This window comes from Macrotis lagotis, chromosome X, assembly GCF_037893015.1.
Source record: "Macrotis lagotis isolate mMagLag1 chromosome X, bilby.v1.9.chrom.fasta, whole genome shotgun sequence".
In the NCBI taxonomy this organism is placed as follows: domain Eukaryota; kingdom Metazoa; phylum Chordata; class Mammalia; order Peramelemorphia; family Peramelidae; genus Macrotis; species Macrotis lagotis.
Window position 1 is genome coordinate 145,158,291 of NC_133666.1, and position 72,089 is coordinate 145,230,379.

The 72,089-nt window shown below is 37.3% G+C and overlaps 1 protein-coding gene and 1 pseudogene across 1 annotated transcript; one reads left to right on the forward strand and one right to left on the reverse strand.

The window, feature by feature from the left end:
• Positions 1-433: 433 nt before the first annotated feature.
• On the reverse strand, positions 434-35,546 carry LOC141502458 (complex III assembly factor LYRM7 pseudogene; annotated as a pseudogene).
• A 413-nt stretch (positions 35,547-35,959) lies between these two features.
• On the forward strand, positions 35,960-46,114 carry FUS (FUS RNA binding protein). The gene is made up of 15 exons (XM_074207214.1): positions 35,960-36,060; positions 38,059-38,083; positions 38,174-38,328; positions 39,107-39,251; positions 39,386-39,573; positions 39,905-40,154; positions 41,814-41,848; positions 43,329-43,361; positions 43,863-43,969; positions 44,100-44,229; positions 44,526-44,627; positions 44,905-45,028; positions 45,284-45,384; positions 45,480-45,627; positions 45,911-46,114. Exons 1-15 carry the CDS (start codon positions 36,048-36,050, stop codon positions 45,948-45,950), a joined length of 1,596 nt encoding a protein of 531 aa, XP_074063315.1. The 5' UTR covers positions 35,960-36,047; the 3' UTR covers positions 45,951-46,114.
• Positions 46,115-72,089: the final 25,975 nt, after the last annotated feature.

Below are 72,089 nucleotides of genomic sequence, written 5' to 3' on the forward strand. Positions count from 1 at the left end.
CTGACTTTCCCCAGAATATAAAGCATAGATATTCACAGGCAGGAGATCAGTGAAATCAGATTTGGATGCTATCATTTACACTTTTCCTGTTCTTTATGGGACATAAATCTATTTTGGAGGTATTTAATTTTGGAAAAAGGAGATATCTTGTAATTTTTGACACAAAAAGAACAGATATACAATTGTACTAAGGAAACTATGGCATGATGCTGCATTTGCAATAATAAAAAGTGTTAATTCCTTTTACTTCATTCTCATATTTACTTTTTTATGTTTTTGCAAGGCAAATGGGGTTAAGTGGCTTGCCCAAGGCCACACAGCTAGATAATTATTAAGTGTCTGAGACCGGATTTGAACCCAGGTACTCCTGACTCCAAGGGCCAGTGCTTCATCCACTGCGCCACCTAGCCGCCCCTATATTTATTTTCAATGCAGTAGTAAAATTATATTGTGTTTGAGTAATACTTTTATCAAGGTTCATAGTACAATCAAATTAGAATGTATAATCTAGTCCTGTGTTCTTACTGGTGAATAAATGGGAAAGGGCAGTCTAGCCATTTAATAGAAGAGCTGTAAGACTAAGAGAAACAACTTGACAACATTTATTTTGTTTATGAGTAGCTTTTTTTTGTGTGGAAACAGAACTAGGAAAAAAAAGGGTGACTAGGGAATGGCTAAACAAATGTTGAATACAATTGTGCTGTAAGCCCTGATGAATTTAAAAAAATTTAGAGAAACATGTATGCATTTCATATATATATGAAATGCCAATAAGTAGAAACCAGAAGACAATATAATTACATAGCACAACAATCCATATGGAAAGAACAGTAATATTTAATTGGACAACATGTAGTTAACACTAGAAAATGCAAGACCTCTACTTTACTGAAGAGGGCATGCATGATCCTGAGTATAGCCGATAGGTTGGGTAAATATTTCTGAACTACTATCAAAATGATTTGGCAATCGTTAAGACATAGAATGGTGGATCAATGGAAAAGGTTAGGTTGAAAAGACAAAAGTAGTAAATAACTATACTATCTGTTTGAAATTCATTAACAAAAAATCTTGGGAAAATACGGCAGAAACTAGACATAAAACAACATCTCACACTCTCTACAAAGACAGGGTCTAAATAGGTTCATAATTTAGACAGAAAGGTTGATATCATAAGTCAATCAGAAGAGCAAGGAGTCATGTACCTGTCAGATATGGAGAGAAGAATTTATGACCAAAGAGATAGATTTTGGAATGGAAAATGGATAATTTTGATTACATTAATTGAAAAGTTTTTGCACAAACAAAACCAAGATTAGAAGGAAAGGAGAAAATTGGAAAACAATTTTGCAGTTAGTGTTTCTAATAAAGGCATTTCTAAAATACATAGAAAAATGAGTCAAATTTAGAGGAACACAATAAATGGTCAAAAAATACAAATAGGCAATTTTAAGATGAAATTAAAGCTATCTATAGTAATATGAAAAATGCTGAGGCACCACTTCACACCTATCAGATTGGCTAATATGACAGAAAAGGCAAATGGTAAATGTAATACACTGATGGAGTTTTGAACCAATTCAACCATTCTGGAGAACAATTTGGAACCAAGTCCAAAAGTCAATAAAACTGTACAAACCCTTTGATCCAGCACTTTGATGTAGACCCTACTAGGTCTTTATCCCAAAGGGATCAAAAAATAAAAAAGAGGGATAAGTACAAGATACAAAGCAGTTTTTTTTGTAGTGGCAAAGAATTCAAAATTGAAGGGATACCTATAAACTAAAGTTGTACAGTGGAATATTATTGCTCTTTAAGAAATGATGAATCTGTATCCAGCTAGGGAGCTGTGGAGTTTGAACAAAGTACAAGGATTATTCCCTTTAATTTGAAAAAAAAACCAGATATCTTATTGTCTGATCTGGTTACCTCTGAGAATTCTGTTCTCTTTAAGGATATGATTTCTCTTTCATCACACCCAATTTGGATCAAGGTACAACATGGAAACAAAGTAAAGACTGACGGAGTGCTATCTGTGGGGTGGGAGGAGGGAAGCAAGATTGGGAGAAAATTGTAAAACTCAAAGAATATCTTTAATAAAAAAAATGGAAAAGGTGAAAAAAGAAAAATGAGCAGGAAGATTTCAGAAAAACCTGGCAAGATTGAAATGAACTGATGCTGATTGAAATAAGCAGAACCAGAACATTGTACACTTTAATAGCAACATTGTGGGGGATAGACTTAGCTCTTCTCGGCAATAAATTGATCAAAGACAATTCTAAAATGGTTATGGAAAGTGTCATCCACATCTTGAAAAAAATAACTGAAATCTGAATGCAGATCAAAGCAAACTACTTTGATTTTAATATTTTCTTTCTTGTGGTTTTTTCCCTTTTTGTTCTGATTTTTCTTTCACAGCATGACTAATATGAAAATGTGTCACATGATTGTACATGTATAATTAAATCAGATTACTGGGTGGGAGGAAACTACAAAATTGAATGCTGAAAATCATTTTTACATATGATTGGTAAAATACATAAAATAATTCAGAACTGTTTTACTGTATTAGAGAAAAGGGCAGGGTAGGAAATTGTCACATAAAAGCAAAAGGCAGCAATAAAATGATAGAGGGTGGTGATGGTGAAAAAAAGAATAGTGAATTAGGTGATGGGGAGAAGCAAACAGTAAAAAGACACTACAAAATCCTTCCCCTAATTTTGAGGCAAATACATTATCTATGCTCATCAAATGGTGTTAAAAGTGCACTGTGATCCTGTTTATTTTCTAGCAGGTAGTTAGGTGTTGGTGGTGGGGAGCTGCGGAGGCCAATCTTCTACTACCAAATAGTGTTCTCTTTTTTCCCCACAAAAACCAATTAAGAAATATTAATTTTTTTACTTTAGCAGGGCAGTGGGGTTGTGACTTGCCCAAGGTCACACAGCTAGGTAATTATTGAGAATAATGCATATGTTATTTTCCAAATGACATTTTCCACCACCCCTTCATCAAAATTAACCAGGAAAAACTTTCTAGGATAATAAGAATATGGTTTAATAAAATATCACTTGTGGCAGCTAAGTGGCATTGTGGATAGAGCACCAGCTGTGGAGTCAGGAGCATCTGAGTTCCTTCAAATTTGGCCTCAAGACACTTAACTGCCTGTGTGATCTTGGGCAAGCCACTTAACCCCACTGCCTTGTAAAAAAAACAAACAAAAAAAAACCTTCCTGAATTATTAGGTTTTACTTGTTTCACTATGATGCTTTCAATATTGTCAAGATATTTATTTGTTCACATGGAAGGATTTAATATTCAAAAAAGGAGATGCATTTTGCCTCCTTAGGTGAATAAATATAAAAGACAAAGACTACAGTTTGTAAAGTGTGTATGTATAAAGTAATTTCTGTTCCCTTTAATTATTTTTCTCCAGGCAAGCAGGATTATGTGACTTGTCCAAGTTCACAGTTCTGTCTGACAAGGCCAGCACTCTTATCCACTTCACCATCTAGCTGAGGGCCCCACCATCCCCTTTCCCCTTTAATTTCAGTAATTAAAACAATGTCTTGGGACGCTAAAATTTGTGATTATATTTAACACTTTGAGGAATATACAATTTAAGTCAGAATTTAATTTAAAAAAGTCTCAATCATGGTAAAATCACAAAAACACAAAACAAATTCACAATATGCCATACCTGAGCATAACAATAAAAAAATGAACTGATTTCTTATGAAAACGAACCATCTTAGCAAGTATTTTTCAAAGACATTCAACCTGTTTTTCCAAATATCCTTCCCATGTAAACTGTAGTCAAGCATTGTAATTCTGTTGTACAATTAGTTTTTCCCAATGAAGTCCTTCCAGTGTAAAATCTATTTAAGATGCACATTCAAATTGTTTTTTAGCTATGGTTTAGTATAAAGAGTGTCATTTTTTCCAGTGACTTAAAATAATCTAAAAATTAGCATGCAATAAATTGTCAAAGAAGATTCATGACTTCTAGGCTGGATCATTGTAAGGGGTATTTTCTATAAGAAGATCTTTCCTGGGAACTAATTTCAAAGTGTTGTGATCTGTGTGAATGCCTTGTATAACCGATTTTCTGAGTATTAATTCAACATCAGAACCTATCTTGATCAAATTTTCTATTTTCTCCGGGGAGGTCTCATTTTTGTTCTTTCTGAATTCTTCATTTATCTTTTTTCTTGCTGCTTCCAGTGCTTTGTCGTCGTTTTTAAAAACTTGCTGTCTAGTCCTGTGCAAGGTTTTAAAAAGCCTTAACACCCTGGTGGAGTCAACCATCTCTGCAGCCTGGTTGGTCTTCAATCACCTCACTCCAGCCTGCTTCGGGCCTCTTTCCCCAGACCCCGCGCTTCAGCTCATATCTGTTTTCTCTGCCTGGTCACATTCCTTGGGGGGAAAAAAAAGAAAGGAAAGCAAAGAGGGGAAGTGAGGGAGAGAAGAGGGAAGGGGAAGAGGAAGGAGAGGGGAATGGAAGAGGCAGGAAGGAAAGGGATTGAGATAACCGAGTTACATAGCCATAGTAGAAAGCACAGGTGGGTCTTAAACAAGGTCTGGCGTGCTTTTACGCTGGGGGCGGGAGGGAGGGCTGTCTCCCCAGATAACTGCCCGGCCGCCCCCGTCACTGGGCAGCTGAAGCTCCCAGGAGCCAGAGAAGGGGCGGTGGCCGTTGGTTCCGGGCCGGGCCGGACCTGTGGCCCGCCTCGCTCGGCCCTTCCCGGAGGCCCCCGCCCCGCCCCCACCTCCTCCGCGCTCGGGCCCCCAGGGGCCTGGCCCGGCCCCACCTCCCGTCCGCTCCCCGGTCTGGCTGGAAGCATCCCCGCTGCGGGCAGGCGGAGGGGCCACCGAGCCCTTCCCGCGGTCCCAGGTTGGCGTGGCTTGGCTGGAGAGGGGACAGAGCCTCGGGGGCCACGTCCCGCCTCCGCGGGCCTAAAGACGTTCCTTCAAGGTCAAAAGCCCCTCCCCGGAAGCGAGAGGAATTCTGGGTACTAGCTTCCTGCCAGCTTCCGCCTCCCTGCCCCCCGTCATGTGGCAGGACAATTTGGGCGGGGTCTACCGCTAAGTTGTTGCTTTTTTTTTTATTAAATCAGTACTATCGCTCCCTCTGCGGTTTTCTAATGATGAGGCCGATGGCAGTAATAGCCGCATTTCACTTTTACATAAAAAGTGTTGTCATATTTAATCACAGATGCTGCCTCTCAACAAGCACCTGCGGCGTGCGGGCGGCTAGGTGGCGCCAGAGCGCGCAGTCCTTGGCCTCAGTGCGCAGATCCTCTGACTTGAGTTCAAATGTGACTCGAGTCACTCAATAGCTTGTCATTTAAGCCCTTTTGTCTTAGTTTCTTCCTCGGGAAAATGAGCTGGAGGAGGAGATGGTAGACCACCCCAGTAAGCTCTGCCAAGACAACCCTAAAAGGGGTCACGGAGGGTCGGGCACACCTGCAAAGGGACATGGGGCGGCGGGCCTTCTGCTAAGTTCTCAGATGCGAAGACAGACAGAAACCCTGGCAGCTAGGTGGTGCAGTGGATAGAGCCCCGGAGTCAGGAGGACTTGAACTTGAGTTCAAATCCGGCCTCAGGCACTTAATTACCTAGCTGTGTGGCCTTGGGCAAGCCACTTAACCCCATTGCCTTAAAATTAATAAAAAAAAATTAGACTCAGAGTCTAATGGACAAGACAACATGCAGGTGATTGTGTGTAAAAACAGTATACACAGTATACACATTCAGCTTAGATCAATGTATAGCATGGAAACAATGTAAAGACTAACAGATTATCTACTTATCTGTCTAGTCTGTGTTTTGGGAGCAGCCTGGTGGCATAGAGGATGGATAGAGCACCAGCCCTGGAGAGAGAAGGACCTGAGTTCAAAACCATCCTCAGACACTTAATTGCCTAGCTGTGTGACTTTGGGCAAGTCACTTAACCCCATTGCCTTGCAAAAAAACCCAAAAATAATTAAATAAGAATAAATCAGAGGTTGTTTCAGAGGGAAGGCACTAAGAGGAGGACTGGGAGAAAAATCTTTAATAAAAGTGGGATTTCAGAGGAAACTTGAAAAAAGTCAAGAGAGCTAGGAGCTATAGATGAGGGAGAACATTCTAGGCATGTGGGACAACTAGTGAAAGTAACTAGCTTCAAAACCTGAACCAATAATTCTAAAATTACTTCTGTAGGAAAATTTATTGTTTCCAACATCTGAATTACAAATAACTTGATATATACAATCTGTCTGTAAAGCAGGGACTTCTATGTTCCTCATTTTTCATTGTCTTCTCCATTATCTCTGGTCTCCCAACTGACCCATCCTGCCCTAAGATACATTATATGTTCATTTCTACTATTCTTGAAGATCCAGCTGAAATTTTTATCTCTGTGGTTTGTGCAATATGGTATAGCAGAAACACCATTGCTTCTGGAGTCACAGGACCTGCATTCAATTCTTACCTATGCTGCTCCTAATTTGAAGCAAATCTAAGCTTCTCACTAAGCTTCAGTTTCCTTGACTGTAAAATATAAGATTTGAATATTCTCTGAGGTCCCTTCTAGTTCTATGAATTATAAATATAATTGTTGTTGTTGTCAGACATATCTGACTCTTTGTGACCCTATTTGAAGTCTTCCTGGCAGATATAACTGCTGTGGTTTATCATTTCCTTCTCCAGCTCATTTAATACATGAGAAATTGAGGTAAACAGGGTTAAACCTAGGGTTACATACTATGAGACTAGATTTGAATTCAGGCCATCTTCATTCCAGGGCTGGCACTCTATCCACTGGACCACCTAGCTGTCTCTGTAATTCACATTAATTTTCCCTATATCTTCTTTTTTAAAAAAGTTCAATTTGGGGGCAGCTAAGTGGCACAGTGGATAGAGCACCAACCCTGGAGTCAGGAGTACCTGAGTTCAAATCTGACCTCAAACATTTAATAATTACTTAGCTGTGTGGCCTTGGGCAAGCCACTTAACCCCATTGCCTTGCAAAAACCTTAAAAAAAGGTCAATTATCACTTATTTTCTCTCATTCTCTCCTCCCTCCTTTATTTAAAAAAAAAGAAAAAAGGACACTAGTAAGGTCCAAAAACATGTGACTTATTCTGTATCTTGGGTCCTATCAGCCAGTCAATCAAAAGATTTAAAAAATAGAAGAAAATGTAAGGTATCTCATAGCATAAACAATTGATGTGGAAATCAAAGAAAGGAAAATTTTCTTTTAAGCATCATTAGACTACTTGAAATCCATGACTGAAGCAATAACCTAGACATCATATTAAAAGAAATCTTAAAACTGCTCACATCTCTTAGAAACAGAAGTAGAAACACGGAAACAAAGTAAAGACTGACATTACTTTCCATGGGGAGGGTGGGAGGAAGGAAGTAAGATTCGGGGGAAATTTGCAAAACTCAAATAATATCTTTAATGATAAAAAAAAGAAACAGAAGTAGAAGTAAAAAGACTCCACTGGTTATCTCCTAAAAGAAATTCCCAAATGAAAACTCTCATTAACATTACAGCCAAAATTCAAAGAAAAAACACAAGTAGGTAGAAAGAAAAAATTCAAGTCCTGAGGAGTCACGGTCAAGGCCACCATAATTTAGCACCACTCTAAAGGGGGAAGGCCAAATTATTTATGTAGTGCTTTCTATGTATCAGACACCATAGAAATCTTTATTAAAATATGATTTCATTTGAACCTTACCAACATTATCTCATTTGAACTTCTGTGAAAGTGGCTATTATTATTATCCCCAGTTTGCAGAATTAGGTACCATTAGTATCTCTGTTTTATAATTGAGGAAATTGGAAAAAATCTAAGTTAAGGACTTTTCCAGAGTCACACAACTAGTAAATAACAGACCTGATTTAAGTTCAGGTCTTGCCAGCTCCAGACTCACTTAGCTATTTTGTCACACTCCTCACTGTCACTCTGAAGAAGTGGAGAGTTTTGGACTATGATATTCCAGAAGGCAAATGATATGGGCTTATAGTCAAGTAAGACTTACTCTGCAAAACTGTTCTTACCAGGGAGGGACAGCTAGGTGGTGCAGTGGATAGTCAGGAGACTAGGATAGTCACGAGTTCAAATCCAGCCTCACACATTTAATTACCCAGCAGTGTGAACTTGGGCAAGTTGCTTAACCCCGTTGTCTTGCAAAAACAAAAAATAACAAAAAAGGCCAAACTGTTCCTACATGGGGAAAAAATAGACTTTTAATGAAATAGAGGATTGTAGGCAATTATCTCTGATAATTAGGGTGCATAAAAAGAAATCTAAACAAATGAGAGGACAGGAGGGAGTGAACTTCATTTTCTCCTGAACTTGTTAAAGAAGAGAAGAATACAACATACTAGCACAAACCTACACACAATTAGGTGCCAAAATACATTTCACTCAGCAGGGAAATAAGAGGGAAAGTGAAGAAAAAAGTAAGGGGGAGTAGGACAGGGATTATATATATATATATATATATATATATATATATATATATATATGTTTTTTAAACATCAAAAGTTTTTTAATAAAACTTATAAAGTATAAGAATTGAGATTAGAGCTACATTTATTTCTTTTTTGCTGTTTTATTGAATTTATTTTTTTATTATGTATTTATTTTCCAATTATATAAATAGTAATTTCTACCTATCATTTTTGGTAAGGTTTTGAATTTTACAATTTGCCCCCCTTCCTTCCCCTTCTTCCTCCTCCCCCCCAACAGAAAGCAATATGATAATCTTTATACTTTTTCCATGATAGGCATTGATCAAAATTGAATGTGTTGAGAGAAAATATATATCTTGAGGAAGAAATTATTAGAGACAGCAAAATTATGTAGTACCTAAGACAACTTTTTTTAAAAATTGCAGATAGGGGCAGCTAGGTGGTGCAGTTGGATAGAGCACTGGCCCTGTAGTTAGGAGTACCTGAGTTCAAATCCAGCCTCAGACACTTAATAATTACCCAGCTGTGTGGCCTTGGGCAAGCCACTTAACCCCATTGCCTTGCAAAAACAAACAAAAAAAATTGTAGATAATAATCTTTGGTCTTTGTTTAAACTCCACAGTTCCTTCTCCATCACAGATACCCTAACATTGTCCCTGATCATTGCACTGATGGAGTGAGCAAGGCCATCAAGGTTGATCATCACCCCATGTTATTGTTAAGGTGTAAAATGTTCTTCTGGTTCTGCTCAACTCACTCAGCATCAATTCATGCAAATACTTCCAGACTTCTCTGAAATCCTATCCCTCCTGATTTCTTTTTTCTTTTTTTTTTTAAGATTTTATTTAAGTTTTAAAATTTTCCCCCTAATCTTACTTCCCTCTCCCACCCCCCACAGAAGGCAATTTGCCAGTCTTTACATTGTTTCCATGGTATACTATCGCCCGCAATAGCTCTGGTGTGGGTCTGGACATGAATTTCTGAGACTCAAGTCAGGTAGCCAAACACATCCAAACATGAAAGGTTGGGAAGTGAAAATCTACCAATTGTATTTTTGGAAACTCAGACTTTTTATAGTAGAAACTTATCTCAGGAAGGACCAGTTAAAAGAGACCCAGTTTTACAAGTTCCTGGGTAAATTTACAATATTTGTTCTTAGAAAAATGCATACTTCTCTATCAAAGAAACCTTTTACAACTATCCTGGAGCCACAGATTACCCTAGATTCATTGGTGAGCCAACAGATCCATACAATGAGCAATAATCCATACATACCTTTGATGAAGAAGATCACCAAGGATATGTGAATATCACTCCCTGGGTCCGGCCTTCTACAGATTTCCCTGTCTTAGGCATGCTGAAGCTTTAGGCGGTGTGTCAGGACATCTATGTTTTGTCCCAGTGACAAAAGGAGTTTAATACAAGTGGGTATAATACACAATATCAATAATAATGCAAAGATATCAGGAAGCATGCTCACTAATAGGTTCATAAAATGAAAATGTTGAAACCTATTAACAAAGTTAAACTTTATCAATCCCATTCTAGGTGCCAATGCAATATTAACAATTTCATGCAATTGATTCATATCCATAGTTATAAAATCATTATACAATATTCCATTCAAAAAATTTTTTATGTTATTCCATGGAATAAGTGAAGTGTCATATTTTTTTATTCTTTTTTTTTAGGGTTTTGTTTTTTTGCAAGGCAAATGGGGTTAAGTGGCTTGTCCAAGGCCACACAGCTGGGTAAGTATTAAATGTCTGAGTCTGGATTTGAACTTAGGTCCTCCTGACTCCAGGGCTAGTGCTCTATCCACTGTGCCATCTAGCCACCCCATGAAGTATCATATTTTAAAGGAGTAACACAAATAGGAGAAAATTTATAATCATGTTGCAATTGTCCCTTGTGTTCATTACAGAGGTTTGTAATGCATTAATCAAATGATAAAGATCTTCATTAATTCTCTCCTGAGCATTTTTCTGATAATTCTTGAATATATTTAGCTTCCAATTTTTTCTTTATTCCCTACTTGTACAGAAATAATCACCCTGAAGTAGCTGCTATAATGGCTGCTAAGATACACAATGCAACTAATACATCTCTTCTGCCTAATTCTCTTTAATGTTTTTTTCTAAGAACTCATCAGCAGGAGACATATACCAGCCTTCTACCTTGGTGGATATTTTGGCAAATTTTGGTTTTCTTATCATGAAAACAACATCATCATCCTCCACTTCCTTATACATGCTCGAATAGTGCAATTATAACAGTTAACTTTATATCCACCTTTTTTCTATGATAATATTGACATCTTTGAAAGATCCTATCATGAAGGCAATATCTGGTCCTGTGCATGCAGTCACAGACAATTTCTTTTCTGCATAAGATATTTTGTCCAACATCTTGTTCCATTGTATATACTTTATCTCATCTATAGCTGCCATAGCCTTCCATATCTCTGAATTAGTTAACCCTATTTCTGGGTACATAATTGGTTTAATATAGCCTGGAATACCCCATGGAACAACTCAGGAGAATTCCCCACCTGTAGAAAAATAGAATGATCATAAATTCTTCTATTTGTGGTATGACAGGCAACCCAGGGTGAAAAACATTTGTGTTTGAAATCTCAAGCATGTAAATTTAAACAAGGAAATTCTGCAGGAAATATCTTTCTTCCTCCAACACCTTCTTCAAATAGAATTCCTGATATTTCTAAGGTCCTAAATGTTCCCATGTTAATAAATATTTGGATGAGTTGAATGTTTAGTTTTACTTAATTTAGCACATGGTTCAACCATACATGTTTTACAAAAACTTATAGGTGTCACAGTATTTAAACAAGAGAAATTATGCTTAAATTTTCTTCTCAGCTTCTCTTCTTTGATATCTCCAATAGGAACTTTGTTATATCCCAAATAATCTGCATCTTCCCCAATTAATACAGTTTCAGCCATACTCTCTCCCCATTGTAGAGTGGTGACCCACAGAGGGTTTTGAACTTAGGTCTGATATTCAATTCCTTTTATAGTTCCCAAATTGTTCATGAGTCATAAATTGTCCCACAAGTCCATGATGTATTCTCCTCTCATCTTTTCCTTTTTGATTTCTTAAGTGTAAATTATATATTTTCTGTATTACTTGATTCATCTGGTCTGCATGGTCTGATGTTTCTTTCCGGTACCCAGATAGTTTTTCCATCTGTGGACAAAACAGAAGCATACCCTTGACCCCAGGTTAATAATGGATCCAGTCATTTTCATTGTTGATGTCTTAGGATCCTCCCATGTAATCATGCCCTTCTCTTCATGTTACATATCCTTAAAAAAATCTTTCTGCAGGTATTGTTTTTCATTCAATGTTAAAAAATTCATGCTAAATAAGGTGAGATTTACTCTCCTTCCTTGTTTCCCCTTTGTCCCTATATATTCCCCCTTCTTTTGCACTTCCAGAAATTTCTTAAGATCTTTATGTTTTCTTTCTACTAAAGTTTGACCTGTAGGGTTATAGGGAATACCTGTAATAGGTTGTATATTGTAATATAGTCAGAATTGTTTAAATGCCATAGAAGTATATGCAGGACCATTATCTGTTTTTATGGATTTTGGTATCCCTGCAATAGCAAAACAATGGAATAAATGATCAATCACACCTTGTATGGCCTCTGAACTTTGTGCCATTGCCATGGGGCATTAATCAAATGTATCTACAGTAACATGAATGAATTTCATTTTTCCAAAAGATGTATAATGAGTTACATCCATCTGCCACAATTCATTAGGAACTTGGCCCCTAGGATTCTTAGAATAATTTGGAGGGGTAGGTAAATATGACATGCGTAGTTGACAGGACATTACTATATTCTTTGTTTGTTCTCTGGTGATCTTAAATTCTTTCCTTAGTAAAAAAGCATTCTGATAAAAATTTTTATGAGACTGCCTAGCTTGCTCTTCTACTAAGCTTATAAGAAGTGGAAGGGTTAATTGATCAACCCTATGATTGCCTTCATATATGGGCCCAGGCAATCCAGTGTGGGAATGTATGTGTTCAATAAAAATGATTATGTCTATCTCTTATAACTTCTTGTAAATCTTTAAAGAGTTGATATAATTCTTCATTGGTGCTGTTTAATAAAAGCTGTTTCTATGTATCTGACCACATGATAACTATTACTTACTATCTGTAAAAATGTTAAGGGTTTGTAGCTGTTCTATTAATACCATTAATTAGGCATATAATTCATTCTTTTCTTTTGATTAAAAAATAATTTTTTTTAAATTGCATTTATACTTGGGCCTACAGGTCTAGAATAAGGTCCATCACATTGTTCAAAAATTTCAGGAAACCTGGAGTGTCATAACTTTAGATATTTTCCCTCATTACCTCTATAGAGCAATCAATCATTAACTCCAGGCTTTGACATCATTACAGTAAAATAGCTTATATTGATAAAACCAGATCATATAACTTTTCAACATCTTGTTCATCGGTAAATTGCCCAACTATGGGTAACATAATTTCTTTTAGGTTTTTTGTTTTTTTTTTTTTGCAAGGCAATGGGGTTAAGTGGCTTGCTCAAGGCCACACAGCTAGGCAATTATTAAGTGTCTTAGGTCAAATTTGAACTCAGGTTCTCCTGACTGCAGGGCCTGTGCTCTATCCACTGTGCCACCTAGCTGCCCAGGTAACATAATTTTCAATCTCCCAATCATTTTTAGAAGCCTCTCACATTTATTCAGCATTGTTGGAAATAGTTGCAGTTAAGCTATAAATTCCCAATTTCTTATACAACCTTCTTCTAAGGTTACCATTTTTACTGTTTTAAAATTAAACATTTAAATTCTTAACCTACATGAAACAATGTTTCCATGCTGACATCTCATTCTCTTAAAGGTAACCTTATAACTAAATATCTGTTACACATAATTTTCTTTCACATCTTTGTTTTATAATCTTATTTTCCTCTTGTTCAAATACACTCCTATTTTCTTTTTTCTTTTAGTTTTTTTTTTTGCAAGGCAAATGGGGTTAAGTGGCTTGCCCAAGGCCACACAGCTAGGTAATTATTAAGTGTCTGAGACCGGATTTGAACCCAGGTACTCCTGACTCCAAGGCCGATGCTTTATCCACTACGCCACCTAGCCGCCCCACTCCTATTTTCAAAAAGAAAATAAGATTCTCTATGAATTTAGTTTTATATATAATTTAAAAAATCCAATGTAGTTTTATATATATCATAATTTCAAAAAATTCAATGTAGAACTTTTACCAATGCCAGGGTTACAGGATACATATATAATTTCTTCTTCTTAAATAACAGATATTAAATAAGTTACTTTGATCTTACATATAAATAGTCCCTTTAAGAAACACTAGATGCAAGAGCACAGCTTTTCACAATCTCTGAGCCAAAAGACTTTGAGAAATATAACCTTGTTGGCAAAGTATTCTCCAGTTTTCTTTTAACAAATCTTTACAAAGGTGATAGATGATACTTCAATTCATCCATCGTTTGTTACTGTAACACAATATTAAAATTTCAAAAAATTGTCTGAATCTGTTCTTATACAAAGTTTACTAAATATACATAATACATTTCAATTTAATGTATATTCCCTTTACTCCCTAAAATTCTGTAATACATAAAATTTTCTTGAGATCAAATGTTTCTAAAATTCCTTTTTATGTTTACAAGATTTTCTTTAAAGTTCTCTTAATAATCCTATAAATTCCAAACATATCCAAAATTACCTTAAATTCATTTCCTTTTCAAAATATAAAAGTTTGCAAATCCTTCTTATCTGTAGCAGTGCTATTCTAACCTCAATATCCTCATTGATAAAATAATCTTCTGGGAATTGGAGATTCTTCACATTTTGAGATATCAAGGTAGTATCCACCAATTATTTACCTTTACTGTTTATCATTCCTTGCTCACCCCCCAATTTTTTTTATTATGTATATATTATCATGCTAATTAAGACCAGTCCAAAAAATAATTTTAGGGACAATTTCAATTCATCCTACGTCCCTTATAAGTATAATTTGCCAAATCAGTAAATAAAATTGTATTAGTCTATCAGATCAGAAAAGAGACAATAGAAAATAAGAGAAAATAATAGAACCCCTTCTCCAAAAGCAACATGATTCTCAGGAAAAATCTCCTTTTTTGGTGCCAATCATGAGTTTTGGAAAAAAGATCTAATTTTGAAAAGAGAGAATGGAAAGAAGATTGACCAATCAATACAGAGAACAGCAGGCCTGAGAGAGAGAGCTGAGAGCTTCTCTCTGCCTGTCTTTTAAAGCAAACACACATAGACACATAAATGGAGTCAGAGCATTTAGAACCAGAGAGGTCCCCAAAATCTGGGGGAACCCCACTCTGCTCTCACACTAGAGGGTCCCTTTAAACATTATACAAAAACAAAAACAACAGGATAACACCACCAAAGGTGACAAATCTTCCAAGAAACCAGAGAAAAATGCAGAGAACCTTTGATTTTTCACAATATATTTTTCCATTAAAAGGTTTTGATATTTAATACTCCTTGATTTTAACTATAAATAACTAACTTTTGAGAAGGCAAGCTACTCACTCAAAAATCCCTCAGCCTAATTGGAATATCCCCTGTCCTCTATCAGCTTATAGTAAACCAAATAACTTCAACAGCCCTAAATCTTTTCTGGGAGGGTAGTTTCTTACTTTTAATCCTCAATCATCCCATTATTTTTTATAATAATCAAATTACATATTTTAAAGTGAACCTAATTATCTTGTCTTTGTGAAAACAAAATTTATTTTTTTTAGGTTTTTGCAAGGCAATGGGGTTAAGTGGCTTGCTCAAGGTCACAGGGCTAGGTAATTATTAAGTGTCTGAGACCGGATTTGAACCCAGCTACTCCTGACTCCAGGGCCGGTCCTTTATCCACTGCGCCACCTAGCCACCTAGCCACCCCTCTAATTCTTTTTCTTAATTCCTCTCACTCAGTTAACTTCAAGATCAGCCATGAGCAAACAAGCCGTCTGATCTCTCATGCCCATTGCCTCCTTTTTTTTCAGGCAATTTTAACCATGCCTGTTCATGTGCCTATAAATATGCCCAATTTTATTATTTACTCCTGCCCATGGACCAGTGCTAGAGAGCATTTCAAATGTTATTCTTAACCCTGCTGCTTCATTTCTTTTACCTGACTAGTATAATTCTCAAAAAATTCAGTTTTCCATATTAAGTAATCTTCTGGTATAAGAGTAGTTTTTGCTATTGTGGTCCAATCTTCTGGGGCTAATATTTGTCTACCTAATATTTCTATTATATTCATAACATATTGGACTGGTGTTATCATACATGCTTGTTGCTGATTTTAATTCTCTAAATGTTTTAAAATCTAAATTATTGTATTCTCTCAAAACAATCCCTGGAATCCTTGGATCAGGTTTCTCCAAGCACAGGAAAAGAGAACAATGACTCTCTCATGTCCCATGGAATCTTCTCTCCCTTATCTATTGCTTTTTGAGTGCTATTTGAACAATATTCATATGCCCCTTATCTTTGGTAACATTTTCTTCTTTAGACTGTAAAAGAGCAGAAGGTGAATTATTAGGAAGAGGTGGAGCTGGCTGGGGAGCCACCACCACCTGAAGCCCAGGAGCAGCAGCCCCTATGGTAACTTGTGGGGGTGGGGCCAGGCCTACTGGAGACTTTCTGGTAAAGTGGGAGCCTGGAGGAGGTAGGGCCCCTCGGCCTTGGCCTCCACACCCCTCCTTCTATCCCGAGGCAGGCATGGGTCTGGAGGAGGCATTGGAGGTAAAAGTCACCATTCTTTTTTACTCTTGTCTTCCTGCTGAATAGTTTGAACATTTGCATCAACTTTTAATATCCTCTGAACCAAAGGAACATCTCCAGGTGGAATCAGGCAGATTTTAAAAGTATTCCCCAATGGAAAGGCTCCTATAGGGAATACCTCCTGACCTTCCGGTTTAAAATGTTCATTCATCTTTTTCTCCACAGTTTCCCATTTTTCAGTACTTAGTACTCCTGGAAACCAAGGACAACATCTTTGCACACATTCATTAAATTCTTCCAATTGTTTTGTTGTTATTAACAAGGCTCTTTCTTTAACTATCTGCTTTAGCACTTTCAAATAATGTCCTCTATCCTTGAACTGTCCCTTTCTGAGCACTCTTTTGACCCGCAGGTGTCCAGACTTTATCTTTCCTTTCAAGACCAATTCCCCTCCAGGTTCAGCTGTCCGTCCGTCCTTCTGTCCATCTGTCAGTCTGGCCATCCATCAGTTCCTGTTCAGGCACCAGCTATTGTCTGCAATATCTCTGGTGTGGGTCTGGACATGAATTTCCGAGAGTCAGGTCGGGTAGACAAACATATCCAAACACAAAAGGTTGGGAAGTGAAAATCTACCAACTTATCTCAGGAATGACCAGTTGAAAGAGACCCAGTTTTACAAGTTCCTGGGTAAATTTATAATATTTGTTCTTAGAAAAATTAATGCTTCTCTGTCAAAGAAACCTTTTACAACCAACCTGGAACCACAGATTATCCTAGGTCAGGGTTCATTGGTGAGCCAACGGATCCATACAATGAACAATAATCCATATATGCCTTTGATGAAGAAGATCATCAAGGATATGTGAATATCACTCCCTGGGGCTGGCCCTCTACAGTATACATTGATCCAAACTGAATGTGATGAGAGAGAAATCATATCTTTAAGGAAGAAACATAAAGTATAAGAGATAGCAAGATCAGACAATAAGATATCAGTTTTTTTCCCTTTAAATTAAAGTTAATAGTCCTTGCTCTTTGTTCAACCTCCACAGCTGTTTCTCTGGATACAGATGGTATTCTCCATTGCAGAGGGCCCCAAATTGTCCTTGATTGTTGTACTGATGGAATGAGCAAGTCCATTAGGGTTGATCATCACCCCCATGTTGTTGTTAGGGTGTACAATGTTTTTCTGGTTCTGCACATCTCACTCAGCCTCAGTTCAGGCAAATCCCTCCAGGCTTCCCTGAATTCCCATCCCTCCTGGTTTCTAATAGAATAGTGTTCCATCACATGCATATACCACTCTCTAATTGATGGACATCAATTATTTTCCAATTCACTGCCATTTCAAACAAAGCTGCTATGAATATTTTTGTACATGTGATGTTTTTACCCTTTTTCATGATCTCTTCAGGTTAATAGATCCAGTAGTGGTACTGCTGGATCGAAGGGTATGCACATTTTTATTGAGCATAACTCCAGATTGCTCTCCAGAAAGGTTGGATCAGTTCACAGCTCTACCAACAATGTATTAGTGTCCTAGATTTCCCACATCAACAGGGGTTATATTTAGAGAGTGATTAGTCCTAAGCAAACTGTAAGGATATACAAAAATATATGAGTCTCTTTTTGAGTTGGCAAAGAATGAGAATATGATAGAGATCTTGGTTGGTTCTTGTCCATTATTGAAGAAGACCAAAATGTTTGAGATAAATTGTATTGTGTCCAACTGTGGTTGATCAGACCAATGTGAGCTCGGAATTCTCTACCACAAGTTGGCCATAAATAGTCCATGTGAGGGGTAGCTAGGTGGCACAGTGGATAGAGTACTGGCCCAGGAGTCAGGAGTACCTGAGTTCAAATCCAGCCTCAGACACTTAATAATTACCTAGCTGTGTGGCGTTGGGCAAGCCACTTAACCACATTGCCTAGCAAAAAAAAAATAGTCCATGTGAACACCTGGGGTGGGTGCTCTAAACTTAGGCATGTCAAGTTTCCTTTGAGCTGCTTCCTTTCTGCATTCCTCATAGATCACAGCACCTTCATTAATGTGCCAGGGTCTCCCATGCTGTACAGTCAATTCTAAAGTTCTTCAATGAGACCTTCAGGGTGTCCTGGGATCGATTCTTCTGATCCCCTTGTGAGCACTTGCCCTGTGTGAGTTCTCCATAAAATACTCTTTTTGGCAAGTGTAAGTCTGGCATTCTAACAATGTCATGATGTGGTTGCAAAGAACTGGAAATTGAGTGAATGTCTATCAATTGGGGAATGGCTTAATAAACTGTGGTATATGTATATTATGAAACACTATTGTTCTATTATAAACAGGAGGGATGGGAATTCAGGGAGGCCTGGAAGGATTTGCATGAATTGATGCTGAGTGAGATGAGCAGAACTAGAAGAACATTGTACATTCTAACAGCAACATGGGGGGTGATGATCAACCTTAATGGATTTGCTCATACCAATAGAGCAACAATCAGGCACAATTTTGGAATATCTGCGATGGAGAATGCCATCTGTATCCTGAGAAAGAATTGTGGAGTTTGAACAATGATCAAAGACTATTACCTTTAATTTTTTTTTTTTTTACTTTTTGCAAGGCATTGGGGTCAAGTGGCTTGCCCAAGGCCACACAGCTAGGTAATTACTAAGTGTCTGAGGCCGGATCACAACTCAGGTACTCCTGATTCCAGGGCTGATGCTCTATCCACTGCGCCACCTAACTGCCCCTATTACCTTTACTTTTTTTTTTTAGGTTTTTTTTGCAAGGCAAATGGTTACCTTTAATTTTTAAAAAATGTTATCTTATAAAAAATGTTATCTTATTATGTAATTCTGCTATATCTCATACTTTATGTTTCTTCCTTAAAGACGTGATTTCTCTCTCATTATATTCAACTTTGATCAATGCATACCATGGAAACAATGTAAAGACTAAGAAACTGCCTTCTGTGGGGGGGGGGGTTGGGGAGAGGGAAGCAAGATTAGGGGAAAAATTGTAAAATTTAAAATAAATAAAATCTTAAAAAAAAGCCAATGTGATGAGCCAATCATAGTTACACTCTCTGCAGTAATGTTGGAATGCTAGGCAGTTTACCTCGAGAAAGACCTCAGTGTTGGGTATCTTCTTCCAGGGGATCTTCAGAATCTTTCTAAGACAATTTAAATTGAAGGGATTCAATTTCCTGACATGGCTCTGGTAGACTGTCTAGATTTCATAGGTATATAGCAATGAGGTCAGCACAATAGCTTAGGAGACCTTCAGTTTGGTAGTCAGTCTAATACCTCTCTTCTCTCCTATACTTTTTTTTCAGAGCCTCCCAAATACTGAGCTAAGGGAGATCTAATCAAATGGGGAATGCATAAACAAGTTATGGTATATGAATGTGATAGAATACTATTGTGTTGTAGGAAATAATGAGGCAACGGGGGCAGCTAAGGGATGCAGTGAATAGAGCACCGACCTTAGAGTCAGGAGGACCTGAGTTCAAAAAAAAAAAAGGAAATAGTGAGGTGAATGATTTTAGAGAAACTTGGAAAGATTTGTATGAAGTAATACAAAGAGAAATGAACAGAACCAGTAGAAGAATTTCTATAGTACCAATATTATGTTAAAAACAAAGACCTTTGAGTGAATTAGGAATTGATTAGTGTAATGATCAATCATGATTCCAGAAGACTAATGATAAAATATGTTACCCATATGAAGGATGCAGAATAGAACATGCCACATTCTTTCATATTTTTGAACATAGCAACATGGAAATTGTTTTTTTAAACTTTACATATTTGTAATTAGTTTTTTTTCATTCTTAATTGTGGGAGGGGGTTAGGATGGAAGGAAAAGAAGACAGATTATTGCTATTTGGGAAAAAATTTCTTTTAAAAGGAGTAGCCATTTATAAAAATGAATGTTCAAATTTTCATAAGTGATTGAGGAAAAAAAATGAAATACTATTAAAACAGAAAAAAAATGCAATTCAACAGTTAGCATTTAAAAAAACCCCAAAGGAATAGCCACCAGAGCAAAGTACATTCTTTCATTATCTTTGCTTGCCCTTCTCTAGATTTGAGTCCTTTAATGACAATGTCTGACAGCCATCCCTCCCTACCCCAGAGTGAAATAAGACCTGTAAAATGACCCATAGTCCTTTTACCTTACTGTTGTTCTTTTTCATTTTAGGTGAAGGGCTTGGAAACTCCAAATTTGTGAATTTCAAAAGACTAAGAAAGCAAAAATCCTGTCCCAGTTTACATTGTCTTAGTTCTGCAGAAATCAGAAATAGTTCCCCATGGATCAAGGAGTGACCATTAAGGGTGACCTTCAGGATCCAGGGTATGAGTAGATAAGACAAAAGTTATCCAATATGTATGCTGCATTTGAACATGAGCTTAATAGAAGCAATGTTAGGTAGCAACTGTGCTAGGAATGCAATAGGGAAAAGTGTTTCCCAATGAGTTGGGGTTAGGAAAAAGGTTTGGATTTTTTTTTTGCTATACCTTTGAACATTTTTTTTGTAAAAGTTAATTGCTAGTCTATATTCTGAAGAGATTATGAAAAAGGATAAAAAGATCACCTGCATAAAAATGTTCATAGCAGCTCTGATTTTGGTGGTAAAGAAATTGAAACTGAGGGAATGTCCATTAATTGGGAAATGGCTTAACAAACTGTGGCATATGTATGTGATAGAACACTATTGTTCTATTAGAAACCAGGAGGGATGGGAATTCAGGGAGGCCTGGAAGGATTTGCATGAACTGATGCTGAGCAAGATGAGCAGAACCAGAAGAACATTATACACCCTAACAGCAACATGGGGATGATGATCAACCTTAATGGACTTGCTCATACCAACAGGGGCAAAATCAGGCACAATTTTGGGATATATGCTATGGAGAATGCCATCTGTATCCTGAGAAAGAATTGTGGAGTTTGAGCAATGACCAAAGACTATTACCTTTAATTTTAAAAAAATGTTATTTTATTACATAATTCTGCTATATCCCACACTTCATGTTTCTTCCTTAAGGATATGCTTTGTCTCTCATCAAATTCAACTTAGATCAATGCATTTTATGGGAATGATGTAAAGACTAACAAACTGCCTTCTGTAGGGGGTGGGGGGAGGGAAGTAAGATTGGGGGGAAAATTGTAAAACTCAAAATAAATAAAACCTTTCTAAAATTAAAAAAAAATAGTTGCTGTTAAATGGTCAAATAGAACTGGGGTGTCAGATGGTGACTAATAGCCAAAAGTGAGAAGATACAACCAATGTGGGAATTGAGTAATTTTAGAAGGGGAATTAAAGAAAAATAGCCCCAACCATCTTAGGGTGTGCTAGGACCCTGAGAGAGAAATGTAGTCAGTCTCCTTCCCCAAGAGTAAAGTCATCATGCACTCTCTTTATTTGCAAAAAGTGGAGATTTCCTTTATAATATGTTAGGTATTCAGGATAAAAGGAAAACCCATAGATTCAAAATTAGCTTTGAAAATCCCCTACATTACCCTCCAAAAACAATGCATTATCTTTAAAACCTAAGGACTACATGGTTTTTCCATCTAACTTCCAGCTGAAACCTTCTACATGTGTTGTCTCCCTCCTTTAAATATAAGTCCTTTAGGACAGGCATTGTCTGAACTTTCTCTTGTTTTCCCAGGACTCAGCATAGTGCTTTACTGTTCCCTCCTTCAGTCATGTCCACTCTTCACAGCACCAAGAATCATAGCATGCTAGGCTGTGATCTTACACTATCTCCTGGAATGTTCAAGTTCATATTGTTTCCATGACACTATATATCCATCTTTTGGTTTTTTTGCCATCTCCTTTTCCTTTTGCTTTCAATCTTTCCCAACATCCAAATGAGTTACATCTTTTCATTATGTGGGCAAAGTATTTAAATTTCAGGTTCAGTATCTGACTTTTCAATAAAGAGTCTGAATTAATTTCTTTAAGTATTGACTGATTTGATCTTCTTGCTATCCAAGGTACTCTCAAAAGTATTCTCCAACATCACACTTTGGGGGGCGGCTAGGTGGCACAGTGGATAGAGCACCGGTCCTGGAGTCAAGAGTACCGAGTTCAAATCTAACCTCAGACAATAAGTTCCTAGCTGTGTGGCCTTGGGCAAGCCACTTAACTGCCATTTGCCTTGCAAAAAAAAAAAACTTAAAAAAACCCCTCCAACATCACACTTTGAAAGTGTCTGTGCACCCACTTTTCTTTATAGTACAACTCCAACAACCATACATGACTATGGGAAAAATCAGAAATTGTTCCCCAATGACCATATGGGTCTTAGTTGGCAAGGTGATATCTTTATTATTTAGTATTCTGCCCAGATTTGCCATAGTTTTTCCTTCTAAGGAGGTCTTTTAATTTCATGGCTTTACTTGCCATCTGCAATGATTTTTGAGTCCAAGAGTATAAAATTTGGTACTACTTTCATTTCTTTTCTATTTGCCAGGATTGTATGATGGAGCTAGTTGCCAAGATCTTAGTTGTTGTTTGCTTGTTTGTTTTGGTTTTTATATTAAGTTCCAAACCAGATTTTTACATTTTTTTTCTTTCATCCTTATCAAGAAGCTTCTTTACTTCTTCACTTTCTGCTATCAAAGAATATCATCTGCATATCTGAGATTGTTCTTTTCTTGGCAACTTTAATTCTAATTTTTTATTCATCCAGGTAGGCATGTCACATAATACATCCTGCACATGTTAAATTAAATAATGTGACAACATATAGGCTTGTCATATTCTTTTCCCAATCTTAAACAAATCAATTGTTCCATGTTTGGTTTTAACTATTGCTTCTTGGCCTTTCTACAGGTTCATCAGGAGACAAGTAACATCTGATACTCCCATCTCTTTGATTGCCACATTTTGTTGTGATCCATAAAATCAAAGACTTTAGTGTAGTCAGTAAAACAAACAGATGTTTTTCTGAAACTCTCTTGCTTTCTCCATACTCAATGATTATTGTTATCTAGTTCTGTCTCTTTGAAAACCAGTCTGTTTGTTCTTTTTTGTAGTGGCAAAGAATGGACGTTGAGGGGATGCCCATCAACTTGGGGAATGGATGAATAAGTTGTAGTATATATGAATATTATAGAGTACTGTAAGAAACCAAGTGGTTGAACTTTAGAGATGCAGGGAAAGAGTTTCATGAACTGATGCTGAGTGAAGTAAGCAGAAGCAAGAGAACATGATACGCATTAATGACATTATTTTGATTCTTCTTTCATGCATGAGTAGTTTGGAAACATGTGTAACATGATTGTGTATGTATATATATATATATATATATATATATATATATATATATATATGAAACCTATATCATATTACTTGCATTCTTAGAGGGAAAGGAGGGACAGGAGGGAGAAAACTTTACAAAAGTGAATGTTGAAAACTATCTTTACATCTAATTGGAAAAATAAATGAATTTAAAAAAAGAAAAGAAAAACAGTCTGCTCTTCTGGTAATTTTCAGTTCACATGAAGTCTAGATTGCAGAATCTTTTTTTTTTTTAGGTTTTTGCAAGGCAAATAGGGTTAAGTGGCTTGCCCAAGGCCACACAGCTAGGTAATTATTAAGTGTCTGAGACCGGATTTGAACCCAGCTACTCCTGACTCCAAGGCTGGTGCTTTATCCACTATGCTAGCTGCCCCTAGATTGCAGAATCTTCACATAAACTTGTTGGCTTGTGATATGAACATAATTGTTCAAGCATTTGAACATTCCTTCTTTAGGATTGGGACATGAACTAATCTTTTCCACTCCAGTGACCACTACTGAACTTTCCAAATTCGCAAAAGTGCAACACTTTAACATGATATTTTAGTTTTTTTAATAGCTCAGCTAGAATTCCATCACTGTTCCACTAAGGTCCACTTGATTTCATTCTCAAGAATGTCTAGCTCTAGATCAGTAATCACACTATCATGATTATCAGTAATGTTAAGCTCTTTCTTCTAGGTTCTTTGTGTGTGTGTGTGTGTGTGTGTGTGTGTGTGTGTGTATACCATTTCATATCAACAAAGAGTGAAAATTTTGCTTCTTCATTGCCTATTCTAATTTTTTCAATTTCTTTTTCTTCTCTTATTTCTAAAAATTAACATTTCTAAAACTATGTTAAATAGCAATGGTGATAATGGGCATCCTTATTTCAATTCTGATCTTATTGGAAATGCTCCTAGTTTATCCCCATTACCTATAATATTTTTTGATGGTTTTAGATAGATATTGCTTATTATTTTAGGGGAAACTCCATTTATTCCTATATTCTCTAGTGTTTGTAAAAAGAATGGATGCTGTATTTTGTCATAGGCTTTTTCAACATCTTTTGAGATAATCATATGATTTCTGTTGGTTTTGTTATTGTTTTGACTTTGCCTGGTTTAAGTATCAGTACCATATTGATGTCATAAAAGGAATTCAGTAGACTTCTCCTATTAAAAAAATAGTTTAATGTAGAATTGGAATCAATTGTTCATTAAATGGTTGGTATAATTTACTTGTAAATCTATCTGAATCTGAAGACTTTTTTCTATGGGAGTTTGTTGATGGCTTCTTCAATTTCTTTTTCTGAAATGGGGTTATTTAAATATTTTATTTCCTTTTCTGTTAATCTGGGTATATTTTTGTAAATATTCATCCATTTCACTCAGGTTATCAAATTTATTGACATAATGGTAGGCAAAACAGCTCTTAGTTATCTCTTTAATTTTCTTCTCATTGATGGTAAATTCATACTCTTCATTTTTGGTACTGGTAATTTGGTTTCTTCTTTTTTTTAAATCAGATTAATGAAAGGTTTATCTACTTTATTATTTTTTTCATGAAAACCAACTCTTTTTTATTTATTAGATCAAAGGTTTTCTTGCCTTCAATTTTATTAATCTCTCTTTTGATTTTCAGAATTTCTAATTTGGTATTTAATTGAGGATCTTTAATTTGTTCTTTTCCTAACTATGTTAGATGCATACCCAATTCATTGATCTCTATTTTATTCATATAAAACATTTAGAGATATAAAATTTCTTCCAAAAACCTCTTCCAAATCCCATAAATTTTGGTATGATGCCTCATTGTTATCAATTTCTTGGACAAAATGATTGTTTCGATGATTTGTTGTTTGAATCACTCATTCTTTAAAATTAAATTAGCTTAAGGCTCGGCTAGGTGGTGCAGTGGATAAAGCACAGGCCCTGGAGTCAGGAGCACCTGGGTTCAAATCCGGTCTCAGACACTTAATAATTACCTAGCTGTGTGGCCTTGGGCAAGCCACTTAACCCCCATTTGCCTTGCAAAAACCTAAAAAAAAAATTAAATTAGTTTACAATGAATTTTTGGTTTTTCTTTCCATTGTCATTTATTATAGGTAATTTTTATTACTTCATCATCTGAAAATATGTATTTATTATTTTTGTCTTTCTGCATTCTATTGTAAGGTTTTTATGCCCTAGTACGTGATCAGTTTGGTCTAGGTGAAAAAATATTATTTTCTATCCCCATTCAGTTTTCTCCAAAGGTCTATCATATCTAAGTTTTCTAAGATTTTATTCACCTTCTTATCTTCTTTCTTGTTTATTTTGTGATTAGATTTAAAGAGAGGGAGGCTGAAGTACCTTACTATTATAGTTTTGTTGTTAATGTCTCATCGTAATTCATTCAGTTTCTCCTCTGAGAATTTGGATGCTATACCACTAGGTGCATAAATGTTTAATAATGATATTATTAAACCTATGGTGCCTTTTAGGAGGATATAGCTTCCTTCTTTGTTCCTTTTAATGACATCTCTTTTGCTTCTGCTTTGTCTGATATCAGCATTACTATCCCTTATTTTTTTACTTCAGGTGAAGCATAATATAAGTTGCTCCAGACTTTTATCTTTATCCTATGTGTATCTTTCTGTTTCAAATGTGTTTCTTGTAAACAACATATTGTAGGATTCTGATTTTTAATCCATTCAGCTATCCACTTCTGTTTTATCCCTATTTATACTTATCTCTTATTCCTCTTTACTCTTTTTTTTTTTTTTTTTTTTTGCAAGGCAGTGGGGTTAAGTGGCTTGCCCAAGGCCACACAGTTAGGTAATTATTAAGTGTCTGAGACCGGATTTGAACCCAGGTGCTCCTGACTCCAGGGCCGGTGTATCTCTAATTTTCTTGAAGAGATCTCTCTTCTTTCCCGATTATTATTTTCTTCTATTTCTTTGCTATGCTCATTAAAGAAAACTTTCTGATTCTTCCTTGCTATTCTTTAGAATTCTGCATTCAGTTGTATATCTTTCCTTTTCTTATTTCCTTTTATCTTCCTTTCTTTTTTCAACTATTTGTAAAGCCTCATCAGACAATCATTTTCTTTTGTTGCTCTTCTTTTTCTTTGGAATTTTTTTTGGTTGGTGCTTCCTGGATAATATTATGAACCTCTTTTCATAGATCTTCAAATTCTCTAACAAATCTAATCCCTTAAATCTATTCATCAACTCCACTTCATATTCATAAGGGATGATATTCAGGTTATACCTATATAATCTAATGATTTTTCCTACTTTCTTTAATTTAAATATGAACTTTAGAATTAGAAGTTCATGATCTGACTTATGATCAGTTCCACATCTTGTTTTAACTGACTTTATAGAGCTTCTCCACCTTTGGTTGCAAAGTATATAATCTGATTTCTATATTGACTATCTGGTGGTTTCCATGTGTAGAGTCATCTTTTGGATTATTGATAAAGAATATTTGCTATAATCAGTTATCTTGACAAAGCTATATTAATCTGTCTTGCTTTATTTTGTACTCTGAGAGGAATAAAAATGTGAGAGTTTATGTGTAATTGATAATCAATTTATTAATTAGGCTAGCTGATAATAAATTGATGGTTGATAGTAACTAAAGACAAAACCATGGAGATTACTGAATGCTTAAATACTTTCAGAAAAAGTGGTGCCCCTGACAGATGAAGATTAACCCCTTATTGGTGAACAATTATAGTCCTGGGTTAGAATCTAATCTCTTACAATTAGCTGTATGAGTTATTTAGGGAAATGGTTCTTTGAATAACTTACTAGTACTAGTAGTGGTATTAGTAGTGCTGTAATAGTAGTAGTAGTAGTAGTAGTAGTAGTAGTAGTAGTAGTAGTAGTAGCAGTATTAAGGGAGAGAGAGGGCTTGATACTGGGTCTTGAAGGATGCCTTGATTTTGATAGGAAGAAATTAGGGAAGGGGTGCCTGAAGGGGGAGGTGATATTCTATACCTAGGGCAACTAGAATGCTGAGTCTGGAGTCTAGAAGGTATCTTCCTGAGTTCAAATGTGACCCTAGGCAAGTGACAGCTCTGTCTACCTCAGCTTACCCATAGGGTATATAAAATGAGCTGGAGAAGGAAAATGGCAAATCACTTTGGGATCTTTGCCAAGAAAACCCTGTCAAATGCAGCTGACTACAAGCTGACTGAAACTAGCCAGGTCTGGTGAATAGCCTGAGTGCCAACATCACTCTCAACCTCTCATCACTCTCAACCTCTAACTATGATGTAGTGGATAGATAGAGCAATGATCCTGGAGTCAGAAGGACAGGAGTTAAGGACAGGAGTTCAAGTCCAGCCTCAGTTAAGGACAGGAGTTCAAGTCCAGCCTCAGACTAGATACTAGCTATATGACCTTGGGCAAGTCTCTTAAACCCGGACTGCCTAGAATCCAGGGGGATCTCTACATGTCCTGATTCATCTCTGGCTACTGGACCTGGATGGCTCTGGAGGAGAAAGTGAGCCTGGTGACTTAGCACAGTATCCCCTCCACTCAAATCCAATTTATGTGCTTGTCATGGCATCATCTCTCTGATGTTGTGATCTTTGAGAATGAAGGATAAACATCATCATTTTGTAAATATCCCAACCTTTCTCCTCACAGATTTCCAAGCTTTCTCTATGAACTTTTTTATTTTTTTTTGCAAGGCAAATGGGTTTAAGTGGCTTGCCCAGGGCCACACAGCTAGGTAATTATTAAGTGTCTGAGACCAGATTTGAACCCAGGTACTCCTGACTCTGGGGCTGGTGCTCTATCCACTGCGCCACCTAGCCGCCCCCTCTCTATGAACTTTTGGTTGTGAAACCAAGGAACATTCCCAACCTCTAAGATCTCCAACCCCTCCCCTCTGTGACCTTCTACTTTATAAGAACCCTGTTTCCATCCCTCTTTGGGTTCCCCTAGACCTTGCTTCTCTAGTATTCCATTTCTGGTAACTTCCTTTAGTCTGGTACCCTGACTAAAGATCACAATATTTTCTATTATTGACTTATTTACTGCCTTCTCTTTAATTCAAATTTTGTGATTCCAGAGAGCAAGATATGTCTGAAATGACTGAAAAACTAAATTTCATACCTAGGAGTAGAATGAACAAAGGTAAAAATGTTCATCATGGTAAATGTAAAGAATTCATTTTTCCATCTTATGTTGTAATCCTCCCCCCTCTCTCATTAACCCCCCCATAAACAGAGAAAGAGAGAGAGAGAGAGAGAGAGAGAGAGAGAGAGAGAGAGAGAGAGAGAATATGATCTATTATGTTCTTGACCCGTCAATATAAATGTTCCCTTGGTTTTTGCCCAATATTTTCTGCCTGGAAAATCCTCCCCCTCTCTCTGCTTATCTAAATTCTGTTTGTCAGAGCACAGATTAGATCCTATCACATCTGTAAAGCCCTTAATGATCCCCTAGTCCCCTTAGCTTTTTGGGTCTAGAACTGGAAAGGCAGATTCTATTCTTGACTCCACAACTGCCACGTTTTCATTTATTCATTTATTTAGTTTTGTTTACTTATTTTTAAATTATTATGATTATTTTAGGGTTTTTTTTTTTTTTGCAAGGCAAATGGAGCTAAGTGGCTTGCCCAAGGCCACACAGCTAGGTAATTATTAAGTGTCTGAGGCCAGATTTGAACTCAGGTACTCATGACTCCAGGGCTGGTGCACTATCCACTGCGCCACCTAGCCACCCCAATCATTCTTTTAATATTTAATAGAATTCATTTGTAAATCCATCGAATCCTATAGATTCTTCCTTTTTAAGTCCATTTAAGGCTCATTCTTTTTCTCTGATACTGGGTTAATTATCAATTTCTTCTCTTCTAGGAATTTTATATTTTTGTAAATATTTATTTAATCTACAATTATCAGTTTCATTGAAATGAATAAAATAATTCCTTTCTTCATTAATTGTGATTTTCAATTTTGATACAAGTAATTTGGTTTTCCTCTTTTGAAACCAGACTAGCTACCTGTTTTTTTTTTTTTTTAGGTTTTTGCAAGGCAAATGGGGTTAAGTGGCTTGCCCAAGGCCACACAATTAGGTCATTATTAAGTGTCAGAGGTCATATTTGAACTCAGGTCCTCCTGACTCCAGGGCCAGTGCTCTATCCACTGCACCACCTAGCCACCCCTAACTTTTTTTTTAAAATAACTCCCTTATTCACCAATTTTTGTGGTAGTGATGATGGTGTTGTTTTTGCTTTATGAAAATTACATAAACTCTTCTTTGATTTTCAGAATTACTATTCTTCTAAGTTGAAGGCTTTTAATTTATTGCTTTTTTATATTCTTTAGCTGCATTTGTTGATGAAATCATTTACAGATATAAAAATACTCCTGAGGATTGGTTTAGCTGCATCCTATAAATTGTGATGTCTCACTGTCATTTCCTTTGATGAAATATTCTATTGTTTCTATGATTTGCATCTCTACTATGTGGGATGAGTCCCCTCCCTTTTTTCCTTTTTCCTTCTCCTCAGACCAACAAAATAGGACAAAACCACCTCCAGCAACCCTATCTTATTTAATTTTCCCTTTAACCTTTGAAAACATTAGAGTTCTAAGAGGACACTAGGTACTTCTTTTCTTCCTTTTACTTATAAACAATTCATCTTCACATAGTCTGTACTTTTTCTATTTTCTCATCTCCTGCATTTCTCTTTCATAGTTTATCTATTCAATTCTGAACAATTAGGAATGCTTGAAAACCCTCTATTTGCACTCCATATGTTTCCTGCAGTTAAAGGAATATAAATTCCTTGAGAGGACTGTCTTTTATATTCATGTCCCAAGATCTTAGCAATATGCTTAATACATAGAAAGCACTTAAATACTTTCTTTCATTCACTTAAGTATTGATTAGGAGACATGGGTGTGAACTTGTATAACTAGATGTCGGAGAAGGATTGTACTTTGCTCTCTGTGAAATATTATCTTCACCAGAGGAGGAGATTGGTGAGGTCTTTTATTTGTACTCTACACAAAGAAGTACAAGTTGGGATGGTATGAAGAAGTTTTTATAACAGCTAGCATTTATACAGCATTTTTCTTTTAGGTTTTTGCAAGGCAAATGGGATTACATGGCTTGCCAAGGCCACACAACTAGGTAATTATGAAGTGTCTGAGACTGGATTTGAACTCAGGTACTCCTGACTCCAGGGCCGGTGCTTTATCCACTGTGCCACCTAGCCACCCCTAAATAGCACTTTAAATAATTTTGCAAAGTGCTGTACAAATATTATTTTATTTTATTCTCACAAAAATTCCTATGAGGTAGGTGCCTATCATCCTTATTTTATAGAGGAGGAAACTAAGATTTACCAGTTTGTGCCTGAGGCAAGCTTTGAACTCAGGTCTTCAGGCCTAGTACTCTTAGCACTATCATCATTTTGCTATCTCAGTTTGGTCAGCAGTAGTAGAATAAATCCTTATCATTAGAGTTCATTAAATTCAGCTCCTCATTCTAAATGTTGAAATCTTTTGGATTTCAATTCTATTCCCTGCATAATTTTACACCTATAATTGACATCTCCTTTGTCAGTTTCTAAGTCATGGATAAAAATGTTGAACAGAACAGGATCCAGTGTAGAGTTCTGTGATATTTCACTTAGCAGTTTCCAATTCTGAACTCACCAAACTACATCACTTTGACCACATCTCTCAGTTTTTTCTACTACAGAGTCATTATAGACTTTGTCAATGTTTTTAGTTTCCAAAGCTTTTCCTTTTAGGCATTTTCTTGTTCCATCTTCCAGAGGATCCAGGCTGTCATTGTTCTATGGTTGAAGCTCACTTGAGCCTGTTCCCTGTTCATATTTTCATCATACTTCATAGGAATTGATGAGATTTGGACTCTTGCCCTTTTCTAGATCTTGCTAATCCGATTATTTTTAGATCACTTACTAGAGATACAATATCTTAACCTAAAGGAAATAACAATATCCTACAAATTCCAATAGGAAGAGATATTTGGGAATAGAGGGATGGACTTTTGTTTCCATCTTTCAAATCTACTTTCACTGACTTTAAAAAGGACTGGCCCTTCCTACTCACTTATCTCCCTATAATTCCTATATGTTTTGTGGATTAGGTTCAAACTATTCAGTCTGTATACCACATTGGCCATGCTTTGTATTTTCCATTCTTAAGGGTATACCTCAATACTAATGTTTGTAAATAGGATTTCCATTTTTGACATTTATCTTTTCTATTTATTCCCATTTCCTATTTCCATAAATTTCCATTTATCTTTTATATATGTATTTTTACTTCAGAAGATATAATTCCAAATATACAAATATGCATAATCTTTCTGGCCTCTTTGTACCACCTCAGTCTCTAGGGAGGGGAAGAGGTTTAGGTTTTTGGGTTCACATTGAACTCAGTTCCTATTTCAATTCCACAGCTCCTCTCAAGACTGGAGTCAGAGGCATCTTGATTTCTCAGGGCTAACCAGGTTAGCTGTATTATCTGTACTATCCTCTCTCCAAGGTCTCCATGGCTGGAACTATGGGTCCTATGGGGCCAAAGATGGAAGAAAAATGAGTGAGCAGCTCAGAGTGACCAGTTTTAAAGCCAGTCGAAGGAAGTTAACCCTACCCATGTAGTAAGGGATACAATGGACTCCCCGAAGTAAACTATGAGTGCTCAAAGTTCTTCTTATACTTGTTTAAATTGTAACGATAATAAACAATTCTTCAATACTTAGAGGTTTAGCAAAGCATTTTCTTTATAAAACATTAAGAGTTTAGTTGTATCTTAGTCTAATGTATAGCTAAGGAAACAGATATAGAGTCTGATTTGTTCATGGTCTCACAAAGAGTAAAGTGTCCAAGTTGGGCCCTGAATTTGAAATTTGAACTAACTCTAAGATTAGTGCTCTTTATACAATAGCATGCTGCCTCTCATCCTTATATAACATTTACAGTTCTAGTCTTTGGTCAGGTGTCTTTGTTGACATATAATTAAATGTATCACAGATAAACCTGAAATCTATGCTTGTTTTATTTCCCCACTAGATTTTCAAGTTCCTCCAAGGTCAGAATAAAACCCAGTTGATCTAGGTATCAGGCTCCTTTGTTGTCTTTTTAAAAAATATTTATTTTTTTTGTTTTAGGTTTTTTGCAAGGCAAATGGGATTAAGTAGGCTTGCCCAAGGCCACACAACTATGTAATTATTAAGTGTCTGAGGCTGAATTTGAACTGAGGTACTCCTGACTCCAGGGCCCATAATCTATCCATTGGGACACCTAGCCGCCCCTTAAAAATATTTTTGATACTTTTTTTCCCTATCATGGTTATTTTTTTTTTTACTGACTTTTCCTGTTCCAATAGAAAACCCTTTTATAACTATATATAATCAAATAAATCAATACGTTAATTTTATCTCAAAATGATGTCTCATTCTACATCTATAACCTACCTCCTCTCTCTTTTCTTTCCTAACTTTGCTCAACTTTAATATCTTCTGCTTCCTGGTCAGCAGCCTTTTTACCTGAAAACACCTCTGTCCTTTTGAGCAGTTTGATGAACTGTTTGATGAGTTCTTTCCCAGTACCACTGTTTCATATTGTCTAATCTGATATATTTTAATATGGAATTAATATTTCTGATTTAAAATTGGTCTATATATCCTAGTTATAGTCAGAAAGTCTGGAATGTAGGTCTGGATGCTGACTTTTGCCCTAGTCAGGAATTGTGTCCTTATCAGATATAGAGACCTGAAGCTGGACACTGCCTTTCTGTCTCACTAACCTATTTCCCCTTATTAATATGCAGAATAAATAAAATTTGAGTTTTTCAGTTATAGGACAATGAGCTAAAAATGCTGATTTTAGTTGAATTGATCTCTGTCCCCAGAATAGGATGGAATGATCTTCCTTCTGTCCTAATTCTTATCTGTTTTGTACCATGGAATAGACTTGTAAAAAAGGATACAGAAGTTTTAACTTAAGATCTGTGACATCTTTATGTAATATGTGAAACCTGATTGGTTGGCTGCCAAAATTCCTATGTTAGTATCCTATAAATACTGATTATTTACTTATTTCTGTGTTGGCATTTGCAAGGATGCCATCCACCCCCATGGGTTGTAAAACTTTATTTATAAAAACTAACTTTGTTATTTCATTTTCAGTCTAAGGAAATTATGGTTAACAATATGGAGCCCAGGCCATTCTTGATCACTTTTTACTCAACTCTTATCCTTATTCTCTGGTCCCTTACACCTCTGGAATGGCATCCTTTTAAATCAGAGGATGCTTTTTCCTCTGTAGCTACTCTATTTATGATTCCCTTCTCAAAACCAGGAATATTCCAAGCCATGCACCCTGAGACCTTTCCCACTGGTTTGCTTCTCCTTAGGGGTATATTCCAGTAAATATCAAAAGATATTTACAGTCCAGTGACACTTGGAATATAATCCCAAGTTGTTTGGCGAATAATTGGACTAATTCATGGCTACATAGTGCATTATCATACTTTTCTTTTCATAGCCTCTTCACCATTTACTAATTTTCTTTTTTTCAAAATCTTTACTAATCTGATAACTATGATGTGAAATCTTGCAGTTGTTTTAACTTATGCTCCCCGTTATTTCCATTTTTTTGAGGGTTGTATCTGTTGTGAATAAAATTAAGGCTACATTGGTTTATGAAGGCTGGGCTGCCTACCTGATTTTTAGCAGTGTTTAACAGTATCTCATAAGATTCTGTGAAGTAGACTTTCACTTCCTGTCTCCAGTTACAGGTTGCATTCAAGCAAATCCAAGAAGCAGGTTAAGCAAGCTATAATTCATGAAATCAGTCCCTGGGTCTTCAGATGTCAGAGCCAAAGGGCACTCAGAGATCATTTAGAGTCTGCAACAAATAGATTTTTAAAAATATTTTTTGTCATAATTTTTCCAAATATTTTTTTCCCTTTCTCCTCCCCAGAGAGCAATCCCTTATAACAAAGAATAAAAGGGGGAAAAAAAATCAGTTTTGTAAAATTAACATTCGACTCATGATTCAGACTCCCTTCCCTCCAGGGAAGAAATTTGGAATTAGATTCATTTTAGAGGGTCTGAGCTATGGGTGAATCAGTTCTTAATCTATTATTGAGCTCATTTTCTCTACCTCAGAGTAAAACTCCAGGAAAAATCTCTAAAACAAGACTTAGGTAAGGTTCTTATTTAGGATTTTTCCCAAATGTAGATAACAAAATTACTTCTTGAAAAGGCAAGCAATGTGCAGAGATTACTGTTTCTTCCTCCACAGAAAATGTTTAAAACACAAAGGGATGAAAAGGCACCTATGGATACAGAAAATTAAAAAGTATCTCACAAAGAGAACTTCTTTCACTCATAGGGGATGGTTGTGAGGAAAGGGTCTCTGTTTAGCCATAGTCAAAGAAGCTGTGTGTGGGGGGAAAAACTGTTGGGAGTTCCAGGGTATGGGGGTGGGGAGAGTTGTCTTCAAGAATATGCTATTAATGGCTATAAATATAGAGCCTGTATCAGATTGCTATCAAGGGGAGGAGGAAAAATGTAAAACTCAAAACCTTGCAAAAAAAAAAGGTTGGGAAAAACTAGCGTTGCATGTAGTTGGGAAAATACAATATTTTTAAAAATGTTATGAAAAGCTGTCTCCCTAACTGAATCGGCACTAACATTTTCTCCATTTCAAAGACAATCGACAAAACAATAAATCTAGCCCGCGTGTCCCACTTTGCCAAATACCGAGACAACAAAGCTGGGACGGAACAATCGGAGCTGCTCGGGGGAGGGGGCTGCCAGGACCGGCGGGCGCTGGGAGTCGCGGGGCCCACGGCAGGTAGGGGCTGTGGGGCCGCCGGATGCGGGGAGCTGGCTCCGGGCAAGTCCCGGGGGCGCGGGGGCTGGTGGCTCAGCCGCTCCCTGCCGCCATCGCGGGGCCTGCTCTCACGCGCCCAGGCCGGGGGCTCTGGCCTCCCGCCCCGGGACGCAGGGTGGGGGTGGGGTGGGGTGGGGGAGTGATTGCCCCCCCCCCCCGCTCCGGAACTGGGGCTGCCTTCCTCCCCCTCACTCCCCGCCAATGGTTCCTTCTCTCACGCCGTCACCCTTCCCCCTTCACCTCCCCTTCCTTTCTTTTCCTGCCTTTGATTCCGAGTGTACCATTTTTTTCTATTTATAGGGGGAGATATATAGATTTTGTGATTAGAATCAAACAATACTACCTTTCTCTGTAGACAAAACGTAGACAAAACATTTCTATGGTCTACCTTTTTCATCTCTTTTTTGGAGAACGTCTTGCAAAATTGCGGAATTTTGCATTCGTTCCGTTATAATCCCTGCCCGCCACCTGCTCCTAGACTTGGTACAGCCTTGTGCGGAGCGTAGGAGGAGGGGGAGGAGTACATAAGCCGCAGCGCAGGGGGTGGGGCTTTTCAGTCCTCGAGGCGGCGGTGGTCGGCTGTCTTGTGTTTTCTGTTGCTCGGCAGCCATTGTGCGCGTGCGCGGACATGGCCTCCAACGGTAGGAGCTCGTGGGGGGGAGGTGAGCCGATCCCTGATCGCCTCGCGCGAAGGTTGGGCTAGCATTCGGAACAGCCTGGAGCCTTTTTTGGGGACCCGGAGTCGGGAAGGGAGGTGGTATGGTTGGATGGGTTGTGGCCATATCTTGGGAGGAAGGGTTTCATCCTCGCGCGGTCTAGGCGGGAAGTAAGTGGAGGGCGGTGGGCGGGGAGAAGGGAGGCCGCTGCCGCCATTTTGTCCCGTGGATCTGGCGCGTTAGCCCGTAGAGCTGACCGGAGCAGAGTTTTTAATGTAGTCTTTCCTTTCCCGAACTAATAATGGGACGGCCGGGCCTATGAGACCACAGAGGGAAATGGTGATCGTTACCTTCCCCCGCTACTGGCTTTTCGTTACTTGGCGCTTTGTCGCAGTGCCGCATCCGGGCCACTCTGGTGCGCACGCGCATTGGATCCACGCCCTGCCTGGGAGGGGAGGCCTTGTCGGGTGCGCGCCTCTCCCCCTCGGCGCCCCCCCCCAATCCTCCACCATCGCTCCAGTCCCGTTTTGTCTTGACTTTAATATGGGCATCCCCACACACTTGCCGTCCTCGGCCCCTTTTTCTCACTATCTCTCCCCCATGTGGCCGAGGCTTTGCTCTTCATCGGTATGCAAGCCATGCAGTCACGGGGAGAAGTTTGCAAAGCACACCGCTGCCCGAACCCCGTTAGCCGTCAGCCTCAGGAAATGACTTGGGGATTCCGATCGAACTCCTTTCCTGAGCTATCTACACAATATTCTCCCTTCTAGAAAGTGTTTTGACTAATTTTGTCTCCTTGAACTCCTACTTATGAATGGAAAGGCTTCTTTTTTTTGTTTAGAAAGAACGGAATTCATGTTCTTAACCTCAGCTTTCCTTTGGTAACCGGGGTGATGCTGCTGCTTCGGATGTGTTTGGCCCTTTTGCTGCCCAGGCCATTGTAATTTGAGGCTCACTGCAGGCCCAGTGAAAAGTAGGGCAGGTAATCACTTTACAAAAGATTAAGAGATTCAGGCAAGTAAAATAACTCTCAAGGTCTGAGAAAGTGGGAGAGCCAGAAAAAGAAAGTTTGTCCCCATTTCTACTTTAGAAAGCCTGGTAGGTCATTTTTGCTCCCGAGAATGGAGGAAATATACTGCTTTGTTGGTTGCCTGGTTTCCTTGTCATTTTCTAAAAGGTTCTCAAACCCTTGAACTTCATTGTGAGATTTCAGGGAGGATGTTTTTCTCAGCAGTTCAATAAGATTTATGGAATGTTTCCCTGCTGCATTTATTGCTGAATTCTTTTTGGAAGGAGAAAGCCTAAAAAGCTGTTTTTCCTTAGGCTTTGTCTTTTGCTCATATTTTTAACTTTTTCCTTTTTAGTTTAAGAAACATTGGAAATTCTTTTTAAGAACATTTTCAATGATTTTTTTTGTTTTTATAACTTTGCGTTTCAAAATCTATCCTGGTATTTCACTACCCCGATTCATTAAAAGTATAAAAATGGTACAGAAGGGAAGTTGGCAAAATCAATAACCCTTCTCTTCCCATCAGGTAATTATTCTACTATATATCCACATCCTAGATTCATAAACATCTACAAAGAAAATCAGATACATATCTATTCTGTATCAATTCATAAGAATCCTTACTCTTTCCTGAATTCCTGAAACTTATTTTTGTAACCCGTTTTTATATTTTTTTATGTCTATAGATGTGAATGGGATATTTCTATATGTGACTATAGATATTGTTGCATAGAGTTTTTCTTTTACTACTTTTACTACTCAAATTTTGACTTTTTTTCCCTAGTGTTTTCCACTGAAGGAATTTTTTTTTTCAGGAAATTCTCACTTCTATGAATTGGAATATTTAGTCATAGCCTTTTGAGAAACTACTCCTTTTTTAATTTTTTTTTTTAGAATCAACTTTTTGAAGAACATAGATTTGTGTTTGTGTATGTGAATAAGAATAATTTGTCTCTTTTTTCCCCCCCATACAGACTACTCTCAGTCAGCCACACAAAGGTGAGTATGACTTAATCAAGGGGAACATACTGGTGGCAGGATGTACCTTTCTGATTTTCATTTTTTTGATAAACCTTGTTCTTTTTCTAGCTATGGGGCTTACCCTACCCAACCTGGACAAGGCTATTCCCAACAGAGCAGTCAGCCCTATGGCCAACAGAGCTACAGTGGTTATGGCCAGTCAGCTGATACCTCAGGCTATGGTCAGAGCAGTTATAGCTCCTCCTATGGACAAACCCAGAACAGTAAGTATTTTTAAAAGGTTATTCTGGCCATCTTTATGAAAACTTCAATTAGAATCAGGATTTTAGATTTCAAAGTAATTTAAACACTTCTGAAGGCTCCAAATCCTTTTGTTACATACCACTTTTTTTATTAAAGTATCTTGTTTCAATCTCCTTCAACTTCAAAATATAATATGCTTTGGACTTTTTTAAATGTGTTATCTTTTGATTTTTTTTTATATCTTCCATTGTGTTATCTTTTGATTTTTTTTTTATATCTTCCATATTATAAAAGATATTTTATATAGCCCCCCCATCTACCCAAGTGGATAGAAGTTAATTTTGGTTAGATACTTTAGGGGAACGTAAGTGGTTCTACTTTCAGGGAACTTTTAACTCAGTCACTTTATCAAAAGTGATATAAAAGTATAATTTTGACCTTTTAGTTAAAATATATTTTCCCAGTGGGTAAGGACAGGTACCAGGTGGTAACTAGGTTGAAATAATTCTACATTTATACAATCTCTAGTCAATTTTCTTCAGTTCTTTCTTACTTCAAATATATACATATATATACATATACACACACACACACACACACACACACACACAGACACACACACGAAATAGCTTTGAAGTAATCTTTGTTTCCTTTGAAAGGGGATTATAAGAAAAAAGTTGAAGGAAATTTTTTTTAGTAAATATTTTTTACATTTTACTTGACTTTATTGACTTACATTTCTTTTCTAGGCTCAGCATGACTTTTGGTCCTTGAATAAGTTGTGTTTTTTTCTTTCAGCAGGCTATGGTACTCAGTCAGCTCCCCAAGGATATGGTTCAGCCAGTGGCTATGGCAGCAGTCAGAGTTCCCAACCTTCTTATGGTCAGCAATCATCCTATCCTGGCTATAGCCAGCAGCCTGCCCCCAGCAGTACTTCAGGGAGGTGAGTTTGGAGAAAGTAGTAAAGTTTGAGATGAGATTATAGCATTAAAGCTAATGGATTAGAAGATAGAAAAAAAGAAATGGAGATGTAAGGGAGAATCTAGGCTTTAATTTATTTTTTCTTCTCTTCCTTAGCTATGGTAGCAGCTCCCAGAGCAGTAGCTATGGGCAGCCCCAGAGTGGGGGCTATGGGCAGCAGTCTAGCTATGGTGGACAACAAAGCTCCTATGGACAGCAACAAAGCTCCTACAATCCTCCTCAAGGATATGGCCAGCAGAACCAGTATAACAGCAGCAGTGGGGGTGGTGGAGGGGGTGGTGGAGGTAAGACCCTCTTTCTCTTCCTCTAAGCCCTTGCCAACTTTTTTTTTTACAAGGCAGTGGGGGTTAAGTGGCTTGCTAGGTAATTATCTGAGACTCAGATTTGAACTCCTGACTCCAGGGCCCTTGTTTTATTCACTGCGCCTCCTAGCCTCCCTTAACTTCCCTTTCTAAGGAACTGCGTTCTCTTAGGATTCTGTTGTTGGTCCTAAAACTCAGAGGGTGGTCTAAGTTTTTAAAGTTCACATTATGATATCCAAGTTCATCCTTAATCTAAGGCTTTTGAATTTCCTATGTCTTAGAATCTAGGGAACTTTCTTTTCTTCTCTAACAGGTAGCTATGGCCAAGATAATTCATCTATGAGTGGTGGAAGTGGTGGCTATGGCAACCAGGACCAGAGTGGAGGTGGTAACAGCAGCTACGGGGGTGGCCAGCAGGACCGTGGGGGAAGAGGACGGGGTGGCGGAGGCGGCGGCAGCGGCGGCAGTGGTGGTGGTGGCGGCGGCGGCGGCTACAACCGTAGCAGTGGTGGCTATGAGCCTAGAGGTCGTGGAGGTGGCCGAGGAGGCAGAGGTGGCATGGGGTAGGTGTCTTGTGGGGAGCTAGGGGACATTTCTAAATGGGTGGTAAGGGTTGCATGAATCTTTATCTTCCCCTCAAGTGTAGTCCTGGGTATGCATGGGTTAGTTTTCAGGAATTTGGGGGATTGGGTTTGGGAGTAGTGACTGTCTTCATCTATCCCACCATGCTAGTTTTGATTTTGTGGGGGACTTAGAAGGCACACATGCCTTTCTTTACATTCCCTATTGAACAAAGATGAGAGGAAACTTAATTTCATCTCCAGGGGGAAAAATGGGTTTAAATGCTCTGTATTGTAGTTACTATATATGTACATATATATATGCTCTCATTGTAAAAGGACTTGCCTAGCTCTTGGCAGAAACTTTATAGAGGGATGTTAACTTCTTCCTCTGCCAGGAAATGAGGTGGGTGGGGATTCTTCTCTTACAATCCAACATCCCACATGGCTTTTCTTTTCTAAGAGTTGGTTGATAAGAATTTAGCTTCCCCCACAACTGACTGATCCTGATCACTATGGGTGTGACCTTGTAACTGAAATTAGCTGTGTTCACTGAGATGTAGGCCTTAGAGCAAATGCTCTTGACACAGTGGTCTCTGGTCCTATTCACCACTTTACCCTTCTCCGGTGGCTGCTTTCTTTCTTGAATATGATCAGTGTGTCAGGATGGATTACCCTTTTGCCCTTTCCCACATAGTTTCTTTAAAGCAAAACCTCAGACTTGACATTAAAAAACAGCTGTCAAACCTGTTGATAAAATGGTCCAAGTGACCCCACTGTCTCAATGTCTATCTTTTGAAATGAGGGAAGGATTGTCAATGTGTTTTTGTCTTTTAAAAAACAAGTAAACAAAAACAAAACTTTTTGAGTTGTATATCAGGTAAGTATGGGTGGGTGGGGGCAATTTGAAAAAAAGCAAAAAAGTCAGGGAAATCTGTGTGTTTGATGCAAAACTTAAAAAAAGCAACTGTTAATGTGACTGTTAACTTGCTCTGCATTTTATGTGCCACAGGTATGAAAGGTGACATTGCAAATACTCCGCTCTTCTCACAGTGTAGAAGGGGTGACCCCTGGGGGGAAAGACCAAAAACAGCTCAGTAGTTAGGACAGGGCTTAGCTAAGAGTTTTGTCTTGCTTTAAGGGGAAATCGCCTTTGGTTTTGACTTCATGAATGGGGTTTGGGTTTGCTTGCTGCTTTCAAAGCAAAACCACAAAAATCACTTGTGTTCAGGGCTACCCCAGCCCGGTGTGAAGTGTCTTCCGGGTAAATTGGGGACAGGGTTTTTAAAGCAACTTCTCGGTACAAGAGGAAAAAAACTGCCACAACGGAGGAACGACAAAGGAAAACGGTCATTTTTTTTCCAGAGGAAATGGAGATCTATATATCTATATATATAAATATATATAAAACATTGAAAAACAAAACAAAAACAAAAAACCAAAACCTTAAACTGTGTCTTAAGGAATTGCACACATGTGTGTGACATGCTCAAAGGTCAGATTGAGGGGTGGTCAGGAAGGAATGTATCTTAGTAGCCACTTGTTTCTTCTCCCAAAACAAATCCACACTGGGGAGAGTGTGCAAAAACCAAAAAATACCCCAAACACCCTGTTGTAGCCGTTGGAAGCTTCATGTCCTTTCTTCTAACTTGTCTTCTCCAGCGGAAGTGACCGTGGTGGCTTCAATAAATTTGGTGGTAAGTGAACAGAGTTTCCAAAATTCCCAACCCCCGGCAATGCTTTGTCTGATTGTTCATTTGCAGATGTCTTCGTGTTTTTTTTAAGTGTCAAAGAGGTTTGAAGTGTCCAAAATCACCTCCAGCAGGGTTGGGATTGTAGAGTGCCACCTACTGCCAGATTGTGTTATAACCTCTGGAGAGGGTGAAACAGTTGCCTGGTACCAAATTGGTCTGACTGGCTGACTTTTTTCTCAAAAGGTTGAGGATGTCTAATAGACTTGGAAGGAGGGTGGGTTATAAGAACACCCATTTAGGGACCACTTAAGAGATCCTCTGGCGAGAATGTGATAACATGGTGCCAAACTGACTTTAGAAACTTTTGACCTGTGTTTTCGGAGGTTAGAAGAACATTCAACAACCTAAATGTCTTAACTTCTGGGGGAGGGCTATGAAACACTGCCTGACCTGGGTGGAACATAGCTGTGTATATTAGGTACGAATGGTATTACCTAATTGTAAGATGTACTTTTAACTTTCCCCAGATGGGACTAGCAGCTAGTTTGGGAAGGAAGGTGTGGACTACTTCAGGAATACTTGAGTGTATGTGTGACTCATGGGAAATTAACCAGGTCTTTTAAAAAGATAACAATGTGACTTCATGAAAATATGGAAATTTAAGTCTCCCATTAAGCTGGAAACTTTCTGGTCTGGTTGACACATGGTTTCTTGAACTGTCACTCAACATTTAAACCAAAGGCTGGTGTTTATGAATTAGGTGTGCATTCAGTGTGTGTATATGATTTTTTTTTTGTACATGGTGAATTCAGATAAATACTGGTCACAATGGTCTCTGGAAAGAAAGAGGCTGTAAACATGGAAATTGAAGATTTTTCTGGTCTGTTCCCTGGGACATGCTATTTTAAAAATACACACAGATATTATATGAATGTATGTGGCTTGGGAAAACTTAAATGGTTCAAGAAAATGGTTTCTAAAAGCTAAAGCAATAATAGAAAATGGTTTCAAGAGGGCAAATATCTTGGGTTTAAAGTTTTGGAGAAGTTGAATGCGCATCATGCGCCGGTGGTGAATTCCCTCATCTCTCTGGGTTGAGAGAATGGGGCTAAGTCTGTAGCATTTGGTCTGGTAAATAACAGTGGGGTTCCCCTCTCTCCTCCACCAACCAGCCTGTGCTGAGAATTCCCAGCCCGTGCTGGGGAGGTACTGTTTTCTAGAGTGTTGGAGTTACCCTTGTGGGGCTCAGGTTACAGATCTTAAAAGACAGGGAGGGGCTTGTCTCCTCCCCAGCCCTGCTCAGGGTTTTCTCCTCTGGGCACCAAACCCAGGACAGGGTTTGGGGTGAGGCTGTGAGCATATAACCTGATTACAGTTTTTGTAAGAGTGTGTTTGGAATTGGTGTTTTTGTCTGACTTGTCTAATTTCTGTTCCTCTCTCCTAACTAATGGGTATCTTTTCCTTTTTTTCCATGTCATTCAAGGGCCCAGGGACCAAGGATCACGCCATGACTCTGGTGAGCCACAAGCTACAAGGGGGGGGGGAGATGGAGGTTGGCGAAGTAGAGCAGAGGTTCTTAGTGGTTTGAGTTTTAAATATCCTAGTTATTAACCTTACTATCTGAAATACTTTCCAGTATTTAAAAGTTAATAACTAGAATTGTGGAGTTCAGAAACCTGAGGACATGAGGGTTAGGGGAATGAAAGGGCCAATGGTAACTTAACTCCTGGCCATAGGGTTTAATAAATAGAATTTGAGTAGAGGGCAGCTTTATAGTATCTGATATTCGATTAAGATGATTGGGGGAGAGTTTACTTTGATTGAAATCATCTTGTTTTCAATTAAGTATTTTCTGCTTATACTTGAATATCATAAATGCCCTGTGGGTAGGAACCTTTATGCATATTGGATAGGATTTAAGTATGAAGAGTTGCAATTATTTTTTCTTTGTTTTTCTCTCATTTTATTTTTTTTCCTATTTCTTCATTTTTTTTTGTATATGTATGTGTTTCCCTAGCAGAACAGGATAATTCTGATAATAATACCATCTTCGTCCAAGGCTTGGGTGAGAATGTTACCATTGAGTCTGTGGCAGATTACTTCAAACAAATTGGCATTATTAAGGTAATAAGAGAAGGGTACAAAATAGAAAACTGGGTGGGTTTGAGGGAGAGAGTTGAGTTTTGAGAAAAGGAAAACTTAGGTTTGTGCATCCTGTGAGAATTTTTAACATCTGCTATATTTACTGGTTTAGACCAATAAGAAGACAGGACAGCCTATGATCAACTTATATACAGACAGGGAGACAGGAAAACTGAAGGGAGAGGCTACCGTGTCATTTGATGATCCTCCTTCTGCCAAGGCAGCTATTGATTGGTTTGATGGTGAGTATGTGGGAAAGTCATAAAATTATTAAGGCATTTACTCAAATTTCATTACCTAGATGTTTTGCTTAATTAATAAATGAAGTTGATTTTTGTTTTCAAATCCTGTACTTTTCTTGTTTTATTCTTTTGTCTACTTGGTTTGACAGTATTCTCTTCAAATCCTTGGCTTCCTTTTTTTCCTTCCCTAGTTTTAGTTCTGAGAACATAGAAATCTTTATTAGTAAATATCTTTCAGGTGACCTATACTCAAGATTTTCCTTTTTTTTAAATTTTCCTTTTTTTAATTCCCTTAGGCAAAGAATTTTCTGGAAATCCCATTAAAGTCTCATTTGCTACACGAAGAGCAGATTTCAACAGAGGAGGTGGCAATGGCCGTGGTGGCCGTGGGCGTGGAGGTGAAGTTGTTAGCTAATGATGATGGTTGATTCATATGGGAGGTCTGACATGGAACCTGGGTCAAGGCAGTTTTGATTCTGAAGTGATTTGTAGAGATTCTTGTGTATATGGAGGATGTGTGCCAAATGTACCAGTTACTATGGCTAAGTGCTAAAAAAAGGGGAAGGGGACAAGGATTATTTTGGGAAATAAGTACTTACAAACAAGAATTAAAAATGAGAAAAATAGTATTCAAAGATTGGGGCAAAACTGACCATTCCTTTGAATAATTTGTAGGACCCATGGGCCGAGGAGGCTTTGGAGGTGGTGGCAGTGGTGGTGGCAGCCGAGGAGGATTCCCTAGTGGAGGAGGTGGTGGTGGAGGGCAGCAGCGAGCTGGAGACTGGAAGTGCCCTAATCCGTAAGTAAAAACTCTTAAATATTTCTTTCCTGAATCTCTTAATACTTTGAGTAATGACTAAATCTATTATCCTGCTCTTTAAGTTTTTTTAATTTTACCTTAATTGCCCCATTCCTTCTGGAAGGAATTCTGATTTTTTGCTTCTTTTAAATTTATGTTTTCATCACTTGAATAATAATTAAATCCTTAGTCATACTCCCAAACTCTACCTTATGCTGCTTCAGTCCTTTGTACAGCCTCTTTTTTTGTCTTCAGCACATGTGAGAATATGAACTTTTCTTGGAGGAATGAGTGTAACCAGTGTAAGGCACCTAAACCTGATGGACCTGGAGGAGGACCTGGAGGCTCTCATATGGGTAAGGGTTATAATAGGGAAAAGATAAATTGGTCTGGAAGGGGGAGAAGAGATGGGAATATAACCTCTATCCTTTTGTACACTTTTTATTTCTAGGTGGTAATTTTGGAGATGATCGAAGAGGTGGCAGAGGTGGCTATGACCGTGGAGGGTACCGAGGCAGAGGAGGGGACCGTGGGGGATTCCGAGGGGGCCGGGGTGGAGGGGACAGAGGTGGCTTTGGACCTGGCAAGATGGACTCAAGGTGAGTGACAGTAATACTTGTTGAGTTATAAAGGGAGTTGTGATTATTGGGTTCTAATCGAAAGAAATAATAGACATCACTGATGTCTTAAGTTCACAGATGAGAAAAGCCCCCCCCATCTGGATTCATATTCTGGAGTGGGGAGGGTAAAGTTGGGTGGAGGGGGAAGATTTATTCAACAGTAAGCACATAGTCATCTTGGTACTGTGGGGAATATGGGAAATAAAGGTGACAATGACTCCTGCTCCTCTGGTGATGATGGGTTTCATTCTAATTCTTGCAGGGGTGAACACAGACAAGACAGACGGGAGAGGCCGTATTAGCCTGGCTCAGGCATCTCTGGACCATCTTTCCTTCCAGACCCTTCTGTTGATCCCTTATATTTTGTAACTGTCCCACCCAGCTCCCTATCCTTGTTTTGTGTCGGACTTTGTAATTGTAACCATGCCTCCCAGTTCCCATTAAATGCCATTGTTTTAGTTATTAAGTTATTGTTCCTCTCTTGGAAGAGAGGAGTAGGTACATTCCTTATTCATATCTTCCCCATTTCTTAGCTATCCACTTGAGCTAGGTAAGTATCTGAGGGAGAATATCATAGCTACTGAACCATAAATTTTGAACTGGTTTTTAAGAGGAAAATAGGGATTTGATTAGTAACAATAATCCCTCAAAAGCGTTTGCTCAGACTAGTTTGTCTCTAAGGCCCTTTTTACAAGGATATAAATTAAGGTTTTGTGTGGAAAGTATCAGATTATTAACAAGCTGTCTTAGGGACAAAGGTTTTTAGACCATCTGGTTAGACCTGGGTATTTCTTAGAATTTCTTAGATGAAATATATTCCCTTACTCTTTATGATTTGTTTTGACCTGGTCTATGTTGTATAGTGTGGGCAAGGGGGTGTGTAAAGAATAGTTGAAGCAGAGACCCAGGTTATTTAATTAGATTGAAAGAATTTGTATCTTGTTTTTTCCCCTATGTCTTTCCCATTTTTTGTCGGATTTTTTTAAGCATTGGATAAGGTAGGGAAAAAGTAACAAGGTTCCTGTCTCTTCATGGTCCCTAGGGATAGGGGAGAGCTATGGTATCTGGGATGGGTTAAAGAATTCTTATTCTAGCTAAATTCCTATTCTGAGAAAGTCGTCTTTGAAAGAGCTTGATGCATTTTGTCTGAATTACTTGCTAATTCTGGACTGTCAACATCTTGTTCAAGCATATCTTAGGAATGAATGTTACATGGTGGTTTTTTGTCTGACAATTGTACCTGGGGTTGAGCTGTTTTCCTCAGAAGTTTTCAGTCTATTTAGTGGTTTCTATAGTAGAGACCTACTGATGTTAGCATTTTATTGTCATGGTTTTTCAATAATTAGAGATGTTCCTTTTAATAAGCAATAAGGAGCTTTTCAGGGTGAAGAGTTTGTATTTGGACAACTCAAGGTCATTGATAGCAACTGAAGGTTCAGGGAGTTACGGTCATAGGAAAGGAAAAGGAGCAAAGTACTCTGAACAAAATTCTAGAGTGCTAAATTTAATATAGAGATTTTAGTATGTACTTTTTAAAAGAATGCTTTGAGGGAAGGGTAAGGTAGAGAATGAAAATTAGGGCATCTGGCTATTAGAAACTTTGCCTCCTAACATATATCAAATTTATTTCCCAGTTTCATTAGTCAATAAGCCATAGTAACTGAAAATTGAACCAGAGACTTAAAGAGGACTTTGAAACACTTAAAATGAAGCTATTTCTGTCAGGCATATAATTTAAACCAAAATCAATTACACTGAACAAGGACTAACTGGGAGCCAGTTGAGAGGAAAATCCTATCTATAGGGACAGGCAAGAGTGGTGTAGGGGTTTGTACTGTTAATTATTAGACTACAGTTATCCTTTTTTCTGTGACATCCAGTCAACTTCCTTTTCAGGAATTCATTATTGCCCAACTGAGAGAGGAAGTTCTCTTCCCTGAAATAGGTCTAGGGTCACATTAACTGATGTCCACCAATTCTCCCAAATCATTTATATGTGAATAATGTATCTTGCAACTTAATCCATTTTTTGGATTCGAGTATGAGACTTTATTTGTCTACAATTTATCCTATTGGGGTTCTTCCTTTACACTATGAAGAACTCCTTGATCACTTTGGGTTCACTTGATTCTATATCTACTCGATCACAATCATTACAGTAGGTTTTAAAATGCCAAGTTGAATTATAGATAGGCTAAGATGTTACCATATCTTGTGGGCTAGTAATAAGGCCACAAAGAAGGTTATCATCAGTCTGGCATGATTTTAAGATTTTTATATCTTAGCATTTTCTATTATGCAAAACTGCAGTTTTTGAGTCCTTGGCACAAGAACAATTTGTACAAACCTTATTTTGACAGTATGATATTGTGTCTCATGAATTCTATGACTTTGCTATGAAGTTTTTCTATAGGACCTTCATTAGTTTGTCCATTATTAAACTGTAGGTGTACTTTTAGGATTCTTTTAAATTTACACTGCTAAATAGTCTTTTCTTGGTTCACATTTCATATGCATCTTAGCATGTTTCTCTGAATTCTTTTGTCATTAACAAAGCTTTGACATTCATCAAGTAGAATTTTCAGGCATTCCCATTTGATGGGCCACATTTTGCTTCCATTATGAAATACTGCAGTGTTAAACTTTTGCTTCTGGAAAATAAGCTTATCATTTTTATGATGTCTTTCCAGTTGTGGAACTTACTGGGTTGGCATTATAGGTGAACCCATGCTGGTTCATGGGATCATTATTTTTATTAAAATTGATAATTACTGTTATCACTGTTTCAGTATATATCCCTTTTTTCCTTACCTACTCAGCAAACCAACCCTTCTAATGAACATAGAACTTAATGATTAATAGTTGATATAATTTGACAGTCTTGGTAACTACAGTCTCTTACTGGGCTCAAATTATTTACAGAACTTTTCAACTCGATCTTTTTGAAAATCATTTTCTGGCTTCTATTTCTGATTTTTTAAATACAGGAGATCTGTTTTATGAACCAATTCCACATATCCTTCATATAATTTCAGACTTGATGATTTGTATTAATTAGGTTATTTCTCTAATGCCAAATTTGTTCAACTTTTTAAAAATGACATTTGTAGGTCTTTTATGTAATATTTAAAATGATTAGAATCAAAAGATCCGCTCTGAAAGGAATTTTCTTACTGATAAGATTCCTCGAAGTAACTTCAACCTAAAGGTATTTTCCTTGTTAAAGATCAGAAGTAAAACAAATGGATTTAGTACTTATTCTTTTCTTTGGTCTGAAGCTGAAATAAGCCTTTTTTCCACCAAGTTGCTTATAGTGGGCTTTTGAACTTTGACACTGTTACTATTTTTTATTCCTTAGATATTCAATTCTTCAGAGAGCATGTTTCTTTAACCTCTCAGAATAATTGATTTTCATGAGAACTTTGATTTTAAGACCCACTATTGAATGAACTACCTTAACTATCTTTAGAACCAAAGGGAGATAGAATTATCCAGATCTGCTTCTTGATGTCAAAGGTTTTTTTGAAACTCTTGAAAGATTTCATCTATCCACTCTAAATCTCTGTGAGAATCAGGTTCAGAATGGTATCTGATTGCTTCTACCTTCTGAAAAATGAAATTATTAACATAGTTAAATCAAGGTATTTTGTTTTAGCAGAATTCTGCAGATAAATGGTTACTTTCCCTTCTCAGTGTTAACCTGAATTTTGATACCTATTCTTTATAGGACCTAGATGTAATTTTTTTATTTTAATATCTTTTATAACTTTGGACACTGGGCCTTATTTTTCCTTATCTGTAAAATAGTTGAGTGCTAATATTGCTTAGTTAACAGGACATTTTGGCCATATAACCTGGACTGGCATCTGAGTGGAGGTGAGGGACTGAAAAGGGAGAAAGTAAGCTTGAGGAAAGGTTTTGTGTAGCAGGAAAGGATAATTGACTTGTCATTTATGAATCATGTTTGTTAGTCTGTTCCACCAGTGAAATTAGATTTAATCCTTTGTTATGGTTCTTGGTTCATTACTGCAACATAATTAGAATGCTGAATTCATTCTCAGTTATTCAGTGTACTACTATATTCTGCTTCTTGATTCCCATTTATAGCTCTTGTGACTTTGCCCATCTGCTCACCACAATATATGCCTTTCCATCTAACTTGCGTGTGCCAAATTTAAGGTTTTAAAATAGGTGATGGGGATATGTGAACTTAGGACTTTTGTGTAGGTGTGTAAGCACAAGTGGTGACTTTAAAGTCTCAGTCTAGGCTAAGTAGGAGAACTGAAAGAGGGATGGTAGTAGTGAAAAGGGATATTAAGTTGAACTGTGCGAACTGATCAAAGGACCAAATAACCCAGAATGAAGATAAGAGGTTGAGTTCTCTAAAATTTTGTTAAATTATACTGAAATTATACTGATTGGGATTATCCAGTGATGAGGCTTGAAAGGTAATTTGGACCCAGACTGAGAAGGGCCTTGATAGGGTCAGGGGTATGGAATAAGTTGCTGAAAGTTTTAGAACGAATGTGATAAGGAGTTAAGACTAGCTAATCTTGGCAGTTCCTCTAAAATAAGTTGGACAAATTGACTTCTGGTGTCCAAAAGTTGATATCAAGAGCCTGAAGAAAGGTTTTCTTTGTGGAAAATAATTTTAGCTCAAAAATTTCTTTGTGGAAATTATTTACCTTGTGTAGTCCTGAGTCATCAAGTCTTAAATGATGCCTATGATATAAAATACTCTTAGTTTTTATTATACTCTGCCTTGAAGGCTAATAAGCAGGATCATTGTTTCTGCCTTGATAGTTCTTTTCCCTGGAATTAGCTGGAAATTCTGATAATCTTCCTTAGTGGTTTTAGTGTGAATACTTCCCTTTTTCAGTTTTCAGCCCTCAGTAGATTCTTTCATAATACCTGTGAAATCCTCAGGCATCAGCCAGCTATTTCTATTCCTTGTCAGCTTTCTACCTTGAATTCCACAGCAGTGAATTCTATCTCTACCCCCCCTTTAGATTTTTAGGCATTGTTTAGACACTCCTTATCTCTTAGGATTCTTATTTTCTTGTGAAATAAGGGGATTGTATTATGACCATTCAGTACTCCCAAGTCCTAGGATATTTAAGAATCCTGGCAGGTTTTTTTGTGGAGTGGGGCAGAGCTTCTAGACTGGGGGAATGAAAAAAAGCATGGTGGTTGGGTGACTGCGGTACTTTTGTTACATAGGAAGGTAAAAGATCAAGATGGCTGCCAAGCTGCTCCAAACCTTTAGCAAAAGCTAAAATTTGCCTCCAGCCTGAATGATTTTCAGAAGTTTGTATTTTTTCTGTTAGAATTTTATTAAAGTCAGAAACTCAAGCATAATAAGAATTGGAGAACAGAAATAGAGTAGGCTTCCAGCTCTATAGAAACAGGCCAGAAATTTTTTTAAGATTCTGTGTGGGAGCTGCTGTGGGTAGTACAGTTGTTGGAGCACTGACCCTGGAGTCAGGAGGACCTGATTTCTAATCTGGCTGCCTCAAACCCTTAATTAACCTAGCTGGGTGACCTTGGGCAAGTCACTTAACCCCATAACCTTGCAAAAAGTTTCTGTATTTGGAAGCGGAATGGATGAAAACTTATAACAGCTAGAGTGCTTAAGTGTTAAGACGTAGTATAGCTGAAGCTCTGATCCCTAGCTGGTGATTATAGGACCCTAAAATTCAGCACTTTGGGAGATGTTCAACACAAGCTGAAACCTGAAGTTCTCAAAAGTGAGAACAAGTAGAGCTTCAATACAGGAATTAAATCTAGAGAGAGAAAAGTTGATATAAAGTGTTTAACTCGGATTAAAAAAGGGGACTTTGCTTAAGGATAATATGAATAGAAAAAAAAAACTTAAGGAAAGAATAAATAGCTCAGAAAATTAAAAGTAGCTTTAGCATACTCCCTGAAAACTACTAGAAATGAGGTTAGAACAAAGTCAGAGGGGACATTGAGTCATTGGGACCTCTTGGGCAACACATTTGGAAAAGTGGATATCGAAAGTGAAAAATCAGCACCAGAAGAAAGTTTCCCCCCAAGGGGTAAGTCTTGGGAATGTCAGTTGAAATCTGGAGCTTCCATATAAAAGTATTTCAAACCTCTATCCCCAAAAAAGCAAGTACCTGGGGACTTTGGTATCAAGATAATAGTAGTTTCTCAAGTTTAGAAGTATATCCCTTTTAAATAACAAGCCAAGTAGTTGTAAATGCATGCTTTGGAAAAATAAGGTTTTGGCAGATGTTTTCTTTAGGAAATAAAGTTAATTGTAAGAAGTTAAGGTGACCTAAGCAACCAGTCTACCCCACATTTATGGCTCTTAGCAAGAATAATTGAAAAATTCCTAAGGATCTGACAAAGGTGGAGGAAGCAAGGGAAGGTATGCAAAATAACCACCAGCTCAAGAGTATATAGATAGGGATTGAAGGATTACTTTTCTCTAGGCTCTAAAAATGTTGATGAGATATTTGGAGAAGTGGAAGGAGTTCAACAGAATAGAAAAAAATTGAAGAAATAGGGAATTTGGAACTGACAGGACACTAAAGGATGGAAGATTGGGATACGAAAGAAAATGATGGAATTGTCTCAAGGAGACCAACATGAAGAAACTGGACCTGTTGAAGACCATAGTTTCTTTTCAAAAAAATGGTGATGTGATTGCTGCTAGGTGAAAGATGTGGTCTCTTCCCTTACCATAAATATTCAGGTTGTGATGGAGAACAAATTTGTCAAAACTGATAAAACTACTCATTTGTGTTCTAGGCTAGGAAGATTTAGAACGGAAATAGCTTAAGACATTGTCTCATAGGGGTTTGACTTTTTGCAAAGAACGTGACTGACTTGAAATATAGTGAATAAATTCACGGTCTTGACCAGGGAATTGGTTACATTTATAAAGTAAAAGTTTACCTACAGAAAATTGTAAGTCTAATCAAATGGGTTTCAAATTGTAAGGTGAAGATCATAAAAGTGTATGAGGAGTAGCTACTGTATGGAATTGCAAGATACCTAGAAGGAGTGGGGATGATAGCAACAGGACCTGTTTTAGGACCACAGCTTCAATGATCTAACGGGTCATGATTAGCTGCAAAATAGCTGAGGGTTGATAATCCTCATGAAACCTATTCTGAAACTTGGGAATTTTTGCTGACAGTTGCCTTTGTTCAAAACTAATATTTAATTTGCTGCTCCTTTAGTCAAAACCTAACCCCACCCTGGGGACACTATCAGATGACATTCTTTACAACTTATTGAGCTGGAGGAAGAAGTCCCTTTCACTTTATCAGGATCTTAAGATTATTCAATTTACATTACCTGTAACTAAAAAGTTTTACCCTCCCCCATATTAGAAATCAAGGCATTTTTGCCTTTTGAACCCCTACCTCTTTTTAGGAAGGAGTTAACCATTCCCTGGGAAATGAGAGCTGCCAGTTAAGGGGGTCCTAAACTGTACCTTTGGGTTATAATAGGACCATATGAAGAGGGTAGTTATAAGACTTGATAATTTCATGTATGGGATGGAATAAAAAGGCTTGAAAGGGGAGGATGTTTGATTAGGACTGTTGAAAAGAATACATCAGGCAAGTCTTAAAGGTAAAACTGAGAACCTTCCCTTTTCAAAGGTTATAACTGATCAGAGAAGTGGGACAAGTAATTCTGATACCATAATATCAAAATTCGTTTCAAGACTTGGTTCTAGTATTAAACAATTTCAGTAACCTTTGTATGATATGAAAGATGGAAAATTGGCTCATGATGGACATCCATATCAAAATGGATACCAAATCAGTTTGTGGGTGAGTTAGAAGACTTCTGATAATGGCTGCCAAGGTTGGGAACTTGACTGGCACTGCAATGGGATCATCTAAACAAATATCAACAGGTGCAATCTCATCCTAAAAGAGGAGAGGGTCAATACAACAATTCTGAGTACTCCCAGTTCTAAATAGTTCATGATCCCTTACTACTGTACTTCCCATTTCAATATTTGTTAGGTATTTGCTGAAGTGGTTTATATTGGTCATATAGTGACATATTTGATGCACAATTCTCACAACAGCCATAGGAAGAGTTAATAGGTTCAAAATGTTGGCAGACCTTAGAAATTTTTTTCTCTGAAGAATCCTCACTCATTTCCCTTTAGGTAATCAGAATCTGCTGCATATTTTGCTCAACTGGGTTTCTAGGATCTACATTTTTTAAAAAAGCATCTTTTTAGTTTTTGCAAGGCAATGGGGTTAAATGGCTTGGTCAAGGCCACGCAGCTAGGTAATTATTGTCTTGAGGTTGGATTTGAACTTAGGTACTCGACTCCAGGGACAGTGTTCTATCCACTGTGTTGCCTAGCCAACCCTAGCATTACTCTTGATTGCAAGATGTACAGGATGCAATGTTTCCCACTAATGTCCATAGGCTACTCTCCCACTTTGTAATCCTTTCATCAGAGAACTGGAACTATTAAACTATTAGATAGCTTTTGAGTATGATAAATCAGACCAATAGAGGACAAATAAGAACACTAGGGTTATGGGCTCTCAACTTCTTTAGAAACTTGGAAAATTCAAGATGGGATAAGGCATACAGAAACTCCTTCCTGCACAATCATTGAACCTTAGTTCACATTTAGGCAAAGGGTAAAGAAGTTCTGTTGGGTTGTAAGGGATAGGAATTAAGGTTAGGATTAATCAGTTTTAGGAGATGAGTGAGAATATTAGCATGATGAAATGATTAGTGGGAGAAAAATAAATTTATGCTGTATCATTTAATAATTGATTCTACTCTAATGAATCCTATTCCCAATTTGTCAAACCCCAATTTTTTTAGTTTTGCTCAGAGCTGTGTCCTCTCCCTATTGGAACTAAAGGTGTGGTTGAATTATATGATCACTTCATCTCCCCTCACCCCCCTCAGTTTTACATGGGAACACTATTTTGTTTGCCTGTAAATAAATCAGTTTAAGCTAAGCATCTACCCCCCCCCCCCCAAAAAAAAATTTTCCTCTGCCCTTGTCTCTTCTGTTAAAAAATGAATGGTTTGTCCAGGGATGTACATTGACAGGAGGTAGAGAAAGCAGAGATGTGCATGCCAGGTGTATGGGTTCGAGGTGAGGCACAGCTCTGCTTCCCCTCACTGCATGTCCTTGCTTTGGTCTCCCCAAAAGGAAGGCTTGCTGGGTGATTCTGAATGGGTGGTTTTTGATTTTCTAACCAAGATTACTAGAGGCAGTTGGGGTCTATAAATAAAATTTAACATTTTTTAATTGACAGCCACACCTGAAGGCCAACCCACTTTCTCCAATTGGAGTTCATAGTAAGGCTTCCCAAACACTTCCTTTTCTGTGCCTATGGGCTTTTCTGTATCTTTGGGTTCACTGACCTGAGGAGGCCAGTCTGATCTATTTTATTAACAGATATGTGTCACTGTTAATAAACTTATCTTCCCTTCATGCCTTTGTTTTACTCCCCACATTTTTTGCATTTTACTCACTGCCATAGAATGTTTGCCCTGGAGTATGGCAGACCTCTGACTGGTGAAGTTGCTTCACTTTTCTAATCTCTATTTTTTCCCACTGATAAAATACTAATAAAATGTTTGCTATGAGGAAAGGGCCATAAGCCACAAGGTATCTTATTAGTATAATTATGGACATAGACAAGTTGAGTTGAAGGAATAACTTCAATTCAACTTGTCTAACTCCAAAATTATGTCAAAAGCTCCAAGTGGCATCAACCTTGCTCCCATTGAAGCTTTCTACAGGCATTTAAGTTAAAAGCAGGGAAACCAAAGATTCCCCTGCAGGTGTTTATTTCAGAGAAGTTACTGATTAAAAAGAAAGGCCCCATACATATAAAAACATTTATATTAGTACTTTGTGGTAGCCAAGAACAGGAAACAAGATGCTCATTAATTGAGTAATGGTTGTGAATGGAATACTACTACCAAGTTGTAGGAAATGATAAGCATGATGACTAAAGAAGAATGGATGAAGATTTATATGAACCCATATCAAGTGAAGCAGAAACAGAAAAATAGTATACAAAGTGAACATAACATGGAAAATGGAAAAAAAATCACAAGTGGAAGTTGTAAAGTTATTTTTATTTTATGGCAATGGGATTGACTTGCCCAAGCTTACACAGCTAGGCAATTATTAAGAGTCTGAGGCTGCATTTGAACTCAGGTCCTCCTGACTCCAGGGCTGGTACTCTATCCACTGTGCCACCTAGTGGCCCCAAAAGTTGTAAAATTATAAAGAACAAGTTTGGGCTTAAAGAAGAGATATGAAAAGACAACTCTTCCAATTCTTTAGAGGGATTGAGATTCAGGGGTGTGAATTGTCAATCCGACCGGAATCAGTCTCTAATAACCTGGGAATGGCCAGAGCCAAACAAAATGAGCTACAGAGTCAAGGATCAATCAGAAGATTAATTTCAGTTTGCAAACAAGGACCCTTATGCTGGAGCCCATCCCCTAATAGGTATCTGAAGCAGTGTGGGGAGATCCCAATACTTTTACCTATCAGTGTACAATGAGTTGTAACCCTGACAATGAGGGATAGCAGTAATTTTGTGATGTTTGATTCATAGGAGGACTTCATGCTTGTCCAAGCTCAGAGTCCATCTGATGCTGGTGAGAAAAAATTATGCTGCTGTGAGAGACATCCTGAGGGTGAGATCACCCAGAATGCAAAGTATTGCTGCTATGCCAAACTCAGGACACTGCCTGCTTGCTGGGCTCTGGGAAACAGTATCTTCAAATATTTTGACAAGATAAATAGATAAAATGGCAGAGTTGTTTTGTTCTCTCTTAAAAAAGTTTTTTTTTTGGGGGGAAGGATATGGAGAAGGATTCAAGGGATATTTGGGTGGCACAAACCAAAAGATATTAATGAAACATTAAAAGAAGTGGGGAGATCTGATCTGAGCTATTGCTTAGTTTGCCTTTATACTTAGTCTGTACAGCAAACTAATGCAAGGAGGAAGAGCAAGTCTGTCCAGTAAGGTCTCTTCTTGGCAGAGCAGTATGATTTGAAACTGGTAGTTAAGGTTATCTTAGGTGGCTTTCCCTGTTTTCATTTTCTGGTGTTGTGTATGCCTTTAGGCTAGTCTCCTATCCTGAACTAAGCAATAAACTGCCCAAATCTTAAACACAGAAAACACCCAAGATTTGTGCAATGTAGCCACTGTTTCACAAGATCAACAGCAGATAGCTATCCTTGATGTTTTCTGAGCCTTCCCCTATTCTCTATTAAGTATTATGTTAGGGATCATGGGACCCTGAAAAACTTTGCTATATAATTGGGGCCTATAATAACAAATGATATTAATTATAAATAATATTATTAATTACTACTCATTCTGCCAATTCCTACATGATTAGGGTGGGCTTGGGAAGGTCCAGATTCCTTTTGAGGTCTAGGAGTGGACAAAGAGGCATTAAATGTAATCAATAAAATTTGTTTCTGTCAGGAAACATTCTGGCTCAGGGGTCTCTGATATATACCCTCAGGAAGGAGGGTAGAGGGAGGCTCCTTGAGAGTAAGAATTATTATTTTTTTCTTTTCTCCCTATCTTCCTTCTTTCCTCACCTTTCCTCTCCTTTTCCTTCTTCCCCCCCATCCCTTCCTTTCTCCATTCTATCCTCAGTGCCTAACACATTACTTGGGACACAGTAGGAGCTTAATGAATGTTTAATGATTGATTGAAACACCAAGTTTTCTATGGACGAAATTACTATTGTGTGGTTCAAGGACCCTTAGGAATACACAAGACATTCTGGGGCTTTTTGAAGTAATAATTATTTCATAATAATACTAAAACATTATTTGCCCATTAAAATATTTCTCCCCTTTCCAACTTCATATCCATGGGAGATTGGATTTTTTTAATTGCTTAATCCAAAACATGTTGTAGGTGAATGCAGAACAGTTATGAGATGCAACAGATATGAGAATTCAGCTGTCTTCTATTGTTAGACATTAAAGAAATTTGCAAAAATATTTAAAAGGATGCCATTCTCACTTTTTTTTTGCTTTGGAAAATTTAGAGTTTTTTAAAAGTAAAATGTTATGTTACAGATAATTTATTATTGTTTTATATAAATTAACATTTTCAAAAATCAGTTTTGATTTTAATATGCTAAATATCAGTAGATACAATCCACACAAGCAAAAACTCTAGGGGTCTTCATAATTTTTAAAAGTGTAAAGGGATCCTGAAAACAGTTTTGAGAATGATTGGTATAGTGGATGGACATGACAAAGAGCAGCACTATGTGGTAATAGAAAGAATATGTCCCAGCAAATAATAGCCTCTTCTTTACAAGCCCACCTTAATTTGCCTGAAGTCTTTGGAACTCTGTGAACCAGAAGAATGGAATGAGCATTTAAAGATGTGTAGTCATTTTGGAATTCACCATTTCCTATCTCTAACCTTATTCAATAGTTTAATCTCATTTCATATGTGACAGTTGAAAGCCCAGTTTCTGCCCTTTACAAAGTAAGGTAGTTCCTTTATATATGGGATAAGTGTTGGTGGGACATAAGTGCCTGGAACCAGGGTTATGTAAATAACACATTAATCAATAAGCATTCATTAAGTGCTTAGTATATATTTAGCAGGCACTATGCTAAATGCTAGGGATTTGAAGAAAGGCAAAAAATAGAATCCTTCCCTGAATGATCTAATATTCTAATTGTAAAAAACAAAAGAAATGCTTTCAAGATATATACAGGGTAAATTGAAGGTAATCTCAAAGAGAAAGCATTAAAATTTAAGAACACAAGGAAACCCCTCATGCTAAAGGTAGCATTTGAGCTGAGACTTGGATTCAGGAAGAAGAGATGAAGAGGGAGAGCATTCTAGTCAGGCTGAACCACCAGTGAAAAGGCATGAAGTATCCTTTGTAAGGAGCAACATCACTGGATCACAGGCTGGAAGCTGAAGAGACTGAAGTCTAAGAAACAAGATAGGAAAGGATATGAAGAGGTTCAAGTTATAAAGAGGATTTTATATTAGGTCTTGAAGATAATACAGTCATTAGAGTTAGGAGGACCTTGAGTGGAGGATGAACTGGAGTGAGAAGTAAGTACCCTGTGGCAGAGAGATGAAACAGAAGCTAGTGTAACAAGGCAGGCTTGCTTTGAAGTCAGAGCCTGGATCAGGGTGGCTAGCAATGTCAGAGATAAGGGTTCATATATGAGAGATGATAAGATAAAAATTGCAATACATTTGGTAATAGATTTGTTATGTTGGGGTAAGAAAGAGATTATGGAATGGGAGGTGATGCTTAGGTTTTGACCCTGGATGACTGGAAAATGATGGTACTATTAAAACTAAGAGGGGCAGTTAGGTGGTGCAGTAGATAGAGCACCGACCTGGAGTCAGGTGGAACTGGGTTCAAATGCGGCCTCAGACATTTAATAGTTACTTAGCTGTGTAACCTTGGGCAAGTCATTTTACCCTATTGTCTTGCAAAAACCAGGAAAAAAAAGCCAATAGAGAAGCTAGGAAGAGAGGAGAATTTAGAGTAAAAGGGGAAAGATGATGACTTTTGTTTTGGATATGCTGCTTGGTTCATTGTCCTTTGTTTTTGAAGAGGACCAAAATGACATCACTATGTTGGAATTAAGGTACAATCTAACTGGCTAATCAGATCAATTTGATTTTAGAAGACTACCATAGATTAGGCACAAATAGTCCATATGAACATTTGGAGTGGAGATGTCTCTAAATTTGTGTACCTTATATTTCTTTTGAGCTACTGCAATTCCTTATCTTACTAAGTGATCTTCAGAATCTTCCTAAGACAATTCAAATGGAAGCAATTTCTGGTACTGGTTTCAGGGACATACAGATTTGAAGTTAGGAGGTGTTGATCGATGGGGATAAATTTTATAAAAAGAAAAATTGTTCTTGCCCTCAAGGAGCTTACAGTGTAATGGGGAGAGATAACAAACCAAAGGAGGGAGGAAATGGTGAGAGATCAGGAGGTACTGCCATAGGGGAGGAGAGGGGAAGAATTAGTTTGATTGATTTGGAAACAGAGCAGAGAGAGAGTGGAGTGAGTTGAAAGCCCAGTTTGGTTTTTTTCCACTTTAAATTTATTTATTTATTTTGAATTTTACAATTTCCCCCCCTAATCTGGCTCCCCCCCCCCCCCACAGAAGCCATTCTCCAATTGAAGGGCATTTACTTGATTTCCAGTTCTTTGCCACCACAAACAGGGATGCTATGAATATTTTTGTACAAGTGATGTTTTTATTCTTTTTCATCATCTCTTTAGGGTAGAGACACAGTAGTGGTATTGCTGGATCAAAGGGTATGCTGGTTTTTGTTGCCCTTTGGGTGTAGTTCCAGATTTCTCTCCAGAAAGGTTGGATGAGTTCACAGCTCCATCAACAGTGTAATAGTGTCCCAGATTTCCCACAACCCTTCCAACAATGATCATTATCCTTTCTGGTCATATTGACCAGTCTGAGAGGTGTGAGGTGGTAAAAAGTTTAGCATTTTTAATAGACCATCAATAATCAGTGCGGAAGCCATTGATGATATACCTCAGTATATGAAGTCAATCCTCTCTAGCCAAACTTAAAAATCAAAGGAGAGATTTTTAATTCCATTTGTCTCTTTTTATGTGGCAAAGCACCTGGTACTCGTCCCATTCCAACTGATATTTACAAAGAAAAGGGATCCACTGCTCAAACAAAAACTGCCTGAAATCTGGGTTATATGGCAAAAGGAGTTCAAGCATGCCTCCACTGTCCACATCTATAAAAGACAGGAAATTGGTTCTTCTGTGACAATCATAGGGAGAGGAGGGATCCCTTTCTTAGTCTTTGCTAGCAAGATTCTTGCCAGAGGCCTTCATAGGCCAAGGAACAGTTGATTTGGTGTTTGCTCTGGGAGAAATGCCAGGAGCAGACTATAGGACTGTACAGCAGTTAATCAATCTGACCAAGGCCTTTGATACTATCAGGCATGAGGGCTTGTGGAAGATCATGGTGAAATTTGGTTGCCCAGAGAAGTTCATTAGTATTGTATATCAATTTCATGACAGTGTGCATGCATGTAACAGGTTCTGGAAAATGGATGATGCATCCACACTTTCTTAGTTACCAATGAACAGATGCTCTTGCATTTTCTTTGATGTTGTCAGATACCTTCAACAAGGATGGCATCAAGTTCTTCTACCACACTGATGGTAAATTATTTAACCTGAGAAAAGTACAAGTCAAGGCTGAAGTAGAGGGAGATTTGGTGAGGATTTTTTGTTTGTGCATGATTGTGCACTCACTGCAGTATCTGAGGCTGAAATGCAATAGAATATGAATTGATTCTATGCTGCTCGTGCCAATTTTTATCTGATAATTAACACCAAGAAAAGAATCAGTCACTACACTATCTGGACATGTAACCATCAGTTATAGTAAATGAAGAAATTTATGATTAAGTTCACTTGCCTCAGTTGTATACTTTCCAAGGATGTATACATACATAGATAATGAGACAAGCATTACCAAAGCTAGCTCAATGTTTGGGAGACTCCTAAGAACAGTGTGAGAGAGAGGATTAGACTACCTACCAAACTGAAGATCTACTGAGCTATTGTGCTGTCCTCATTGTTGTATGCCTTTGCAACCTGGACAGGATACCAGCACAATAATAGGAAACCTGAATCGTTTCCATTTGAATTGTTTTAGGAAGATTCTGAAGATCACCTGGCAAGATAAGGTACCAGACACTGAGATCCTTTCTCAGCTCAACTGTAGAGAATACAAGTCTGATGGACTGACCACATTATTTGAATGCTAAATATACATTTGCCTAAAAGAGTATTTTTTGGAGAATTCACACTAGGCAAGGGCTCAGCTGGAGGTCAGAAGGAGTGAGATAAAGATACTTTGAAGGTCTTTCTGAAGAACTTTAGAATCAATTGTGAGACAAGGGAAACAATGTAACAGGACCACCCAGCATTTGGCATGCCTGCATCAAAGAAGGCTCTGTGTTATTTCTATGAACAAAACAGAACTGCAGTAGCTCAGAGGAAAGCTGATATGTATATATATATATGTATATATATATACATATATATGTTAAACATGATTGTACATGAATAACCTATATCAAATTACTTACTGTCATGGGGAGGGGGCAGGAAGAGAGAGAAGTAGAAAAATATGGAACTCAAAGATTTACAAAAATATGAATGTTGAAAACTATCTGCATTAATTAGAAAAATAACATTAAAAAAAGGTCAGATGCAAACATTTAGAGAGATTTCCACCTCAAAGGTATATATGGACTTTTTGTGCTTGACCTGTAGTAGAGTTTTCTGAGCTCATATTGGTCTGATCAGGTCCAGGTGTACACATTGTACCTAGATGTCAACATAATGATGTCATTTTGGTCCTTTTGGAGAACCAAGGACAAATAGTTTATAATTGATAGGATTGCACTGGATTAGGAGGAGATTCAGAGGAAAGTATCAAAAAAAGAAGATTGACAGTGTCAAAGGCTACATAGAGGTTAAGGAAGAAGAGGACTGGGAAAAAAAGCCATTAGATTTGACAGTGAAGAGATTATTGGTCCCCTTGGAGTAGGAATTTTAATAGAATGTTAGTCAAAAGCCAGACTGTTATAGCACTTTGATGTCTGTAAAAGTGCTCACAAAAGCTGATTCAGAGCCCCCCCCCCCTTTATTTCTTTGTCAGTATTGGGAGCAAGGGAATACATATTTATATGATATCCCATAATATGACAGGCACTATGCTAAGCAATTTGCAATTCTTTTCTCATTGGAAACTCACAACAACCCTGAGAGATTATAGTATTATCCCTTTTTTTTCCAATTGAGGACATTGAGGTGGATAGAAGTTAATTGACTTCACAAAGCTAGTTAGTGTCTGAGATTGAATGTGACCTGGAGGTCTATGCTCCAACCACTTTACAACCTAACTGAAAAAATATCTTAATGATAAAGAGACTTAGAACCTGAAGTGATATTGTAGTAGGGTTTTACTAAGGAGTTAAGGATGCGAATAAGATATTTATCACTTTGACAACCAGGATGGTGAAAAGATTAGAGAAGGAAATGGAGAGGTTTGATTGAGAGGAGAGAAGGCACAAGGGGAGATATGAAAACAGTCTTCAAGTATCTGAAAGGTTGTTATGTGTAAAAGGTATTTTCATTGGTTCTCTATTTATTTATCTATCCAGCTACATGCAAGGGTAGTTTTCAACAATCATTTTTTTTACAATTTTTGCATTTTTTGAGTTTCATATTTTTATTCCTTCCTCCCATCCCCCCCTTCCCCCAACAGAAATCAATCTAATATTGCTTATACATGTATAGGTATGTTAAACATAAATCCTTATTAATAATTTTGTGAAAGAAGAATCAAATCAAAATGGGGAAAACATTAGAGAGAAAAAATAATACATAAAAAAGCTTTTAGAAATTGAAGATTGTATGCTTTGGTCTGCATTTTAATTCCATAGTTCCTTCTCTGGATATGGATGGTATTTTTCAACATAAGTCTTTTAGAATTGTTTTTGATTATCATACTGCTAAAATGAACAAGTTCATCATAGTTGATCATCATCCAATGCTGCTATTATTGTGCATAATGTTCTTCTGGTTCTGCTCACTTCACTCAGCATATTTACATTATTTTTGAGTCATTTCAGTTTTGTCCAACTCTTCCTGACCTGATTTGGAGTTTTCTTGGCAAAGATTCCAGACTGGTTTGCCATTTCCTTTTCTAGCTCATTTTACAGATGAGGAAACTGAGGCAAAAGGGTGAAGTGTCACACAACTAGGAAGTATCTGAGACCATATTTGAACTCAGGAAGATGAGTTTTCTTGATTCCAAGCCCTGTGCAAGATATTAGCTTTGTCCTATTTGGTTCCAGCCTGAAGAACTGTGATCAATGAGTGGAAATAGCTAAGGGATAGGTTTATGTTGGGAGAACTTCTCAACAATTGTAGCTTTATAATAATGGAGCAGGTTCCTTTAGGATGTAATGATTTTGCTCATCAAAGAAGAGAATGGTTTCATTGAAATAAGAAATATTCCCTCTTTGAGGAAAGGAAAAAAAAATGCCATCTCAAGTTGCTTTTTATTGAAAAAAAAACCACACATAACATTTCCTAGTGATCTGTTCTTACAGGATTCTCTAAACTTACACAATTATACCTTCCTGATTTTGAAATTAACAAAGGTATCCTGGCTCCTTTTTAAAAAAATATATATATATATAATTTTCCTTTATTCTGAATTTAACATCAAAGAAAACAAGCATTTCCACATACAAAGAAAAAAAGACAACATATAAAACCACAAATCACTATTCTGCAAGACTTGGTTTCCCTTTTAAATAGCTAATTGAACATGTAACTTTCAAACCTGTCCTGTTTGTTTTCCCTGCTGACCACTGTATTACCTTCTGTGCATGTTTAAAAAAACTGCTTCAATGACCCTTTTCTTTGACATCCCAACTGTTTATGCCCTATACAGCCCACCTCTTCATCAAAAAACCAAGCCCTCAAAATAAATTCTCACTCATTCTGTCATCTGTCAGCAGTAACACAACTTCCCCAGAGATCCTCTGGAGTTACAGTTGGTTACTATATTTCTTTTTTTTTTTTTAAGAAATATTATTTATTTAAGGCAATGGGATTAAGTGACTTGCCCAAGGTCACACAGCTAGGCAGTTAATAAGTGTCTGAGACTGGATTTGAACTCAGATCAGTCCTCCGCACTCCAGGGTCAGTGCTCTATCCAACTGCACCACCCAGCTACCCTGAATTAAGATTTTCAAAAGTCTTTCTGTACAACAGTGTTGTTATTGCACAAATTGTTTTCCAAGTTCTAATTGCTATCAGTACATTCAAGACATCCTAGATTTCTCTGAAGCCATCCCTTTTTTTATTCTTATCAGCATCTTCTATTACAAATATTTACTCAAATTTGTTCAGTCATTCCCCCAAGTGACAGGTGCCCCGATTAACAGGTATTTGCTATAACAAAAAACTGTTTTTGTATTTATGGGTCTCTTCTTTCTTCCCCTGATCTCTTTGAGGTATAGACCTACTAATGGTTTTTAATATCTTTCCAAACTGCTGTACAAAATGATTAAACCAACATTGTGTTAAAAGGTCATTCTTTAGTGTCACCTACAATCTTTATTTTTCTTTTCCATCCTCTTTGCCAATCTGCTGGTAAGAGATAGAACTAAATAAAAATAAAAAAATAAAAAAATAAGATGTGCTTTCTATCTCCCAACAAGCTCAAAATCTAGTTAGGAAGAGAAAATACAAACACATATGATAATAGCTTCCTGATGTAAAGGGACCACAGATTGCTGATTTAGTGCAGGTTTTCATTACATATAATTTAAAAAGTTTTTGCATGGAATAGAAAAAATGAAGGTAGAATAAGAAGAGAAACAATGGAGGAAAATATTTGCATCAAATATCACTAGTAAAAGTTTGCTCCTCAAGATGTTTAGGGAACTGACACAAAAGTGACACCACATTCTCTATCAGATAAACAATGAAAGGATTTTAACAATCTTCAAAAGAATTCATCATTATAAATAACCATAAGAAAACATACTCATTGATAGTAAGAAAAATGCAAATGAAATAAAATCTAAAGTTTCACTTCATATCCTATCAACTATCAAGGTGACAAAAATGGCAATATTAAATGATGGAGAAGGCTATGGATTGAGTATGTGAAAATTCATTGGTAGAGCAGAAAATGGTTCTGGATATTCACTTGGGGTATATAGAATTATGTAAAATGTGATAAAATCATCTATATTCTTTGACTCATTGATCCTTTGAATATATATATATATATGTATGTATGTATGTATGTATATAGCATAAGGAAGTCAAAACTAGAACCAAGGATCAAATATCCATAACAGGATACTGGAAATGATGGCCCTCAGAGGGGTGGAAATCCCCAAGCATTTCCTTCTAGGGAGTTTGTGTTAACCCTGAGACTGATGTAACCCGATTTTTGATCAACAGATTTTTTCCTTCCATCTCATATTATTGAGGGGAGATAGTTTATGAGAGTGGACATATAGATATGGAATGGGGTAAAATTTGGGTGGAGCTGGGGACATGTAGGAGACCTAGAGAGCTGTTAATGTTCTGTACTTCTCTCCAATAGCAGAGAGACAGAAAAACTGGTAAGGTAGAATGTTGTATATATATATTGTTAGATAATCATCATATCTCATGTTTTGCTCAATCATTTGTTTATGTTAAAAAAAAGGATATATTGAAGAAGACTGATAAAAATATAGAAAACATTAATGATACTTTTTTTTTAGTTTTTTTGCAAGGCAATGGGGTTAAGTGGCTTGCCAAGTCCACACAACTAGGTAATTATTAAGTGTCTGAGGCCAGATTTCAACTCAGGTACTCCTGACTCCAGGGCTGGTGCTCTACCCACTGTGCCACCTAGCCACCTCTATTACTGACACATTTTATAGGAAATAAAAATGGGAAATTTTAGGAAAATTTTCTTGCAGCACTAATTAGATGAAGAAAGACTCGGGTCAAGGAGATAAATAATGAGAGGGTGGTAATAAGTGGATAAAGGGTTGGAGAAAAGGGGATGGATAAATCTGAGAATCATTGGAAAGGAAGGATACAGATTTAAGTAATTGGATATTTTCTTTTTTTGGTAGATGGGGAGAGGGTAGTGATGTTGATAGTAGTGGCCAAAGATGAGTCTAAAGCTATCTTGGACAATTGGAGAGGGAAATGGCTGAGAAAAAATAGGTTTTAGATATTGATTTTGAATTCATACTGGTTTTTTGAATTTAGCTTGCGTGCGCCCTCTAGTGCCAACAAGTCAAACTAAACTGCAACTTTTCCCCTTTCACTTGCTCATTAGCTTGTCATAAAATTAAAGTAGGAAAGTATCTTGGAGTTCTGGTCTAGAAATATTGAACTCATACCCACAAACAGTCCCCAAACTCCAGAGTGTGGCCCAAAGCAGAATGAAATGAAATTGGAAAATGTTTAACAAAACAATAAAAATTAAACACAATGTTAATTTGCCTTTTTTTATGTTAATGTGCAGCTTGTAGGGATCTGTTTTTATTTGAATTTAACACTACTGAATTTTTTAGTCTAATTCCCTCATTTTACAGAGGTGGAAAATGAGATCCAGAAAGGTTAATAAAATTAAAATATATATATATTTATATATTTTTTCCACCTACATGCAATGGTAGTTTTCCACAATTTTTTTTTTGCAAGGTTTCCTTCCCTCCTCCCTGTGACAGGAAAGCAATCTAATATAGGCTCTACATTCATAGCCATATTAATCATATTGTGAAAGAAGAATCGAATCCAAACAAAAAGGAGAGAAAAAAATAACAATACATAAAACAACTTTTAAAAATTGAAGACCGTTATCTTTGATCTTCATTTAAACTCCACAGCTCCTTCTTTGGATTTGGATGGTGTTTTCCATCAAGAATCTTTTAGCATTGTCTTCAAAGTCCAACTTAGTTGATCTTCATCCAACATTGCTGTTAGTGTGTATAATGTTATTCTGATTCTGCTCATTTTATTCAGCATCAGTTCATACTTGTCTTTCCAGGCTTTTCTGGAAGTCCTGTTCTTCATGATTTCTTACAGAACAATAATATTCCATCACATCCACATACCATAACTTGTTCAGCCATTCCCCAATTGATGGGCATCCCTTCAGTTTCCAATTCTTTACCACCTTGAAAAGAATTGCTATAAATGGTTTTGTATATATGGTTTGTTTACCTTTTTTGTGATCTCTCTGGGATACAGACCCAGTGATTTCATTACTGGATCAAAGGTATACACAGTTTTATTGCCTTCTGGTCTTAATTCCAAATTATTAAGTAACTTTTTTAAGGTCACACAGGTGATAAATAGCAGAATAAGGATGTGAACTGGAGCCTTCTGTCTCTCCACATCCCTCTCCTATGCCAGAGCTGTTACATACATCCTTGATCTAAAAGATGAGCAAAAACTCAAAGTTCCCAGAATGTTATGCAAGTCTAGGCAACTTCTCCTGTAGGGAAAGTAGGATAATGCTCTTTTCTCTGCCACCCCCACCCTCCAAATTTGAAGGGATTGCTCCATATGGTATCCCAAAATCTGGGGTTCTAGGCAGCTTTGGAATGGGACTCAGGAGCTATAGTTTTGAATGTATACTGACTTGTCAAGTACTCCACAAAGAGATAGGGCCCATCTAGATACAATATCTAGATCTAGGAGTGGGCCCCCAGAATGGTGGTAGTCCCTCCATAGATGATTTAAAAGAGAGCAAGGACAAAGATCAGCCAGGATGAGAAGGTGTGGGTAGGCTGTGATCTACTGGAGTGAGGATCTGTAATGGTCAGATCATTAATAATCCATTGAAAAACTGAAGAAGTAAATCAGAGCAGAGAGAGCTGTCAACTAGGTGAAGACCTTCCCTTAAAATGTAGAGGAGTCTAAGCTGAGCTGAAAGCAGAAATGTTTTCTTAGGAGGAAAATCAGACACTCCTGCCCTGGTACAAGAAATAAAGGGACTCACAGGAGTCCAGGAGGGGAAGTTTATGCTAGAAAACCATGAAGAAGGGGGAGCAGCTAGGTGGTGTAGTGGATAGAGCCCCAGTTGTGGAGTCAGGAGGACCTGAGTTAGTTCAAATCCACCTCAGACATTTAATAATTACCTAGCTGTGTGATCTTGGGCAAGTCACTCAACCCCATTGCCTTGCAAAAAATCCACAACAAAGAAAAACAAACAAGAAAAAAGAAAACCACAAAAAAGGATGTCCAAGGAGAGGTTGGGGAAAAGAATGGACAATCTTTCCCAGGAGTAGGTGGACACAGAAGCAGGAATAGTTTGCAGGAATAGTTGACTACAAGGCTGGTTTGGGCCACTCTGGTGATGGTTGTGATAATGATGATGATGATGATGAGACACACAGCTCAGGGAGGTAACTGTTGGAAAGCAGGCATATTAATCTCAGGGACATTTCCACAGATCAAAGTTGGGTACAAGGAGGAAAAAATTATGACTGCCCAGGGATATCTGGGATCGCTTCCTGAAGGAGATGGTATTTAGTTTAGCCTTTTTCTTTTTCTTTTTTCTTTTTTGGTTTTTGCAAGGCATTGGACTTAAGTGAGTTGCCCAAGGTCACACAGCTAAATAAAATTAAGTGACTGAGGCCGGATTGAATCAGGTCCTCCAGACTCAGTGGAGTCTACTATGGTATTGAGCTGCCTCTAGGTTAGCCTTTAAAAGATGAGTAGGAATTCTACAACGGAAGAGGGTAAAGTAAACAAGTCAGGAAAATTTGAGTTCAAATCTGTCCTGAAACACTTAGTGGCTGTAAGACCCTGAGAAAATCACTTAACCTCTGTGGGCCTCAGTTTCCTCCTTTATAAAATACTTCTCATTTTTATTGTAAGGATAAGATGAGGTAGTATTTGTAAAGCCCTTTGCAAACCTTGAAGCACTATATAAATGATAGGTATTCTAGTTAAGGTAGATAAAACTGTGAATAATGGCACTGAGGCAGAAAATCCCAAGGCCTTTAAGGAGCGTAGAATAATTTAATTTGATTTGAGCAAAGGATTTGTGAAGGAGAGTGGTGCAAGTTAAATCTGTAAAATTAGGGTGGTGCTAGACTGTGAAATGCCTTGTTGCTTTATCCTTTGTTCTCAGAGGACCTAAGACCTCAAGAAAGTGAAGTCTTGACTTTCAAGTAAATTGGGTTTAATTGAGACAGGACTAAGCAAAGTCTTCAACTTCACTCTCTGTCTTCCAGAGCCATTTCGGTCCAGTGGCAAGACATAGATCAGGATGACTGAAGATGACCTAGGATGTGATGTAAGATCTTGACTTTTTTAAGCAAAAGTCTTTCCCAGGTCTCAATTTATTTGAGGCAACACTCAGTCAGTGATTAAGGTTTGGTAAGCAATGAGGCAAAAAATAATCTCTTTTATTACGTAGTTAAAAAAAAATTAATCAAGGAGAGCTTCCAGACCCTCAGAGCTTCTGGCCAAAGCAGAAACAATTGCTGTTTACACTCATTCTGAACAATCTAAATTGGAAAAACAACAACAACAACAAAAAAGACAAAACTGTATATATCTCATATGTTCTTTTTTTTTTTTTGCAAGGCAATGGGGTTAAGTGACTTGCTCAAAGTCACACAGCTAGGTAATTATTAAGTGTTGGAGACTGGATTTGAACTTAGGTACTCCTGACTCCAGGGCTGGTGCTCTATCCATTGCACCACCTAGCTGTCAATCTTAATAAAATAGAAAATATATCAAAATTGCAGGAAGTCACATTTTTAGCTATTGTATCTAAGTTAGCATTTCTTCATGATACAGAATGAATACCATCAATGCACAATACACAATATTTCTTTCATACGATATCTTTTTCATATTTAAATAAATGTGATTACTGAAAACTTCTCCTTGTGTAGCATTGCCATAATAGATTTGCAGAGTAACAAAGGTTCCTTTACATAAGTTTCAACAATATACCATATATATGTAATCAAAATAATATCTCTAATTTTATAACTTATTTCATTTTTACATTAATTTCATAAGTTACTACTTATATTTTCATTTTTGATTTTTTTGGGATATATATACCAAACAGTAAGATCTTTTGGGTCAAAAACTATGGGTATTTTAGTCACTTTAACATATTACTGCAATATATTGAATTTTTGAAGCTAAAACATTTATACAAAGCAAATTGAGGTCTTCCCTCATTAATAATAGTACTTATGAAACTCAGTGATAAATTTAATGGATCTGGACTTGGGCTTTTTCCACTACTTAAGTGAATTATATGTCTTTGCTTGCACTAATTTCAGCTAGTGTGTGGATTCTCTCTTCAAATCTTATGACAAAGAAACAGTATTAAATTATTTTTTAAAATTAGAGATATGACTGAAGGAGTGTGAATAGGTCACAATCTCTCCATGTGTTAAACTCAAACTGGAATACGGCCACTAATCTGTACATAAATTGGACTGCTTAGTTTTAAATTATAATGTTATCTGTGCTTTATCATTTCCCTATATATTTTGTTAAATATTTCCCAATTACATTTTTTATTTTTTTAGATTTTTTTTTCCCTCCAAGGCAATGGGATTAAGTGACTTGCCCAAGGCCACACAGCTAGGTAATTACTAAGTGTCTGAGGCCGAATTTGAACTCAGGTACTCCTGACTCCAGGGCTGGTGCTCTATCCACTGAGCCACTTAACTGCCCCCCAATTACATCTTTTTTTTTTTAGGTTTTTGCAAGGCAAATGGGGTTAAGTGGCTTGCCCAAAGGCCACACAGCTAGGTAATTATTAAATGTCTGAGGCCGGATTTGAACTCAGGTACTCCTGACTCCAGGGCCGGTGCTCTATCCACTGCGCCACCTAGCCACCCCCCCCATTACATTAAAAAAAATTTTTTTCTTTTTTTTTTGCAAGGCAATGGGATTAGGTGATTTGCCCAAGGTCACACAGCTAGATAATTATTAAGTGTCTGAGGCCACATTTGAAGGCAGGTCCTCCTGATTCCAGGGCTGGTGCTCTATCCACTGCGCCATCTAGCTGTCCCCCCAATTACATTTTAATCTGGTTCAGGCAACATTCTAGAGTGCTGGATGGAGCCTTACCAGACCTGGACTGTGTTTAACTTCTTTGCTCTAATGTTTTTTAAAGACATTTAAGCACTCAACAGTTACTAGATAGGTAGAGAAAGGATTCTCATAGGAAGGTCACTTTAACAATGAAATCAAACAAATTGGCTAAGAAAAAAGAGATACAGAGAAGAGATAATTAGAGTTTTGTAATAGGGATCTAAATTAGAAACTGAATTTATCCATTTCATGTTCAAATTTTGCAAACAGCACTATGACAAAAGCTGTGTTATAAACTGATGCAGAGTAATGACAGCAATGGCAGATGGTGCCCATGTCAAAATTCAACAGACACTAACTCAAATTTGATCTCCTTTAATGGCAAGCTAGAGAGTTTGAATTTGACTGGTTAAATATGAGGAACCACTTAAGATTTTTTGATATTTGAGGGTATTTGAGGCAAGAATATATATATATGTATATATATATCCATATATATATATATATATATATATATATATATATATATACATATATACATTTGATTTTTTTCTGCAAGGCAATGGGGTTTGCGCCCATTGCTCAAGGGCACACAACTAGGTAATTTTTAAATGTCTGAGGCTGAATTTGAACTCAGGTCCTCCTGATTTCAGGGCCAGTGCTCTATCCACTAAGAATGAATATATATATATGTATATGTATATGTATATATATATATATATATATATATATATATATATATATTTGAGCAGTAAAACAAA

What these genes read in the sequence shown, in the direction of transcription:
- FUS (XM_074207214.1), top strand. An exon ending in AGGATCACGCCATGACTCTG is followed by an intron (nt 43,362 to 43,862) that starts GTGAGCCACAAG and finishes GTGTTTCCCTAG; the next exon opens with CAGAACAGGATAATTCTGAT. An exon ending in ACCTGGAGGCTCTCATATGG is followed by an intron (nt 45,385 to 45,479) that starts GTAAGGGTTATA and finishes TTTTATTTCTAG; the next exon opens with GTGGTAATTTTGGAGATGAT.